Source organism: Cenococcum geophilum (genome assembly GCF_001692895.1).
Source record: "Cenococcum geophilum 1.58 unplaced genomic scaffold K441scaffold_18, whole genome shotgun sequence".
Taxonomy (NCBI): Eukaryota; Fungi; Ascomycota; class Dothideomycetes; order Gloniales; family Gloniaceae; genus Cenococcum; species Cenococcum geophilum.
Genome location: NW_027137576.1, coordinates 1,382,171 through 1,453,809, shown reverse-complemented (window position 1 = coordinate 1,453,809; position 71,639 = coordinate 1,382,171). Strand labels below are relative to the sequence as shown.

The 71,639-nt window shown below is 41.0% G+C and overlaps 7 protein-coding genes across 7 annotated transcripts; 4 read left to right on the top strand and 3 right to left on the bottom strand.

The window, feature by feature from the left end:
* Positions 1–3,298: 3,298 nt before the first annotated feature.
* K441DRAFT_696017 (uncharacterized protein) lies at positions 3,299–3,874 on the bottom strand. Its single transcript, XM_067652852.1, has one exon. It carries the CDS (start codon positions 3,751–3,753, stop codon positions 3,355–3,357), a length of 399 nt encoding a protein of 132 aa, XP_067504601.1. The 5' UTR covers positions 3,754–3,874; the 3' UTR covers positions 3,299–3,354.
* A 3,663-nt stretch (positions 3,875–7,537) lies between these two features.
* K441DRAFT_659119 (uncharacterized protein) lies at positions 7,538–13,307 on the bottom strand. Its single transcript, XM_067648467.1, has 12 exons — positions 12,912–13,307; positions 12,734–12,865; positions 12,259–12,679; positions 11,533–12,209; positions 10,880–11,483; positions 10,715–10,822; positions 10,005–10,655; positions 9,862–9,943; positions 9,470–9,782; positions 9,282–9,418; positions 8,993–9,197; positions 7,538–8,933 (listed from the first exon to the last, which is right to left on the bottom strand). The coding sequence occupies exons 1-12, from the start codon at positions 13,207–13,209 to the stop codon at positions 7,945–7,947; spliced, it is 4,617 nt and encodes a 1,538-aa protein (XP_067504600.1). The 5' UTR covers positions 13,210–13,307; the 3' UTR covers positions 7,538–7,944.
* Positions 13,308–15,988: 2,681 nt separating this feature from the next.
* K441DRAFT_659118 (uncharacterized protein) lies at positions 15,989–17,543 on the top strand. Its single transcript, XM_067648466.1, has 2 exons — positions 15,989–16,378; positions 16,454–17,543. The coding sequence occupies exons 1-2, from the start codon at positions 16,096–16,098 to the stop codon at positions 17,188–17,190; spliced, it is 1,020 nt and encodes a 339-aa protein (XP_067504599.1). The 5' UTR covers positions 15,989–16,095; the 3' UTR covers positions 17,191–17,543.
* An 11,981-nt stretch (positions 17,544–29,524) lies between these two features.
* Positions 29,525–31,567, top strand: K441DRAFT_557311 (uncharacterized protein; the record flags this gene model as incomplete). The annotated part of the gene is made up of 5 exons (XM_067643371.1): positions 29,525–30,203; positions 30,259–30,320; positions 30,375–30,560; positions 30,610–31,003; positions 31,092–31,567. The coding sequence occupies 5 exons, from the start codon at positions 29,525–29,527 to the stop codon at positions 31,565–31,567; spliced, it is 1,797 nt and encodes a 598-aa protein (XP_067504598.1).
* Positions 31,568–40,526: 8,959 nt separating this feature from the next.
* On the bottom strand, positions 40,527–41,327 carry K441DRAFT_557998 (uncharacterized protein; the record flags this gene model as incomplete). The annotated part of the gene is made up of 2 exons (XM_067643396.1): positions 40,527–41,003; positions 41,112–41,327. The coding sequence occupies 2 exons, from the start codon at positions 41,325–41,327 to the stop codon at positions 40,527–40,529; spliced, it is 693 nt and encodes a 230-aa protein (XP_067504597.1).
* An 8,716-nt stretch (positions 41,328–50,043) lies between these two features.
* On the top strand, positions 50,044–51,024 carry K441DRAFT_485953 (HET-domain-containing protein; the record flags this gene model as incomplete). Its single annotated transcript, XM_067641935.1, has 1 exon — positions 50,044–51,024. A coding segment is annotated over one exon (981 nt), but the record flags the coding sequence as incomplete, so codon positions are not given.
* Positions 51,025–51,246: 222 nt separating this feature from the next.
* K441DRAFT_467032 (ankyrin) lies at positions 51,247–51,576 on the top strand (the record flags this gene model as incomplete). The annotated part of the gene is made up of 1 exon (XM_067641824.1): positions 51,247–51,576. A coding segment is annotated over one exon (330 nt), but the record flags the coding sequence as incomplete, so codon positions are not given.
* Between the last annotated feature and the right edge of the window lie 20,063 nt (positions 51,577–71,639).

The window sequence follows — 71,639 nt, the reverse complement described above, 5'->3', positions numbered from 1 at the left end:
TAAATCTGGCTGTAAGTTATTATAAAGTAACCGCTTATTAAACTTTATATCTCTTATTTTAATAACTTTCTTTTAGCTAGGAATATAGATTTGGAATATATTTATTAAATTATACCCTACTAGATATTCTATATAGGCCCTTAACGCGAGCTTATTTAGGCGTAGAATATTATATTTAAGAGGGTAGGCCCTACAGCCGTAGACTTATAGGTGGCCTATATTGGGTTTTAGTAATAATATACCTATAGCTAACTAGATTTTTTAAAAGGTGTCTGCTACCTAAGTCCTCTACTAAGCGTTTAATTAAGTAAATAAGTAGCTGTTTTATAGACTTTAGGATATAGCTTCTCTAGTAGATAGGCCTTAATTTTTATACACCAAGCCTTCTATATAATTACCCCCCTAAATTATTCCGCTAGACCGTTCTATAATTAAGTATTAAGTGCTAGTCTTTTAAGACCAATTTCTTGTTTAGCTACCTATTCCTTAAATTTGCCTATAAGAGACGTTTTTTTATTTATATAGATAATAGCTACCTTAAAGCCATATCGTTATTTAATAATATTATAATATTTAATAACAATTTAAGTAAGGGATGACTTTTTAGCTATTATCTCTACCTTATTTATTTGCGTTGTGTTATTAAGAAAGTGTACTATATACTTATTGCTATTAAATACAACTATTCCGGGTATTAAATTAAGGTGGATTCTATAGAAAGGAACTATTAACTATATTAGTGGTCTTTTTAATATTACCTTATAAGCTTTGCTTACTCTATATAATTTACATTCTATTATTATTAGGCCTTTTAGAATCGCGCCTACTACTAACTAAGGTAGTTACTTAATTGCGTCTTTTCCTATATGGCCTAATTACTAGTGCTATATATAGCCTTCTGCTTAATTTAGCAGAGGCTTTAATAAATGCTTTATTAGCTTTAATTAAGTCGCAAATAAAGCCTCCGGTAAGTCACTGTTTAGCTTATTATATTTAATAGTGTTCTGACTATAGTGGCGGCTATAGTAGGTATACGTCTCGTTGTTACTATAGAAGAGAGTATTCTCTTTATTATTTTAGTAGACTCTCTTATTATTAAGCTTATTAAGATATACTAAGTTAGTATAGAAGCCTGGTATAAAGGCTGCTCCTAAAAGCTATATCTGTCTCTTCCCTTTAGGGTAGTTAATTATAACTATAGCTATTTTATAGCCTACAATTTCTTTTATATATAAGCCTGTGTAGACGCGTTCTAATATAGGCTTAATATCGCTAATGAACCTAGCTTTATCGTTAAAGACGTATAGGCTGGTGTGAGGTGACAAGCTCCGCACCACTTAGCCACGGTATAAACCCCAAAAGGTAAGCGAGTGACTGGCTTGATGCCAGGCACGGCTGTGCGGAACAATATATATAGGCGAGGTGACGAATCACCTGACAGCTGGTTCCTAAGTTAAGAATTATACTATTATAAAGCTTATAATTAGAAGCTATATTATAGGCTCTTATATTATAAACTATAAAGTTTCTATAGGGCTCTTAAGAGCTCTACTAGTTACTATTCTTTAGCTTTTTATTAGCTTAATTATCCTTTTTAATTTGCTTAATATAAGCCTTAATTTTAGGCGTTATATTAGCAATCTTTTATTTATCTTCTTCTAAATTTTATTACTTGGTTTAAACTATAATAGGCAAGGAATTAACTCTATAATATACTAGTACTTATTAAAGTAATAATATTTTCCATATAGGTACTCTAGTAGTGGTTGCCTTTCCTTCTTCTACTTATCTGCTAACGATTAAGGCTTTAATTTAGGCTTTAAATTTAGCAATTTATCCTTAAAGGTAACTCTAAAGGATTCTCCTTATAGGGTTTTGCCCTTTTAGGCAAGCTCCGTTTAACGGTAGTTTTAGTATATTTTAACTAGTTTAAAGAAGATAGAAAGCTTCTTTTCTTTTTACTTAAGCCTTTTAAGCTAATTCTTCTAATATTTTAACTAGCTTAGTATAATAGATTTAACTATATATACAAAGTCTTTTACTAAATAATTACTATTTACCTTAGGTAGATCTAGCTCCTTATACTTAGTATATACTATTTTTTACTCCTATAATTAGACCTTAAAGTTCTAGTTCTAAGGGGCTTTCTTAAGCCTTATATACTAGGTAGCTGCTTAAAGCTTTTAGGCGCTATTAGTTAAAGTAATTCTCTTCTTAAGAGATACTAAGATGTTATAGGTAGTGATGCATTTAAATATATAGATAAGGTAGGTATATAAGATAGAGCTTAGGATATAGCTACGTAATATATTAAGAGCTAATAGCTATTTTCTATATAGCTTTATATTGTCCCTATAGTTAGCTTTAAGCGTATAAAGCTCCTCCTTTTCTTCCTTATATAGGTCTGCGAGCTTTATCTTCCCCTAGCTATTAGTATTCTTAGGTAAGGCTTAAATAGGTTCTTTAAGCTATAGTAGATCGGTCTTAGGTATTAATAGGTTAATATACTTCTAGAGACAATTATTATTTGCTTTTAACTTAATAACTTTAATCTATTTATCCTAATTGTTTAGGCTTATAAGGATAACGGATAATATAATAACGGGAGGGGTTTCTTATTAAGAAGTTATTATAGGTGGTTGTCTATAATTAAGATAATAATTGAAATTAATGGGAATAAAAGCTTTGGAATTAAAGATGATGCAATAAACGGCCTGGGCTTATAACTGTTGAACGGACGATTAGGAATGAGGGCTCTAGAAGCTCTTTATATACATCAGGTAGGTCTAGACAACTGAGTTAAATAGGTAATAGAAAGTAGGTGATGAGACATTCGATGAGACATTTAGTCATAAGTTGAGAGACAACTAAGACATAGTTCGTATAGACGATCTAGGTCGTCAGACAGTATTACGATGGTAGTAAGGAACTCCGATTCAGGTCGACACTTATCCATTTTAAATTGCAATGTTCCAAATCTGGCGCAGAATCTTCTCTTTAGTTTTCTCGCCCTACACAAAATCACACACTTAGTTTATTTTGAAACTGCCTAGAATGCCACATTTACTACTATGAACACGGCCATCTTTAAAGCCAAATCAAGCTTAGTGAGTGATACGAGGCCTAACTAAATATTCGTGAAGAAATTTTATATTATTGCCCATCACTCTTCAGTATTAGGAGAAAATCTAGAACCCTGAAGTTGTCATTGCGCCTTATGCTATTTAAGACGACCATGGACTCCTACATTTAGGGGCCATAAGGTCCTCTTCTACTCACGCGAGTTTAGGAGTCACAGCGAGCAACCATAGATTCCATTTAGGGAACACTAGCTCCTTTACACCGTACACCACCTCACGATCCCCCTTCCAACCCCGGATCCAGCCTAAAAGCCTTCCGATACCACGACACAGCCTGGCCTCCACTCCCCCCATCCTCCAAGCGTCGTGCAATCTCCAGGGCCTTGTTGCCTTTCTCCTTTTTACTCAATCCCCTATACAGCCCCTCAAAATCAAACTCCTCTTCGCGCTCAAACACAATGTCAGTCCTGAGCAGATACTTCCCACCCTCCCTCAACACTTCCCCATCATGAAACAGTGAATCACGAAACACGCTCGCCGCCCCAAGCACCGGCTGCACGGCGCCCAGCACCCCGAACTCCCCTTCCATCTCCCCAGGGACGGACCGATCCAGCGCGCGCGTCGCCCCGCCGGCAGCGCGCGCCACGCTGTTCAGGTAGATATTGACCGTCATGAACGACTGCGCGTTGATGGAGGTAAGGCGGCGGCCGTCAACATGCGGAGCGAAATCGTCGCCGGGTGCGCATTTGCAGAAGCGGAAGCACGGGTTCAGGTGAGCGGGTTTCCACGTGCAGTGCTCCTCATCTGTGATGATGGTGTCGGCGTCAGTGCTGCCAACAGTCAAATATCCGGACTGATTGCCAGGATATTTGATTGACTGACGCACGGGCCGTATTTAATTGAAGCTAGCCTAATTAACGGCCGATTTGATTGAACTTCCAATCAGATATTTGGCTAGGAGGTTGTCCTAGCAACGTGCCGCGATACAGTGGCAGAAAGAATAAAAGGTAAGATATTAAGCTTATTAATTGCAAGAATTCGCTGGAATTCGCTTTAATCTACAAGATCTGCCTTTAGCTAGTGCCTCTAGCACTTACTAGCCTCTATAACCTCTACTCCTAAGCAATTTCGCTTATCCGTAATAAGCCTTTTGGCCGCTAAGAATACGCGTTTTACCTTACTACTTATTACTGGTATTAAGAATATATTAAATGCTATACGTGCAAGGATAGGAAAGTTAGTTTAATGCTCCTTCCACTATATAAGCGGGTCCTAGATTAATAAAAGTCGGCAATTAAAAGACCTTAGATAGGTATTAAGCTCTAAACTATCTATATCCTTCTTCTTCTGCTTATAATACTTCCGTAATAGGTAATTAACTAAGAATTCGTTATATATAAGGTAAAAAGATTTTGCGTTATTTAGCTAATTCTTAAAGTTAAAGGCGGAATTAATATTAGGAACCTTTTTACAATAACTTAAAAAAAGGTCCTTAAATGCCTTCCTTACGGTCTTAACCCAACTTGGATACTCTGCCCACTTATTCTTAAAGTACTTAAATTGCTATATAGGGTAAAGGATAATAGCTACAACGTAAAGAGGTAAGAAATCTATTAGCTTAAAGTACTTCTTAAGCTTTAGCCAGGCTATGTTAATACCAGTATTATAGTGCTTAGTTTATTTAAAATCGGCATTAGACTTATTAATCTCCTTCTGCGCCTTCTTAAGAATATTATATATAAAGTTTATACCATAGAGAACTCTCTATAGTGCGCTATATTGTCCCTCTTAACTAACTCTTTATACTTAACCTTCCTCTTGTTTATAAAGCTCCCGAAAGGGAACTAGTATTTTTTACTACCTAATTAGGTTCTCCCAATTAGCCTCTTATAGAAAGTTTTGTTAAAGGTTATAGGCACCCTACTAGTTTAGAAGTTTCTAGCGGGTTTAGTAAAGGGTAATAGCAGTACATAGTTTAATTACTAGCATTTATTAGTATAATAGCTAATATAAATTATAATAACTTAGACAAATGGCTCTAAACTAAGCTTTAAATAATTACTATCTTTATAATACTAAGTTAAGGAGAAGAAGAAGGGGTTGCTAGGACTGATATAAATAAATATATACAGCTAACCGCTAAGGCTTATTATACAGTATGTCTAAGTTATATAGGTTACTATAGGCGCTACTATAGGAATATACGGTATAAGTTGCCAGCTAGCAACTTATAGTGACTTATTACGGCTATAAAGAGCCTAGAAATAGCGCATAGTATAATACCCTTAGTAATAACTAAGAATGGTAATATATAATATAATAGTAATATGCGGTATAATGGCAATATACAGCATATTGCGGCGATATAGCGGTAATATGGCAGGTAATGTGCTCTAGTACCATTATATAAATAAAAGAAATAAAATATACCACGAGAAATTATAGCCTTAGTTAAATTCTACCGAATTCCTCTATTTATAAAAAGCTAGTAATATTAGAAGTCTTCCTTCTAGCACTCTCTAAATGTTATTATCCTTATTAAATTATGGTTAATATAGATATAGATATTATAGAGCTTATCAATTAGGCCTATACTATTCTAAATTTTAAATGCTTTATCGTATAAAGCACTAGCTAGCTTCCGCTTAAGCTTACTAACGCCCTTACTAAATAGTAAGGCTTTAATAACTAGGTTAATAATATAACCGAGATATTATAGGCGCGAATAGCTAACGTTAATATTAAACCGAGTTACTAGCTCCCTTAGCATAGTATTATTATCCGTAGCATTATTTATTATAAACGCCCCAAGATTCTAGCTAATCTTATAGTTATTAATAACATTAGCTATAATCTCTGTAATTAATTGGCCAGATTTTACTCTATTTACTTTCCAGAAACCTAAAAGACAGTACTTAAGCTTATACTCCTCACTAATAAAGTAAGCGCATATCGCCATATACTCATTATAATTTAGAAAGCGCCAGCCATTAAGTAAGAGGTTAATTTTACTTTTTGCATATAAAATCTTATCCTTAATCTATATCTTTCTTAACTGAAATATATCTATTACCTAGCCCCTAATTATAGTATGTGAGGATAGAAGGATTACTTTAATCTTAGGTCGGCTAGAAATAAGAAGCTATTAAAATCGGGTGTTTTAAATAGTCGAAAAGCTAAGGTCGCAGGCAATTATTGTATCAATAAGGTCCTTCTTATATTTAAGATCGTCGAATGGCGGTAGAAGAAGACTATATTATATAAAGCCTGTATAAGTAGAACCTTATCCTTATAACAAGATAGAGTTAAAATCCCCACCGGCTCCAGTTATTCCATAGGTCTTTTTTAAATAAGATGCAATTAATGAGGTAGAGAGTGCATTAAAGAGCTAGGTACCGTAAGCCTTTTTTTAATAGTAGCGCTTACAAAGCTAGAGCTTCTTATAGCCCTTTACTTATAAATTAGCTCCATACTAATAAACCCAGAAAACCTTTACCTTTATATTTAGGACCCGTTTGTTATATAAGCGATACTACACATCCTAAAGAAGCTAGCTATGGTATTTAAGAATATCAAATTAAATGTTAAAAGCGCAGGCGTGCGAGGTCTGAGTGGGCTAAGATGCTTCTAAGGTAGTCTTAAGTAAATCAGAATTAGATAATTGAGAAATTTCATTAATATCCGAACTCATAGTTCCCTTTAAAGTTAATAGGGTCATTATATAATAAGATAATAGTAGGCAATCTAAAAATTTTAAACTGGATAAACTATTAACCGAGACCATTAATCAGTCATTAAATATCTGACCTCGGTTCAAATATTTAATTGGCTTAACTGATATCTGATCTCGTATTTAATTGATTAGACTGATGCTCGGACTGATTGAACTTCCAATCAAATCCGTTGACTGTTGGCAGCACTGGTCGGCGTAGAAGGGTTCCAGGCGGGCCCAGAGGAGGCGGGCGAGGTCGTCGTCGTCGAAGATGTGGCGGAGACGGGTTGAGTAGGCGGCGCTGGTGGGGATGAGAGAGGAGTCGTGCTGATTGATTGTGGATGTGCATTCTTCTGCAGTTAGGAGGTTGGAGATGGTGTGCACGAAGTGCGAGGCTGATTGGTTTGGGAGATCGAGGACGGATCGTGTTAGTATCATTTTATAATGATTTCAGAGCCTTTTACTGCGTTTCGTGAGATTATGCCTTCTATATCAGTTCGTATGATCGTTAAGTATATTAAGGCTGAGGTGGGCCGTGGTTTACATTGCCAAGGCCAACGTGGTGCAGTCATGCATAAATGAGTCAATCTGCTACACCATCTTTCTATCAGGAGGAGTCATCAGTCTATCGTCAAGTCAGTGAGAATGATCGAGACTTTCGGTGGACAATGTCAGTAATTGCATTAGACTTGATCTTCCGTTCACCAATATTAGCCGGCAACCACAGACAGTGATGGCAATAACTGTATAGTCACCCCAAATTGGGCGATTATGATTGTATAACCCCCGATTATAGCCATTCCCGTGGAGTTTTAGGCGATTATATACCTGGTTATACATATTTGTCTAGGAGTTATACGACTGCTGTAACTAAAAAAATACAGAGCAGAAGATTAGAGCAGAAGATTTCTGCAGTTGTTTTCGTCATTGAAATTTTGAGGTTGCCCATGCATAACTGATTATTGCCATTACTGACCACAGAGATGGATAGCTAAATTCCATCAGAACTTCATACAGCTGCTGCCTGTGGATAGAAACTACTCCGACTTATCATAGCATGGAGGTAGAAATTATTCCAAAGCAGGATTGGGATTGCTCATTCACTATATGACATTGGGATTATAATGCGCTAAATCTCCAAACTCTGGCTTATTACATCTCATGCTTTGACCTTTCCAGCGCTATTCTGAGGTCCTCTGCAGAAGAGCTGCCGTGTAGTTGGATAGCTGGAACGGGACCTTGAGGCCAAGTTGGTCCAGCACCTGCAGGCGAAGACCAGATATCGTAATTATTAGGGACCGAGTGCTGAACATAAGGTAAGTTGTTCGAGCGAGGGATAGGATAAGCGCTAGGGGGGTTGTAATAAGGAGCCTGCGGTGAGGAATAAGAACCCGAGGGTGCATAGGCGTGATGCTGTGGAGCAGAAACCATGTGTGTGTATGCTTGTGGTGAAGGAGAAGCGCCCCACGGCTGATCTCGTGGACTGGTTGAAGGGGAGTAGTATTCTTGTGGAGATTGATATGAGCTGGGTGGAGTAGTTGGTATGGGCGCAACTGGTACGGAATCCTCTTTTTCTTCAAGGCTTAATACAATGGCTAGCTCTAGATCAGCTTGCTCGGCGGGAGAAAGATTTTCGGCTCTGGCGGGCTCCACCGGTGATTCATCTTGGCCCAACCCGTTACCATTAGGGTCGATCGACTCCGCCTGGCTCTGCCTATCTTCTCCTCCGAGTCTTATTGGGACGGCGGGCTGGGACGGCGGTTGTATTGAGGGCTTTTGTTGAGATTTTCCGGACGTGTTCCTTCTCAAGTTTGCAAGCGATAGTTTACTGGATATTACTCGGAGCCCAAGCCCCGTTGCCGCGGGCGGATCTCCTAGTGGTGGTGCGCTCTTTGTACCAGATTCAGTCCTTTGTGAATCCAGTGACGTCCTAGGCTTGTCAGAGTTCCAAGCAGCCTCTTCGCTTGTTAAGAGGCTTCCAAGATCCGTAGAGCTGTGGAGGTTAGGTTGGGACACACTACGGTTATGGGTCAAGAAACCCAGATTAAGTCCACCCGGCTTTTCGGGAACTGGCGGAAGCTGCTTTTGAGCCCCACCGTTAAGCTTTGGCGTCATCCTTGGATATCGCACAGGATTAGCCTCTGTGAGTTGTTGTTAGTCTAGCTTTATTGCCGGAATTACTTCTTAAGGGGTAACATACGCTTCTGGTCCTCCTCTAACATGAGAAGTCGCGGAAAGCCACTGATAGGATACGCTTTGTAACTGTCGCGAGCTTCATAGGTCGTACGAAAATATAAACTGATCGTAACCCTGGCATTCTTTGATGAAACATGAATGTCAAGTGGCCCTAGATCAAATGTGGCGAGCTTAATCATCCCGTTAACAATGGCTTCACTTATTTCGATCTGGAGCGGTGTTAGTATTCGATTGCAGTTACCTGGCCGAAGCAACCACGCATCTATCGTGACGACGTGTATCAAGTAACATACCCTTTTCATTTCAAGACCCCTGTCATGCTCATTGATCTCAAAGTACGGTCGAAAATTACTTCTTTGCTGAAACTGGAAAAATTCGCCCAGTGAACGTAGGTAAGGAGACCCTTCTTCAAACCGGCAAGATATTCGTCCTAAGAGCGAAGGTTAGCCAATAGCGCCTCCTGAAATGACAGATAGCTTACCGGAACAGGAGTAGCGGTTGAAAGGCTGATCACGTGTTGCCGATGTTCGGTCGTAATAAAAAGAGCTTGCAACAAGTCTGTGCGCAATCCTCTGGATCCGGATCTTCTCGTTGGTGAATGACAGGGATGCTATAGTGTCATCCTGGAGTTTGTAGATGTGTTTCTTCTCATCCAGAGGAGGAGGATCATAATCCAAGTTTGGATTGACCCTTACATAACGACGTCTATTATTGCTATGTTCCGAATCCACTACAACCTTCATAAAATCATTCCAGGCAAGTTCGGCGTCAAGGATGCTATCGAAACGATGATGCTACAACAGCAAGTAAGCTTGGGCATATACCGAAAGATGAAGACGCGGGGAACGAAATAGGCAGATGGAACCCGCGTACCACTACTGTGAGAATTTGACGCCACTTCGAAAACACTTTTCGATTCTTGGGTTCCGGTTGCCGACTGTTAAAATTTTGCTCTCTTTGTCCCAATGTCCTTGTTAGTGATTTAACGCAAATAATCTGGGGTTAGTAATACGTACGCGTGACTCTGAGGTGGCATTGACCGCCTGTGTCGTTCGATCTCGGGTGCCATTTGTTTGGCGTTCTGGCCGGTTCCTACGGAGAGGAAGATGTCAGGATGACGTCGAGCAACCTCCGGCCAAAGCAGTTTACGTTCGCGGTGTGCCACTAGTACGGGATTATTGTTGTAGAATGCGCCATCAAAGTATGTCTGTTCGGCGGCTTTGTGGTAGAAAGGTTTAAAGAAGGGAGATGCAGCAGAAGTAGCAGCGGCCGCTTCCCAAACTTCAAGTTCCAAGGACGGATTGTCGGGACGATGGAAATCTGAACTAGGATTTAGTTCTCCGCTACGACTGTAGTTTGCAATCACAATAGCCTTCTTTCCAATTTCGTCAGTTGAGGTCACCGCGACCTTCACCTCGTATCTCTTATCCGGGTCATGGGCTCCACCGAACAACAAATCTGTGCCAAGTGACTTTTCGAGGGCATCGCGGAAAGGGGTAGTTTTATATTTACTCCCATGATTGAACCTTGCAGCATGGTCAAAAACAGGAATATTATGAAGTTCTCGAGGGGTGAAGGCCTGGTCACAGAGCTTAGTGAATTGCTTTATGCATCTTTCGACAGGCCAAGATTTGACACCCAGAGCTAGGGCGATGATGCCTCCAGTACTGCGATTGTAAGTTACTGCCAGGTTCTCAATATCTCGGGCAGATTTAATATAACTTACCTAGTTCCAACAATGAGGTCGAAAAATTCTCTGATAGGTATCTTATTGCCCAATTCCTCTTGAATGGCTCTCAGTACTTCAAGCTCAACAATTCCTCGGATACCTCCACTGCATGTATTTAGCAGGCTTTATGCGAGAGGCTGTTGAAAAGCTAGCTTAACTTACCCATCTAATGACAAAATACGGGAGCCAGCATACTCTGGCTTAAATCGTACTACACAGGGTTTTGCCCACCTCGAATCCTCTGAATGCAGTGGGCAGCTGTTCAATTCAAAGCTAGTTCTGTTCTGAGCGTGACCAAATAATTTGACACATTCAGCGCATAGGATGTGACCGCAGGGAAGGGGATGCTCCGGAACCTCTTTGAGACAGCAGAAGCAGGTGCAGTGACTGACAAACCTCCATGCAGATCCTAGATTTTTGTAGAAACTGGTCATATTCCGAGTGTGGAGGTCAATGTAAGCTTTCTCATCTGGCGTTCCTTTGTCGGATAATGCTAGAATCTCATTCTGTAGATTGTGAATATTTCTGAAGAGGGTAGCTTTCCACTGCGGGCCGTATTCAAAAGCGGAAAACGTAGACTGGTAATTTCCCGTGGCGATTATTTTTCCTCTGTCATTCTGATGACCTTTCGAATTGTGACGGGACTTAGCATTAACACATTGACCTTTCTCATTCGAAAAACCGCACGGCCAGGACATATCGCAGAATTCCTCCAGGGCGTTTTCAAAGTATCTTTGGTGATGCTTGGCTAGATCCTGAGCAAGTCCTGACACTTCTTTAGCATGCAATAGCATAGGTCATAGGAATCCTCTTACCCGGGCGACCTCGGCAGTCTAACAGAACGCAAGACGCTACCATGGAGCTGAGTTGGTTAAACATCCAAGCGCCAGTTTGACCTCTCCACTGGTTTTGTATCGCTACTGCAAGTTGCAAAATGTGGCCGCCAAAGTCGAGTGGAATCGGATTGTGTTTTAGGGACACTTCGATGAAGTCAAATGGTTTTTCCAATTTGCAGGAGAAATGGTCAAAAGCGGACTGGATGTAGATATTGAGTTGCGACGAGTTGGACAGCATTCGGGCTCTTTTCTTATCATAGTAAGCTACGTCGCAACGATCTGTAATGGTTTCATGCAATTTGTGAATTTGTTTTCGTAGATGTCCAAGACGATCCTTGTTTGGAATTCGTACCACCCGGAAGGAAGAATAGTAGCAACGAATGAGGTCTTTCATTGTCTCAATCCTAATGCCTTGGCTGCGCCATAAGTGAGCGCGCTTCAGAAATTCTGGAACTCCGATGTAAGGATCTAGGGCGTTAGATACAGCTTTTAATAGAGTTTCTGTGGCATGGCCCACTTCCCACTCCTTTGGACTAACGTTTTGCTCAGTCGCGTTGACGACAATGATTGCGTGAGGTAGAGCTGGCTGATTGACAGATTTCTCCAAGGAGGCTGAGCCCCAGTCCAGAAGCAGTTGCAGTGACTCCTGAAATGTCCTAACCAACAGTTAGCTACTCCGAATCAAATAAGAGCTTTGAAGCGTACTTTGCATTCTTAGTGACAAACACAACAACATCGGAGAAAGTATATAATAGCCTTGGGTAGAGTTTTATCACAGCAAATGATCTGGTTCTTCTCTGGTCCGTTGTTGCCCATTCTAGCTGTCGCAGGCGGCCGTTGGTGATCCTATTAACTAGATCTTTCGCACCCGATTTTGACTTTCTCCATGCTGCACCCATGGGTTCTGTTTCGCCAGCATTGAGACCTTCGCAGTCGGCATAGAGCATAGGCAATGGACCGCCCGAGGTTGCAGGGTCTGCGTATAGGTGTACATCTGCGGACGTAGGTATGGCGTCGTGTACTGAAGCGCCAACCACAGGGGAAGGATATGTTGGATCTGCTTGGGGATCGGCGCTGGATTCTTGGTATTCGATGAGCATTTTGATCAAAGTACTCTTTCCAGCATCTACAGCCGCGTCAGTGCTTTCAATAAACGAGATGTTAAAGTTTCTGTAATTACTTGTTTGGCCTACAAAAGAAACTAGTTGCGGGAATCTCACAGCAGACTCGGATCGTGTACTGGCCGCCATGATTCGTGCATAAGTTCCATAATCCGCGAAGAACGGACGCCCCATCGGGTCTCGTGTAATTCCTGGACAGTCAGTTGGACATATACAATCTAATGCAGTTCAACTTACCAAACCATGTTGTCTTTTCATCCTCTTCATGAAGCTGTCGAAGTTTCCGCTGATCAACAGTCGGATCAAGAATTGTCTTCAGCCTTTTCGCAACGTGGTAATCGTTTTCGTCGGTTTTTTCATGTAATTTGCCGTCACTCCCCAGTTTTTCCGGCCTATGGTGGAGAACAAGATTCCAGCAAGTTATACAGAGACGGGCCGAGCAATCAACGCAGTAATGAACGTCTTCATGAGGAGTATCGCAGCGAGGGTCTTCACAGCCTTGTTGGGATCTTCTGAACGAAGCAGCGTTATACATTATGAAATCCGGTTACAACACTTGAGGTGCGTAAGTAGTCACAGCCATGGATAAGTAACGAGTGTCAGAAGTGCGTTGTATAAAGAGGGGTGTCGTCTGAATCGCAGCAATGCAACCCTTAAAAGAGGTCGGGTAATTCTCAGCCTCGATATTCCAGGCTCCAAATCCGTGCCGCGATGGCGCTGCCACGCCTGAAAGGCGTCCAAAGAGTGGGGTTTCCGGCCCCTCTCGATTCTTTTAGAGTCACAGCCTTGTCAGTAGCGTCTCACTGAAATAATCCAAAGGTGCATTAACTTAACATCATACCACTTATTTTGAAGGCTAGCCTTCAGCTCACTCATTTTTTCTTTTTGGTGAGCCGTTCTAGGCGCATATTCTCACGGAGATGCAGCGGTTATCCTTTCCATTGCGAGGGCATTTCAAGAGTACCTCGTTATCTTACAAAGCAGGTAGTGCCAAGACAATTCTAAGCAATCAGGTTGGTGCAAGTATGCGTAGGAGAGAATGTGAGCATCTTTCGGCCCCTGGGCTTGGTTTCTGCCTGAACTGCAGCGTCTTTCCACATCTCGTAGTTGATCTGCAAGAGGCTTTTCGTGTAACAATAATCCTCCTTCAGCTTGAGGGCCAAGGGCTAGGCAAAAAAGTCGTGGCCACGCGAAAACAGCCCCCTACAACTTCACACCCTCACAACTCCACAACCACGCACTCAATATATACAAATAATAGCTTATTTTGAAGCCTAAAGTCTATAGAATTTTTCTATTACCATGCACCAGCCTGTTGCCCACGATTCAGGTGTTAATTGTGTTGTGAAGCGATATAAACAAAGAACCCCTGAGCGCCAGCTGCGACAGCTGCGACAGCCTAAAGATGGCCCCAATAAAGCTATCGAATGGGACACACCTACTAAGAACAAGGCCCTAGGATAATTGGACGCTAGAAAATCATACAAAGATGTCCGCAAGCGTTATGGCATCCCAGAAAGGACCCAGCGGCGCTAGAAAAAGGAGGGATTTGACCGTCGCGCGCGCCGCAGCAGTTATACTCCTAATATAGGTGCTCCATACAAGATTGGAGAGGCCAAATTAAAGCGAATAATTAAGCATGTTAAGGAAGGTAATTGCCTTAATAAGATCTCGTTATGGAAGACCTAAAGCTTAAATATTATTTAGAAGTTAAAGATAAAAAGACAGTTAAGAACGCGTTTAACAGGCGTAGGTATTTTAAGTGTAAAGTATACTAGAGGACCTATATTTGGGAGAGGAACACCTATAAAAGGCTAGAGCTCTCTAATAAATAGAAGGACTACCTATCCTTTATCTGGTATACCGTTAGGTTTATAGATAAGATTTATTTTTAACTTAATAATAACCGCACCAAGTAGGTTTTTTAGTAACACTCCAAGCGTAAGCACCCAGACTGCTACTAATTTAAGCATAAGCTAGGCAGCTTAGCCCTTTACGCGTAGAGTATGGTATAGAAAGGTAGCCGGCTGCCCTTAATTTTTTTTATAGAGAGGAAGAGATTATAGATCCTAAGGTAGAAATAGATTAGGAGGCAGCTAAGCAGGAAGCTTACTAAAGAGAACCTTTAAGAATAAGCACGCTAGTATATGCGAGAGGCTAGAGAGAAAGAGAGAGAGTAGTAGCGTTATAAGCATAAGTGTAAGGATAAATAAGCATGTAAATATACTTGCTATAAGGGTTTTAAAAAGGCCAAGCTAGGTAGTAGAAATCTTACCCAGGAGTAGTATATTAGGGAGATTTTTAAGCCTTATATTATTAAGGTATAGCGCGTCGCTTAACCAGAAGGAAGAGACTTCCTTCTACAAGAAGATAATAATTAAGGGTATAGTACTCGCAGTAAAACAAACCTAGTAGCGCGCTTAAAAGAAGAGCTTGGAATTCCTTACTACGCCAACCCACTATAATCTCCCAATTTTTCGGTAATAGAGGATGTCTGGCGTATCCTTAAATAGCGTCTTAAGAACTATAGGAGAAGGGCTAGTAGTCCTAAGGAGCTTAAGGGCTGGCTACAGGCTGAATGGGACGCAATTAATCAGGAGGAGATAGATAAATTGATAGACACTATGCCACAGAGGCTACAGGAGTGCGCAGAGGCCGATGGAGGGCAAACAAAGTGGTAACCGCCACAAAAATGGCGAGATTTCAATTCTATATGCATGCGAGTAGCCTCACAAGCGCGGTTGTGGTGTTGTGGTGCCTCAAAGTGACGGTTTGGTGAGGAATTGTATGGTGGGGCCACGACTTTTTCGCCTAGCCCCTTGGGCGTTCTAGTCCAATTAGCTGTAGCACTTGGGCCATTCTCCAACCCCTTCTGAAGGTTGTGCTCGGGATAGCCTGGGGCCATCTCGGATTATTTCCGTTCCAAAAGCCACTTGCAGGATTAAACCGGTGTGGAAAGTCGAGAACCAAGCCAATGAGGGAATCATTCCAAGCTCCTGGTTAGGGGGAATAGAGCTTCGTTCTCCAGTTTGTGGACCCCACTCTCAGGACTCTCCCATCTAATGCCCAGATTACCCGTAGTATCGAGTAGCCTCGATTTATGACGAGTCGCCGAGGCTTTGCTGATACCTCCTATATCTTTGCGGGTACGCTGAAATCTTTATAGATGAAGTAGTGTAGGTTGCTGAGATGTGCTCAGAACTACCTTGTGCAAGGAATATGTCCCGGTTGCCGGGCAGGATATACATTGGCCGAGGCACCCACCAATGAGAGCTTGATCGCGCCACAACGAATGACGTCCAAAACAACACTCGCCAGCGACAGCACCGCAGCTTCCACCACCTCTGATTAATCCGCGAGAGCTCTCCCACCCCACCACTCTCCTCCGTCACTCCTTCAAAGCCATCTCCCTCGCATCAAGATGGCCCCGCGGAAAGAAATCGCCCGCAGCGAGCCCGCTATCATCACCAACGGTGTAGCACCGCCACCGATTCGGGCATCGAGACTCCCGCGACATCTTCGCTTCCCTCTCCTCGTCATCATCAGCCTGAGTTTGAGCGTGGCCGCCTTATCGATTGTGGCAGATGGGCTGGGATACGAGCTAGGTAGCGTAAGCCGCAGCCGCAATGAGCCGTGGCAGGTGGCAGCGTATCTGGGCTGGAAAATTGCCGAATTGGCTGTAGGATGGTACGGGAAATATGATGGTAAGTGCCAATCCTAATTTTTGATCTGTTTCAAATACCACATACACAATTACTGATATATTTGGTGGTGAATAGATCTAGACATCACCTGGCTCACCCTCCTAACCCACGCACCAGTCCTCTACCTCCTCCAAATCTTCTACTTCATCTCGCCCACCACATCTCTCATAAACCTGGCCGTCGACCTCGCCTCCGTCGCGCTGCCCACCAAGCTCCTACGCCCACGCTCCGCCCTCCACAACCCCAACGCGCCGAAATCAGCCGTCCCAAACCGCAACATCATCCACAGCTTCCAGGTCACACTCTCAACTACCATCCTCGGCACCGCCATCTACAGCGTCGTGCTCTACACTGCGCTGAAAGCCGGGCTGGTCACCTTCATGGTGACGCACTTCGACCTGCCGACCGTCGAGCCCGCGCACTCTGTCTCCCTGCCCCAGCTCGTCATCGCACTCGCGCCCGTCGGCTGGGCGGTCCGCGGCTTCCTGCTCGCGCCCTCGCTCGGCGCGCAGACCCACATCAGCGACGCCAAGGCCCCCGCGTTCAACCCCGCGACTGCGACGTTCACGGAGACGCTGCGCCAGAACGTGTGGGGGTGGAGCAAGCAGACGAAAGTGCTGTTGACGCAGACGGCGGTGCTGGCGACGATGGTAGCGGCGAACACGGCAGTGCAGGTTAGTGCGCTTGAGGGGACGGACGTTGTGGGGGCGGTGGGGTATGCGGGGGTGTGGGTGCTGGCGGGGTTGCTGAGCGCGGTCATGTTTGGGTGGGTCGGGGATGTGGGTGAGGTCGTGGTCGTCAAGGAGGTTTAATGCGGGAATTAGACAAAACCTTATTCGGAAGTTGATTACATCGTGCTTTGGCGGGGGCAATTCTGCGCTCCGTAAGCTGGGACCGCGTTGTCTGGATCGAGCTGGTCAGGGGGAAGTAGATCTCACGGCAAGAGGGATCTCATGGCGAGAAGGATGAAGGCTCCATGGGAGGACTTCATCTAGCGAGTCTAGAACGGGATCTATTTCTTTTACGGCATTTTGGCATATGGAAGGTCTTAGGATTGGGACTCTGGGGGCGCTGAGATGGATTTGACATATCCCCTCGTCGTGTGAGGCATTAGCTAGATATTTTTCTACACCGAATACGATTATTTGAAAATGTTGCCTTGACACGCGTGCGATATTGTGGGGAGTGGCTCTGCTGCATTGGCGTGTACCGGGAGTGATAAGTCGAAGTGATGCGGCTGAAGGGAAAAACAAAGGTTTTTGGAATATGAATTTCGCCATGGAGAAACATAGAACGAGTCTTCTCAGTCGAATATAAGCGCGTCTGCTTGGCTTTTTATACGAAGGAGTGGGTGTCATGGGCGAGTGGCTTTCGAGAAAGCACTGTGGCACAGGACGCCGCAACCTCCATGGAAGATTCCTGAATGAAACGGGCAAGCAGCCAATGAAAGAGACACCTCCTAGGTCGTGAGTATGCCCTACCTCACATTTTAGTACTGCAGAGATTAAGCTAATAGAGGCGCTTGACACCCCGTACCGCCCCTCATATCATCTTTAGCGGGCGGAGTACGGCACGTTCAGGGAAGGTTGTGGGGAAAAGAAGTAGACACGCAGCAACTGTTACATTCCACTGATGTGCGAACCGAAGGCCCATCATCCTAGCAGAGCGTGAAAGCAAGCAGGAGATGTAGGTTTCGAGGAAATAGCTAGGGTAGACACTGAACGTGAGTTTAGACTTTAAATATAAACTAAAGGTCCGGCAGAAAGGACACATTCCTTCCTAATTTATTACGCGTCTGTGGCTTTAACTAAGGGCTCGTTCGGTTGCAAAAGCGTTAGATTAAATCTAAACTAAAAGTCCGGCAGAAAGGACGCGTTCCTCCCTAATTTAATACGCGCCTATAGCTTTATAGGTTATATAGACGTATATAATCCAAAGCCTTTAAATTTAAATAAGGAGATTTAAGCCCTTAATTCAAATTCTATATAGAGTATAATACGCCTAGTTTGGGTGTTTTTTTTAGGCGGTTAAAGGAATATTAAATTTTTATAGCTAAAGTTAAATTACACTAGAATTTAATTAAATAGTCGTCTTAGAATTAGATTAAATGTTAGGTGAAACCTGAGTAGATAGTTATATAGCCGCAAGGTATGGGCGACCCTGGGGCAACCTAGGGGTGACTCGCCCGTGAGGCACGTGCTCTGCACGTGCCTAGGGAAAACCCTTCCTACCTTGCACACAGACTCCTCCTTTTCCCTTAAGGATTTGTCTCTGTCTATATAATATACCCATTATTCTATTATTAGACTCCCTATTTATATCCTTACCTTATATTTAAATCCTTACCAATCCCCTTAGAAGGATAGCCGGTTTAATTTTTTTATAATGCCTCCGAAAAGAAAACCGACGCCTACACCCGACGGTAATACGCTGGCAATGCGACTGTAGAACGCCTTAGGATCTAGTGCAGACGAAACCGCTAGAAGTATACTAGTAGTATCTAAGCCATTCTCCGAATCCTAAAACGATTAGATATCTATAAACGCTAGAGACTAGTTTAACTTATATACCTAGGCTTAATAGGAGCTTAGTAAGGTTACTAGCGTCCTACCTAATACCGCTAATATAAAGGAGCTAGATAAGCTGGCTAAGAAAATAGCTAACTTATAGAGCATTATTAATTTAATAAAGCCCTCTTATTACCTCTTTAGTAAAGAGTATAAGTTACGTAGCGAATATATACGCCGATTAAATCTTAACGCCCTAGTTAAGAAGTTACTACCTAATATTAGTAGTACTACTTAACAGCATTTTAACTAGTGGATTGCCGCAGTTAAGAACTAATTTAAGGTTAATAACGCTGACTATAACTATAAGTGACGTACGCGCTAGGCTATTAAAGGTCTTATAAAAGAGAAGATAATTGCCTAACTAGTTTATTACCGGTTAGGCACTAAGGATAAGGGTCCCTTACTATAGGACGAATTTAAGACTATAGTCTAAGACTAGATTAGGAACCCTATAGTAAGACGCTTTAATAACGCTATAATATACTATATGGCTGTTATAAAGGAGAACTAGAGGTTTAACGTCTTCCTAGCCTATATATATAGCTTAGAGGACCTCTTTTTATATACCCCTTTTATTAATCCTAAATAATAGGTAGACTTTTAGTTCTTATATCTTCTAGCCTACCTATAAGTAGAGCTCTTCTGCCAGAACTTTGCCTAATGGGTAAGAACTACTAAAGACCTTTTTAATAAAATCCGCTATATAGAGTAATTGCTTAATACTATAAAGCTCGCGGAAGATCGCGTAAGTAGTAGTAGTAAATTATTGCGTACGAAGCGTGGTTGCAGCATAGGCTTTATAGACTTAGGCTTAGGGAATAGAACCTAAAAAGGGCGACGCTTTTTTAAGTAAACTCCTAGGGAGACTACCTAAAAGCCGGATGGCTTAGGGGACCCCCTAGACGCTAGTGCTACGCAGGCGAGTTAAAGGACCGCAGGTGGCCACTGTAAGGAACACTAGAAGTAGGCTAAAGAGAAGTTAGCTTGGGCTTTAGAAAACCTAAAGCCCTAGTAGTGTATCTCTCTTAACTATAACTAGGGCCTAATATAGAGGGAGAGAAGAAACGTATTATGGTATATATTATAATAGATACACCCTAGGGCGAAGTCCGCCTATATGCCTTATATAATAATAGGTACCAAATTAACCTTATTAATTAAGACGTTGTTTATAAGTTTAACCTACCTATACACTACGCGCTATATTTACGTAAACCTATTATATATTTCCTTAATAGTAACTAGATAACAATCTAGGATGCTTATAATCTAATAGTTACTACTAGCGACTTCTAGGGTACCCCTTGTATTATTAGCCCGTAGACCTTTTAGGGCGGCTTATTTAATAGTTATAATATAGTTTTTAGATAGGATTGGCTCGCGGAAGTAGATCTATTAATTAGCTTCCGTTTTAGATAGTTTATCTAGGGTACTTTAAACCCTAGACGCCTTTAGATAGTTACCCTTAATACTTTCCTAGTAGATATTAAGGCTAGTAAAATAGTCTATTTGCTATAGCTAGAAGACTCCTTCTCTATGCCGGTTATAAATATAATAGAGGACCTGTTGTTACTAGTAGTAAGTACCTATATAGACCCTTTGGACGTAGAGATACCGGTTATAAATATAGTAGAGGACCTGCCGTTACTGGTAGCGAGTACCTGTAGAGACCCTCTGGTGCCAGCGCAGATTACCTATATATAAGGGGGAGGTGATTAAAACCCTAAAACTATTAAGTATACTGTAGTAGAGCTATATACACTCTTTATGCGAGTATACCTATAAAACGCATGTCGGCCACACCCTTCTCTTTACTAGCTTCCGGAAGCATACTACTACGTAATAGTCGCTTTAACCTTTATGGCCCCTAGCCTACCAGATATATATAAGGAGGAAATTAATGTCTTTTCTAACGAGTTAGTAAGTATGCTACTGTAGAACTCTAAGTATAACTATGCAATTAACTTAAAAGAAGGCAAGACGCTACCATAAATGCCCCTCTACAACCTCTTATAGAAAGAGTTGTAGATCTTATAAGAGTACCTAGATAGTGCTTTTAAAAAGGGCTGGATTAGGCCCAGTAAGTCGCCTACTAAAGCGCCTATCCTCTTCGTGCCGAAAGCAGACGGTATAATACGGCTATACGTTAACTATAGACGCCTAAATAAGATTACGATTAAAAATTAGTACTCCCTACCGCTGGTCAGCGAACTCTTTAATAGGCTTAGCTATGCGAAGATATTTATAAAGCTGGATCTTTGTGATATATACTATAGGATTTGCATTAAAAAGGGAGATAAATAAAAGACTGTATTTAAGACATGCTACGGTTACTTTAAGTACTTAGTAATGCCCTTTAGTCTTGCTAACGCCCCTATAACTTTCTAGAGCTATATTTATAAAGCTTTAGAAACCCTAGTAGATACTATCTACGTAGTCTACCTAGATAATATTCTTATCTACTTAAATAATAAGGATAAGCACGTTGAGCACGTTAAGCAGGTACTGCGATAGCTCCGCGCTTGGGGCCTATACGCTAAACTATTAAAATACATTTTTTATACTAAGAACGTTGAGTTCCTAGGCTTTATTATTACCCCTAGGGGTATCGTAATAGACCCTAACCGCGTAAAAGCTATTAAGGAATGGCCTAAGCCTGAGTTTTATAGGGACATCTAGGTCTTCCTTGGCTTTGCTAACTTCTATAGGCGATTTATCTGGAACTACTTAGATACTATATACCCCCTGCACGTATATTTTGTATAGGTATATTGCAACCTAACGTTAGATAGGGAGAAGAAGAGGAAGTGTAAGTTAAAAGGGCCTACTAAATGGTATTAACCCTAGTCCTGGCCCGATAACGCGTAGTAGGCGTTCCATAAGCTACGCGCTGCGTTTATATAGGCTCCTCTACTTTACTACTTTAACCCTAATCTACCCCTAATAGTAATTACTAACGCTTTTGACTATGCCTATAGCGGTATACTTCTATAGCCTTTAGGGTAGGGAGATTAACTCTACTGGCACCCGATTGCTTATTGCAGTTAGAAGCTTACTAGCCTAGAAGTATAGTATAATACGCATAATAAAGAACTACTCGCTATAGTATAATGCTTTAAGACGTGGCGCTATTACCTTAAACACGCCGCGTATGTAACGCGCGTGCTTTATAATTATAATAATCTCCAGTACTTTATAACTACTAAGAGCTTATTTGCTTACTAGGCCTAGTACGCTAAGGAACTAGCTAAGTTTAATTTTAAGATTAAATATAAGCTAGGTAAGATAAATTCTGCTAATACACTATCCTGGCGCCTGGATTATGCTAAAGGCTTTAAAGATAGTAGTAAGAGGATACTCCTTAATGCTATGCTGCCTATATTGTAGTAAAAGTTACGGGTTATAGGCCTTATAGGCGGCCCTAGTGCTACTATACTATACTAGCGAGTAGTATACGTGTAGTATGCGAGCGACTTTTGCGAACTTGGCGCCGGCGGATTAGAGCGTCCTACTATTCTTTTTAAGACCACTTTAACTGGCCTAATGGCGCTTAACCCTAGGGAAGACCCCTTAGCTTAGGCTATAGTCCCCCGTAATAACCTAGCGAGTTACCTGTGCATTATACGTTACTTTACTAGCATTGACTTTGCGTAGAGTCTTGTGCTATAGTAAGAAGTAGTAGTAGCTGCTTTAGCCGAAATGGCGTTTATAGAATAACCCCCTAAGTCACTGGTTAATTTTATTTATGGAGTATAAAAAAGGGACACCTTTATACGCTCTATATGTGATTAGTTAACCTAGGAATAAGTTTCTGCTAGTAATAAGGACTATACCCTTAATAATTAAGGACTTCTAAGGTAAAATAATAAGGTCTAGGTGTTGAATTGCATACTACTGTAATAGGAGATCCTTAAGTGAAATTATAATAATCCTATAGGCGGCTACTATAGTTTTAACCATACCTTTGAGGTAATTGCGTAGAAGTACGCTTAGAACGGCCTTACCTAGGACCTCCGTAAATACCTAGATAATTATAATACCTATTAACGCTCCAAATCGCGCTGCTATAAACCCTATGGTGAGCTGCAGCCTCTCTAGGCCCCTACCTAAGCTTAGTAGTATTATTTACTTAACTTTATTACGGATCTCTTAGAGTCTAAGACTCCTAATAGCGTAGAGTATAACTCTATCCTTATCCTTATAGACCGTTTTATAAAGCTAGTACACTACTATCTAGTGCGTAAGATAATTAATGCTATATAACTTATAGAACTTTTATTTAGAGTCTTTGTATAAATAGGGCCTCTAGATAATATCGTCTTTAATAGGGGTAGTGTATTTATAAGTAAGTACTAGAGTACTATATGCTACTATCTCCGTGTTTAACGTAAACTTAGTACTATATTTTACCCGTAGATAGATAGGTAGATAGAGCGTTAGAACTAGGAGCTTAAGGTATACCTACGTATATTTACGAACTGGGAATAGTCTAATTAGGCCTCCCTACTTAAAGAAGTAGCCTTTACCTATAACTTTAAGGTTTATACTATAATAAAGCGTTCCCCTATTAAGCTCGCCTATAGCTAGCTACTAAACGTCCTAGATAGAGTCTTAGATAGCGTCTAAGACGCCTAGTAAGGTGGGAAGGGGTCTAAGTTAACGAATATCTAACTTATAAAGACGCATCTATAACGCCTGCGCCTTATATATAAGGCAGCGGCGGCGTTAATAATGTATACCTAAAAGCTTTAGGTAAAATACTATAATCGTTACCACCTGGCCAAGCATTTCGCCGTTGGTAAATAAGTCCTGCTTTCCTCTAAGAATATCCGCACGAAACGTCCTTATAAAAAGCTTAACTATAAGTTTATAGGACTATTTTAGATCCTAGAGCGTATAGGGTAGTAAGCATATAAGCTAGAGCTCCTACCTGCTATAGTATGGCTCTACCTAGTCTTTTATATCTCCCTACTAGAGCCTTATAAGTTACGCCCTAGGTTTTAACCCCTAGTAGTAAAAGAGCTTAAGGAAGGTAGCTAGGAAGTAGAAGTAATTATTGCCTACTAGGATTGTACTAGATAACCATAGTACCTTATTAAATGGCTAGGATGGCTAAATAAGTATAATAAATAGAAATATGAGACAGAACTTGAGAATTGTTAATAACTGCTAGATAAGTACCGTAAGTAGGACACCCTAGCCTTATAGCTGAAGTGTAGGCGAAAAGTAAGCGCCGCTATTAAAATATAACCTATATTAAAGCGGAGTAGAGGATGTCCTAAGGGATTAAAGAATAAGTAACGACTACTATAAGAACTGCGGTGTACGTATAGGGTGAAGTTTTAATTTATTAATATCCTACGCCCGTTTATAATTGGGGTCTATTTAACTGGGGTCTACGACCTACTGGTAACCTACTAGTGGTAACCTATACTAATAACTTATACTATTCTATGTATATGCTATATAGATAATGTATAAGGCTAAAGTATAGGTTAGCGGCGGATTTAATAGGTATATAGCCTTACCGTCTTAAACCTGGCTATATATAAGTAACCTATAAACCTACCCGCGAAGTATATATAGCGCTACGCCGGTATAGCATAAGGCTAAAGTAGGGTTAGTGGTGGGTTTAATAGGTATATAGCCTTACCGTCTATAAATCTAGCTGTATGTAAATAACCTATAACTAACCTATAAGGTACTAGCGACCTACCTATATAAGCGAGCTTTTGGAATATTTCTAGTCTACCGAATTTAGGTGACGGTATTAAGCTCTACTAGCTCTACCTATTAAATGGACTAATTAGGATTTTCTATACCGGGTATATAAAATTGCTACTAGCTTGGTTAAATATGGGGGAGTTTTAGTAAGGCAAATCTAACTAATTAGATAACTTTAACCGCCGGTTAAAGTTCCTTAACATCTTCGCGCCGCGTATATGTACTACTCGTCTCTCTATACGTAAAATTAAGATGCTCTTTCCCCTCTAAATTTTTTCCTTACTAAGGTTTTTTATAGGGTTTTATTAAGGCTTAAGTATATAAAGGATTAGGGACAACCCTTTTTAAAGGGGGGGGTATTGTTAGGTGAAACCTGAGTAGATAGTTATATAGCTGCAAGGTATGGGCGACCCTGGGGCAACCTAGGGGTGACTCGCCTGTGAGGTACGTGCTCTGCATATGCCTAGGGAAAACCCTTCCTACCTCGCACACAGACTCCTCCTTTTCCCTTAAGGATTCGTCTCTATCTATACAATATACCCATTATTCTATCATTGGACTCCCTATCTATATCCTTACCTCATATTAAAGCTTTAGATTAACTCTATTCTAAAGCCCTTATTTTAATTTAAACCTATAATTAAATAACCCCTAAAGCCTCTATATTAAACTAGAATCTATAATAGGGGCTTCGAGCTATATATTATTAGGTGACGAAGTCACCTCGCCTATAAGTATTGTTCCGCACAGCTGTGCCTGGCGTCTTGCCAGTTACTCGCTTATCTTTTGGGGTTTGTACCGTGGCTGGGTGGTGCGGAGCCTGTTACCTCATATATATTAATAATAATAATTCATTGCTTAACGTCCGATTCGGATCCCTATTGGGCCCACGCGGACTACTCCTTATTTACATGTGGGGAGAAAACTCTATTTAAGAAAAATGAGAAAACCCCGTGATCCATCTCCCCGCCTTTTGGGACTCGCCTGCTTAGCACCTGTGAGTCGCCTATGGTGCTCTACTACCTTACTGTTTGACCTCCTTGGGAACCACTGCTGCCGTAACAAGCCTACGGACGCGCTAGTATTATAAACTATTACTCTACTACTGTAGAGTTACTAGGGGGCACCTGCTGCTTGCCCCCTTGCCTTCTATTACCATTTCCCTTGCAACCCGGAACTGATTTAGCACATTTTGACTAATAAGCCACTGGTTGACCGCCTTGAGGCCTTTTTGTGTTGAGAGCAGTGTATTATAGTTCTCTGTGCCAGCTGCTGATGTTTTACTATATATGGAATTTAAACTAAGGTTTTGGCGTTAGTTTAAATTAGAAGTTTAAAGCTTTTTATTTAAATCTAAAGGCTTTAGATTATATACGTCTATATAACCTATAGAGCCATAGATAAGTGTTAAATTGGGAAGGAACGCGTTGTAAGGGATCTTTTATCCCTTACTCGGGTGCACGCCCGGGAGCTCTTAGGGGCTGCAGCCCTTCCCTCCTCATCGGTTCGTCTCCGTACTAGGGTATTGCCATACCTACTCTTTACCATATCGTCCTCTTCCATCGACTCTCCTGTGACTCATGNTCGGCTTGCCTGCTCCCTACCATACACCTGGGCAATATGCCTTACATGTGTTCTTTCTGCCGGACTTTTAGTTGACGCCGAGAGCTCTATTTCGGAAGCTAGATATAGTAAAGTTGCTAACCTTTTAGCCTGTCTTTTAGGCGGTAAAGGAACATTAAAAATTCTATGGCTAAGTTCTGATTCTGAGGAGTTTAACCGAACGATTGCATCATAATCATATTTGGGCTCCGTATCGGTTAAGTATGGAGCCTCCATATTGAATATGAAGTTGCAACTGAACAACCCCTAAGACTAGCGATTATGTACCTATCCTTGCCGTATCTTGCAAGCTCTTAGAGGGCGATAAGCTAGGGGTTGATGCGATAAAGCGTTGATCCAACGAGGTTGTATACGGAAGGAGGTTTGACACAGTACTTGTTTTCCCGGCATCCTGTGATGGAGAAGAGATGCGAAATCGGGCGGTTCTAACTAGAGGATTACACAGCCCTCTGGAAATGGAAGGTTACCATTGATGAAAAGTATGCCACTAAGACATGAGCTTCGTAGGAAGATTTTGTGTGGGAACTGGGTGAAGACCAGGGACATGTCCTGCCTTGAAATGCCGAGGCTTGCGTTGAGCAACTGCTAAAGTGAAGGTTTGTCGAACCCCACATCCCATCAAGGGATGATGTTGACTAGCAAGTGGTTGCGGACTCTACTGAGTGATCATAAAAGACATAAGGAAAGCTGGGCTGGTTCTAATTAGCTCATACGGACCAATTGCGTTGTACTTGCCTCAGCGTTTGTCGATGCTGTTGGGTTCCTAGGCTGGTGGGAAATTTTTTTACGGCCAAATAGCGGAAAATTCTTTGAAGAATATTTCTACAGCCGAACAGCTAATTTTTTCGAGCCTAAAGCCGACAGATCAGATGCGGCCAAATGAGAGGATCAATACATGTACGACGTGGGGAGAAGGTGTAGTGGTAGCTTGACCATATAGAAGGGCGAATATGCGACAGGGTTACCAAAAGTCAAGCACGTTATTGGCTGGCAGTGAAAAAGGCAAAACAGAGGTCAAGAATTTGCGGCTAATTGCGACGTGGGAATGCCAATATGCAAGCATCATGCAGAACTGCTACGTACTGCTTCTCGCGTATGACTGAGGTTGATGCTGTGCATCAACAAGAGACTGGGTATGGATTGTGAGGACAAGATTTTATTGTATGCTAGAAGCTGGTGCACTAAATGTCTAATAAATTTATGCCTTGAGATGATGTCGAGTAAAGTTACACCACGCCTGCCAAATAACTGCCAGTCTACTGCTCCAATGAGATACATTGGCCGGCATATCCACAACCATTATATGTATCCTAAGTGTGGTTTCACAGACATGCAGAGAGTAGCAACATATGCTGTACCAGGAAACGGACCACAATGTTGTCTGCACCTCATCCAGGGTGAAGCAGGACGACATGCCCTCTTGCCATAGGCGTGAATCACATAGACTCGAAAGAAATTGTTCGTACCTTGGTTGAAGTCCAACAAGATCCGCCCGTGCATCGCACTTATCAATGTCAAGATGAAGCCGCAGGACATGGGAATAGATAATAAGAAATTTGTTTACAACGGCCTTGGTTGGCCGGATCTAGACTTCGAAGAAACACCTGTCGCTTTGAGTGGGGAGGTAAAGAGGGATGGTGTTGACGTACACGCAAAGTGGCAGAGACAAGGCTTCTTGGGGAAAGTCTAGAAGGTAAGTGCCGACGATCTGTGAACACCAGGATCTTCCTTACAGGGCTTACCAGGCTTCAAGTGTGTTCAAATGCAAACAAGGAAATATAACGATAGTTGGAGACAAAGTGAATTATGCGAAAACGACAGGTAAGTGGTACCAAACCATAAGGTAGAGGTCCGTGAAGAAATCGGTGCATAACACCGATCCGCGGACTGTGGCCCTTTCGTTTCAAGTCCATGCTTAAAGTGCCGAAAGTATTGAGACACTGACGACTTGGTGTTTTCAAGGCTTGACCTCAACATGACTCGAAGAAGTGGGATAGCGAGCGCTCCTGCTTGCGTATGCGGTGCTATTTCGGATTGACACTACTGCAGCTAAAACAACTTCAGTCCTGAAGAGCGATGCGGCTTCCTGTTCAAACAACGAACGGGTTGGTGGCGGTAAGTGATGGTGCACACGCGGGTGAGAATCGCAGGCTCTCTGCATATTTTTGCTGTTGCGATGAGGGGTTCCTTCAATGAACCGCAGCCGCACACGCAACCGGCGAGATGGCTTTCGCAGTCGCAAAGAAAAGTGGACGTATGGCATGATGTTTCGAGTCCGTGACCAGGCCATCAAACGGACGTACGTAGACGGCTTTCGGTGGAGAATGAGGGGGATAGATAAAGGTTCCTATCGCCACGAGAAACTGACGCGTTCTCAAGGGCAGCAAATGAGAGGGCGAATACCGGGAGATTTGAAACGGGCCCTCCGAGCAACGACCAGGGGGCCCTCTGGGGGAAAATCCTGCGCAGCCAGCCGGTGGGTCGGAGGGAAGTGGCGTGTTTCAGAGCGCTAGGCCGGGCGCCCTTCCGCAAATCAACGGGGGAAGCTCCAGCGTCGTGGCGCTGCTCCAGTGCCGCCCAGCGCATTGCGTTCCTGGAAGCCAAGCAACGCTGTCGTTGATCTGCTCCTTGCAACCCTTCACTAACGACAATCAAAGCCAAACTCCCTTTACATTCATTCCAGAGTCCTTTCTGTTGCTCATTTTGCCAGTGTTCCCTCCTTTGAATTCTGCATTCCTTCCTCCAGCTCTGTCTGCCTGGCCAGCTCTGTCGTGGAGGATCCCTTTTTCTCACAACCATTAGCCAGGACGGCTGCTTGTCACTTCACCTTTCCCCTTGCGTCCACTTCTTGATTAAATCTCTTCGATTGTTCTAGACGTGGCACGTCGTTCGCCTTCCCAATTGCACAAGCACGCACCGAGGAACCTCGAATTACCAAGGTAGGCGACAGTCACGACGCATTGTACCTAATATCGCCGGCCACTAGGCTTGTCATTTTCCCGCACAACCCACTGCCAGACTTGACCAGCGCGCCATCTAGTTTGGCTGCATCACTCATTCAATTTTTGCTTCTGTCCCTTTCTGTCTGTTGCTGGTCAAGGCAGATTGATCCTAGTACTTGCCCTCCGCTGTTGCGATCTACTCCACAGTAAAGCACCTTTGATTCATAAGGTGGATCGTCTCGAGTCACTGCCAGCCGTACCACACTTCAATACTTCGTTTTAGAGCAATGACTACAACCAATATCCTCCGATGGACATCTATCGCAGTCTTGGCAGGCCTCGTTACGGCCGAAGGTAGTCCATCAGGTGGAGCACAACAAGGGCCAACTCCCGCTGACTTGGAGAACACCGACATTTCCTACTGGCTCGGATGGATTTGGGTGGCCATTATAGGATCTTTCATCGTCTATCAAGTTGTCTTCCACTTCATACGCTATGTCAGAACAGTTGCTTGCCTTAGCAATGAGACACAACGCTACTTCGCCGCTCCCAGCGTCATGTTCGGGCGATTCAAGAAATACTTTCTGGATGCACCCCTTTTCAGAACCCGCCATCATCGGGAGTTTAAGCTGTCGACCGCTATCAACGTTGGAACACTGCCCAGCCGTCTTCAAATGGCCTTTTTAATTGGATACTTTGGCACCAATGTCGCATTTTGCGTCATCAGTATCAACTGGAGTGGAACATACAAAGAAGTTGCAAGTGAATTCCGTAATCGCACCGGTGTTCTCGCTGTCGTGAACATGATTCCACTATTCCTTCTCGCCGGACGAAATAACCCCTTTATTACGTTCTGCGGCATCTCGTTTGACACATTCAACCTCATCCATCGCTGGTTTGGACGAATTGTTGTGCTTGAGGCCATTGCTCACTCATTTGCGTTTATCGCTAGCAAGGTACATTCAAGTAAGGAAAACCAATATTTCGCTTTCAAAAACCGTCAGCAGCTAATCAAATACAGCTGGGTGGAAATCCTTGGCAGCAACCATCAAACACAGCGACATGATTATGTGGGGAGTTGTCGTAAGTCACGACCACAACAAGAGTCGAAGGGTAAATGATTAACTGGCATTCCAGGGCACGGCCTCGTTTGTTTTCATCCTGTTGCACTCTCCATCTGCCATCCGCCACGCTTTCTACGAGACTTTCCTTCACTTCCACATTGCAGCCGTATCTCTCGCAGTTGCTGCGGTATGGATTCATCTAAAGGAACTTCCGCAGCTTAGAATTATGTATGGTGTTGTGTCTCTATGGGTTTTCGAAGTGAGTAAGAATGTCCTCTTAACCGAACATCAATTAATTGTAAAAACAGCGAACCTGCCGTCTCATCCTGATCATTATGCGTAATGTCGGCAGCGGTGGCACAAAAGCCGACGTCGAGGTCCTTCCGGGCGATGCTGTACGCGTTACTATCCGCATGGCTCGCCCATGGAAGTTCCGGCCCGGCCAACACGCCTACATCTATATGCCATCCGTTGGGCTCTGGACCAACCATCCATTCTCGCTCGCCTGGAGCGACGAAGAGGAGGACCTCAGTGAAGAGAAAGGGCTGGCCATGAATCGTCAGGATATCCTGGAAATGCGCAAGACGAGTGTCTCTATGATCATCCGCCGTCGCACTGGTTTCACCGAGAGACTATTCAAGAAGGCTGATCTCTCACCAGCTGGTAAATTTACCACCTCCGCATTAATTGAAGGGCCATACGGTAAGCTCACCCTGCTCTATTATGACTTCTAGAAAAGATTTCATACACTGCAAAAGAGTGAAACATGTGACTAACTCCCATCAATTAGGCGGCGAAAACCTTACATCCTATGGCACTGTCATGCTCTGGGCCGCTGGTATTGGTATTACACACCAAGTGCCGCACGTACGGGATATTGTTGCCAGCTTCGCTAACGGCACCACTGCAACCCGTCGACTTACGCTCGTCTGGATTATCCAGTCTCCTGAGCACCTCGAATGGATCCGTTCATGGATGACAACTATTCTCTCCATGCCGCGCCGTCGTGACGTGCTCAAGATTCTCCTTTTCGTTACCCGTCCACGCTCCACTAAGGAGATCCACTCCCCCAGCTCCTCCGTCCAGATGTTCCCTGGTAAACCCAACGTCCAGGCGCTTATCGACCAGGAGATGCAGGAGGGCGTTGGCGCCGCCTGCGTGAGTGTGTGCGGCACTGGCGGGCTTGCCGACGACGTGCGGCGCGCTGTGCGGATGAGAGAAACGGTGTGGAACGTCGATTTCCGCGAGGAGAGCTTCTCATGGTAGACCTACGAGACGGCCAGCAGAAAGGAGGTCACTGGGCAATTTATATCTCGATTTCCTGATACTTTTTAGCGATTGGCTCTGGGATGCGTCCCACTCCTTTAATAACCCCTGCGCATAACGGCGTGCCTGCCTAAATAGTGTGTTGTGATGTTTTTTCTCACTTCCCCATTTTTGTGGCCCCGTACACAACCATCTCGGTCTACGTAAATGTCATGAGCGGAATCTCCTTTTGAGCTGCTGTTTTTCTCTTCCTTTCTCTTTACTGTAACTTGTTTCGCCTTTGTTCAGGGGTGGACGCGCGGCGGGCGCAATTCATATTCACAGCAAAGGCAAGCACAACTAGCCTTTACTTAGACTCGGCATTTTTCGTGCGAACGAAACCTGCAAATTCTTGCATTTGGGACTACTTTTGGGATGAAGCTGGAGTTGTGTTCCGTAGTTGTATATACTAGCTGGGCTACGTAGAAGTTACGATATCGAAGATGTGGTACCTATAAGTTGTGCGCTTTTTCTTACGGGTGCAGTTATCTGATGCTGCGATTGTCTGATTACGAGTCCTGCAACTACGCTGCGGAGCCAGGGAGCAAGCTGGGGCCCCCCCTTTTCACCCGTTCCCCCAGTTGATGGCAGCAGTGCTGGGGGACACTACAGCCGCGTCTGCATCTCGCACACAACATGCACTCCAAGCCCTCGCGATCGCCATTTAGATCTACGTTCCCTCGCACTGCTGCATGCGTAGTGACAGCAGTGAGCCGTGCAATCTACGGAGCAGCGCCTCTGCCAACCGTGCTACTCCGTCCATCCTCCTGCTACCCAAACGACGAAGCGCCGAGTGACGAGATTGCGCATAGCCCTAAAATGCTTGCCATGTTGCAGGTCGCGCTCACGCGGGCCCAGCGATATTGGAATATCGGACAACGACTCTCAAAAACGAGCAGCGGGCGCCGTAGATACTGATTGCTGGGTAGGGCACACCCGAGCGAGGGCGATGAGCAGGAATGCGGCATGCGCGGCTAGGCGGTGGGGGATGAGCGAGCGGTCGTGTGGTTGGTGGTTAGTAGTCTATGGCGTGTGGGCCTTGTGAGTGGTGTCACGGGCAGATGTCAGTGCTACAGCGGCAGTGAAACACCCAGTTGGCTGCTGGCGTGTACAACATGTATGCGCGGCAGATCCCCCCATACTCGAAGCGGGTTGACGCATATTACGTTGTATGCGTGTGCAAGGACGGCAAGGTCATGGGGGTGGGTTATGGCGAGATATTGTGGAGTCGCGGTGGTTTGTCAAATATTTGTGGGGCTTGGATAATGCGAGAGGTGGTCATGTTGTAAATTTGATTTGTTTTTTCTGTTTCTTGCAAATGTTTGGGCCTGGTGAAAGATCGGTGGTGCAAGGGGCCTGACTTTATCCTATTCTGCCGCGGGTCTGGATTTGCCGCGTCTTCTGAGCAGGCCGTCTGGGTGCTGGCATGGGTGTCGAGGCGGATAAACGAGGTCGTGATATTTAAAATCTGTGAGTTTTTCCTGGATAGAAACGGTTTGAGGCGACGCGTGCGCTTTGTGGGGCTAATATGCCTCTGATGAAATTTGTGGGGTCTCACTGAGTACGGCGACTTTAATGCGCTGCAATTATCCCTTAACCCGCTAGCGTCCACGGAGTAAGTGGTCCGTGCAGAACACCAAATCCAAACGCGTACGGAGGACGGCCCAGAAAGAAATTTCCCCTTCCTATTTGGGAAAAGCGCGGTTTTAGTGCCAAGACCACACCAAAATATACTGAATTTTTGACTTCGAGCTTTGTAAAAGCAACTCTATGCCAACTTTTTGATAGAATCTACTCACTTAATCGCTTATAATATCCTCTATATACCTTCTACTGTTTTCCCTACTATTTTTAAGCCTAAAATGCCTTACTACGGCCTTGTAACGAGGGCGCAGGCCGTAGTAATAAAGGCTTTAGGTACACCCCTAAAACTAATTACTTAAATTACTGGGATTAGCGGTAGGCACATCCGTAACCTAGCAAAAAAGGCAGTAGAGAATAGTTAGAACGCAAATTGGGTTCTCCTTAATAACCACCTTAAGGATAAGCCCCGCATAGGGCGTACTAAAAAGATTACCCCTAATATTAAGCAGAGAGTTGTTAACGCCGTTATATACAATTGTTACGGGCGTAAAAAAAGCAGTAAAAAAATCGCTCGCGAAATAGGTATCTCTGCGGCGTCTATTTAAATTATACTTAAAAAGCACAGCTTCTGTAAAATAAAGCTAATAAGAAAGCCTGGATTAACTGCAGCTATAAAGAACAAACGATATAGATTTGCACTGGCTTATCGTTATTAGACGTTGGAAGATTGGAAGGCTATAATTTGGTTGGATAAAACGAGCGTCGTTTTAGGCCACCGTCAAGGGGGCTATTAAGTATGGCGACGATTGAATGAGGCCTACGTACGTAGCTGCGTACGAGAACGGTGGAAGGGGTACTCTAAGTTTATGTTTTAGGGTTACTTTATGTCAGGGCACTGAGCAGGCTGATGGAATGATACATATGATGCTCTATGAGGAAGAATCTTAGGGGCTTGAAGACCCCGAGAAGATATCTACACGGTGGCCCGCGCGCTGTTACGTGACACGTCGCTGAGCTCAAAGAGACTGCCTAAGTACCCCCCCCTACCAACACACCCCCCTAGGCTCTATAAGCTCTAGCGAATAGGAAACTCCTCCGGGATAACTATACCATGCTTTGTAAGGTTGTGGTTAACAGGTAGGGGTAGTACAAGTAGTAAAAATGTAATTGGGAAAATGGAAATTTAGAATATCGACGACGCTTGATCGCCCGTCTCCCATGCTGAAAAGTAGTATTAGTGAGCTTTTGAAAATTGAAACTGAGTCGATTTGCATTAATTCCGGGGTTCCGCCGGTCGTAGTATGATTTCCTAATTAGGCCCAGGTGACTTTAGTGGCACTAATACCTTCTTTGATTGCCTTATAGGCGTCCTTTGGTAAGCTTTCGTTAAGCCGTCTGCTGGCTAATCCATGCTCGGTATATGGTGTAGTTTAATCCTACCCCGTTTAATATCCTTGCGGAGCTTGATATCTGTATAGTGGTCCTTTAGTCTTTTTACGAATTGATACATTATGACCTTCTTGTGTTGAGTCGTCTTAACAGTCAGTGTTTGCCGCCAGTGAGGAGCCTCTAGTAACTGTAGGGCTTCCTTTAACATTCGCGGTATCTTGATCTTGTACGGAGCTCTTAGATGAGGCTCCGGAGGGGTTGGCTGTATTTGTGCGTAAGATGAGCATGCGACTGCCGTATAAGAGACCTTCTTTGGTTGAGCAGCCTCTGTCTCTATAGCCCCCTTAAGCTGTTGATTAATTTGATAGACGCCGCTGTTATTAGAATCGACATCGTCCTGATCGTCGCCTTTTATAATCGTTGGTATTTTGCTCTCCCTGCCTACGAGGAGAGAATTAGCAGCTGATTGCCGTGCTGCCTCCTTCGTGGTAGGTGTAGTTTGAGAGATTTGGCGCTTTGCCGTTAAGGCGTGCGTAATATATTAAGGCTTTGAAGCCTATTGAACGACATATAAGCCGTTCTTACAAGTCGCTTTGCCTACTACTAAGTTGTTAGAGAACCTCCGAATTGTACGGCTACCTGTTTCCTTGTTGGACCTAATGTAGAGCTTCTTGCGCTTTTTAAGGGACGACTCCAATAGGAGCTTGTAGGGTAATTTGGGTGCATAGTAGGCCTTAGTGGTTACCGTACAGGTGTTACCGTCGTCTATTAGTAAGGGTATATGTACCGTCCCTTTGCCAATTGTATAGTGGATAGTCCACCCTAATGTTCCTATTTCGTAAGGTGGTAATAGAGTTGTGTATTTAATAAACTGACTTTGTTCATTACTTATTGTAATATTAGAACAGGAATTAAGGAACCAGTTGTCCTGATTGCTGTCGCCTAAGTTGTTGACTATGGCTATGCTGCTGATGAATAGGCCTTCTGCTGAGCCTCTACCTGTCGTTCCGACTTAATGATTTAATGTAGTCTCCGCCCCTTCTTCCTGGGGTGGATCTATGCATAATATATGCTTTTTGTAAGGCCTCTACGCCGGATATTGAAGCTCCGGGTGAAGGTAGAAACACCTCTCTTTATCGCTAGGGTACTTGCCATTGCAATGTAAGTAGCGCTTAAGTTCCTTTTCTTCTGAATTAGATTTTGGTTGATCATCTTTAGATGGGTTCTTGCTGACTAAGGACATCGCGGTGGAGGTAGCTGGCCGAGTACGACTCTCGTCCATAAGGTCGCTCACCAGCTCCTCTATTGTAATAAGGTCTTCCTCCCTTGTAACTCTCCTAGCTGCTTCTCAACGATTAGCTGTCTAAATAGGGAACTCCTCCTCTACCGCGTGAAGCAATTGGGCGTGCGCCTGCTTCCTTAATATCGGCATTGACGCTATAATCGATTTTCTTATACCCGAGATAAAAGCTTCCGTGTAGGCTTCGAGCGAGGTGTAGTCTTTATAACTAAGATTGAGCCATTAATTCCATATCTGGTAGTTATGAATGAGACCTTACGCGGTGTATAGTGATCGAATCGAATCAAGTAAATCCTTGATGGAGTCGCGCGGCTTGCCTAATGCAGCAAGTCGATCGCGAATTGATTCCGACACTGCGCCCTCAATTACCTCAAGTCCCGTTATCTGTTTATAACGCCAATCTCTATACTCGTCCGTCTGCGGAGGTGGCTCTACAGCCGTACCTTGTATCATTGGTAGGAGGTCATAAAGCTCAAGTCGTTGTACGATTCAACGATACCATTCTTCGTAATTGCTCTCCCCTTTTAATGCAGGAACAGCCCCAAGAGAGCTATAGTATTCCTTTTTCTGTACTATGTCCGCCATGATATATAATCAACCAGTTTAACCGTATCGTGCGTAGCGTGTATTTATATTAGTTTGTTTTAAATTTCTATCGCACTATGCCGGCTCCAAATTCGAGGGTTTATGGCTTCGTGTCAACCAATTAATTAAATAAAATAGCAGCTAATAGAGCTTTAATGGAAGCTGCAAGAGGGCTCATAACCTATTAGGGCACTGAGCAGGCTAATGGAATGATACATATAATGCTCTATAAGGAAGAATCTCAGGGGCTCGAAGACCCCAAGAAGATATCTACACGGTGGCCCGCGCGCTATCACGTGACACGTCGCTAAGCTCAAAGAGACTGCCCAAGTACCCCCCCCTACCAACACTTTATATACGACTTTAAAGGCCCTTACTATATTTGGAAGCCCTAAATAAAGAAGGAATTTAACAAATTAAAATCTATTATTAAGATCTGGAATTAAGCTCTAAAGCTAAAGGTATATAAGGCCTAAAAAAAGAATTAAGTAGCTAAAAGGAGTTTATATAAACTATATTATAAGAGGCAAATAGGCGGCGCTCTTACTAAATAGAAATTTACGGTGTTATACGGAGCTTTAACTCGATTAGATGGAGGTGGAATTAACTAGTGGCAATATTTAATAAATATTTTAATACTAAAACTTCTTCCGTTTACCCAGAGTCTTATATATTTAAATCCTAATACGATTATATAGGAAGACAAGGCTACTGCTTATATTGTAAAGATTTACTAAACCTACTTTAACGCCTGCGAGATTTAACGTCTTTTTTGGCTAGGTAATTCGCCTAATCTAAATATAATTAAGCCCTATTGGGGCTACCTCATCAGCAAAATGTTTGTGCCTCCTGACAGTACTGACAGCTCCTGACAGCTCCTGTCAGGGCTGTCAGGAGCTCCAGGAGACACTCACACTCGGCATCCTGTCAGGAACCTGTCAGGAGGTCGCCCGGACCACCAGGACCACCAGGACCTCCAGGACCTCCAGGACCTCCAGGGCCATCAGGACCATTAGGACCATCAGGACCATCAGGACAACAATAAAAATTCTAGATTTAAAAATAAGGTATATTAACACTCCAGTATTTGCAGCTAGTCAAAAAATACAAAATTAATTTAATTATATATAATCTAAATAATCCAAATTAATCTCTCCTGTCTACCGCCTGTGTCTGTCATGGAGCTCTACGATCGCTCGGGCGTCGGGCGATCGACTGAGGAGCCTCTCGCGGAGGCTCCAAATCGTCGATCGGCGGTGTCTGCCTGTCCTACCTGTCTGTGCCTGCCTGTGCCTGTCGTGCCTACCTGTCTATGCCTACCTGTCTGTATCTGTAATTCGGGGGAGAGGTCGGCCCGATCGAAGGCTCTGCTTGATTCGATTGCGATTGATTGTATTGATTCGAATCGTTCTCCATGGGCGTTCGTTGGCTGTACNTTTGAACGGTGGTCGTCTGGGGTGCCTCCCTAGGAGGCCTTGATTCGATTTGATTCGGTAATAGGCTGATATCGAGGCTCTGGTTCGATTCGATCGATCGATCGAATCGATCGTGGTGTTCGCTGGCTGGTCGTTCGAACGATTATCGTCTGGTTCTGACGACGGTCCTCTCCTACTTGCCTGCCTACCTGCCTGCCTACCTACCTACTTACCTACCTACCTACCTACCTACCTGCCTGCCTGTGTCAGTATCTAATTTAATTCGGGGGAGAGGTCGGCCCGATCNAAGGCTCTAATTGATCCAGGTCGTTCTCTATGGCCGTTCGCTAGCTGTACATTCGAACGGTAGTCGTCTAGGGTGCCTCCCTAGGAGGCCNTGATACGATTCGGTAATGGGCNAATATCAAATTCGATTAATCGATCAATTGAATCGTTCGTGGTCTTCGCTAGCTGGTTGTTCGAAAGGTTGTCGTCTAGTTCTTGTAACGGTCGTCTGGTTCTGGCGACGGTCGTCTGGTTGGCGACGGTCGTCCTGGTTTTGGCGACGGTCCTCTGCTGGCTGCCGTTCTAGTGCCTCCTAAGGGAGGATGTAAGGAAGGGTAAAGAATGGGGTGACTGCAAAGGGGGTAACTTGGCAGAGCACGTGTAGGCTATCGGGAATATAGCGGGGACCCGATAGCACTGTGTGTCGCGCGCACGCGCACATAGGGTCGTGTCGCATTAGGGGGGAGTATCCCATGGGGGGGTACAACAGTGGGGAGGGGTCGCATTGGGGGGGTGTCTTGAGGGGTGTGCATAGGAGGTGTCGCTTTGGGGGGGGTTGGGAGGGTGTCGCTTAGGGGTATCCTGTCAGGAACCTGACAGGACGATCAGGAAAATTAAGATCCTGCCAGGAGCCTGTCAGGAACGATCAGGAAATACTAGTTTCCTGTCAGGACCCTGACAGGACCGTAAGAGGACGATCAGGAAATCAAAGATCCTGCCAGGAGCCTGTCAGGACGACCAGGACGATCAGGAAAATCAAAATCCTGCCAGGAGCCTGCCAGGAGCCTACCAGGACGATCAGGACCTCCAGGAAAGTCAAAATCCTGTCAGGAGGCCTCCAGGATCTTGGCACCCCAACAAAATGCTGATGCTAAAACGGATTACTATAAAAAGAGGCCTACTTACCTCCCGCGCAGCTGCAGAGAAGGCTTAGCTTAGAGCTTAGCAAGATCTTAAGTAGTGGCGAATTTAGCAGTGGATTGAGAGGATCTTTTACCATATTGAGAAGATTATAGAACTTAAAGGAGGCAATAATTATAGAGAGGGAGCAGATAAAAAGCAGCGAAGCCAAAAGCAGCTCCGTAAGGAAGCTAATTATAAGCTCTCTATAATTGTTAAGGTGCTTAAAACGGGCTACGAGATATTACGCAATTACTATGGTCTACCTAACGCCTATCTATAATTCTTCCTACCTACGCAGAGCCGTAAGGAAATTAAGGAGATCACTGAGGAAGACTGGCAAAAATTAGCTAATTTGGTTGTTCCAAATCGACGTTAGAACACTTAAGGCTCTGGCTTAATTGCAGATCGACAGCTCTATAACCAGAGACTTTAAAGAAACGATCGTAATTAGGTAATTAAACGGGTAGAGAGCCAGGCAGTAAGCTAAGAATAATAGAGGCAACTAAGGCCTTAAAACCCTCGAAAGCCTGTAGAATATAAGGTGCGGTGGAACGAGGTCAATCAGGTAAATGCTAGACACTAAAACACCACGTTTTAGAAGCTATATAGACAATATACTGGTATCAAAAGCTTCAATTAAGCTGATTGAGTTGATTTTGGTGGGGTCTTGGCACTAAAACCGCGCTTTTCCCAAATAGGAAGGGGAAATTTCTTTCTGGGCCGTCCTCCGTACAGTCGATTGCGTTAATCTAATTGGCCGATTCTTATCGATAACGCGTGTACGAATTTCAGCGGGTTAAGGGATAGGCAGATAGAAAAGATATGTGCAGCGTTTGCGGTGACTTAAGAAAGCCCAGAGAGTCTTGATACCCTTGCAATATTCTCGAATCCAGAATCCCAGGTACAATATACTTTTGATTTTATCCTCTATTGAACCATCTTAGGGTACTCGAAATGGTATCGGGCGTGGTCCGAGGGGGCGGTGCGTCGAGCTTGGTCTGTAAACGGGCAAGAATGTTAGGACTCAGAAGGAAGTATCTGACAACGCCTGATCGAATACGAGGTAACCTCTCCGGTTACTTACCAAAGTCTATCATGTTTTACCGAAACCGAAAGGCCATACAGGTGACTAACCTAGACTCTCTTTTGCTCATCCTTGATTAAGCAACGAACAGACACCCTACAGCAAACCAGAATATTCATGTTTTCCATTTCGAAGGTTCTCACAGGCCTTCTAGGTATTTCAACGGTGGCAGCGGATGGCGAAACAGTATTTTGTTCTTTCGTTGGCGGGCTGCTCTAGATAAGTCCGGCAAAATTGGGTTATGGCCTTATAAGCCGTGGAAGATAGTTCAAGAGCAACTAGCAGCTCTCTTAGATAAGCTCATTCCAACGCAGAAGAACTGTCCCATAAATATCCTCTACCAATGAAATCTGTTTGGTCCTCTTTTCATCTGAGTTATTCAGATCTCATTGTCCCCTCCTCTTCCGCTGCCCATCTTTCGCAGATTCCTTTCCATCCCCTTCGGACGACATCTGCCATGACTTGGCTCCTCCGCAACTTCTCTAATGCTTCATCGATAGGCAGAAGGTAGCTCTCAAATAGCAGCTCATCATCATCAACACCTGTGTTTTTATGGTGCATAGGCTCATAATTCTTAGGTTCCATCAAAACTCTATCACGTAACTTCAGGTCCGGCGGGTAGGCTGGCGGGGCTTGATATTGATGGCTAGGTCGCGCGTTTATTTCATCCTCGATGTTCGGAGGAAGGGTTTCAGCAATGTACCAGAAGAGGAGATACTGTCTAGTTCTCGACAGAGGCTGCAGTTGAACCCAGATAGGTTCGGCAGTTGGAGGCTGTGCGGAGGTTCGCGGGTGGGCTTGAGGTTGGTGATGTTTAATAGATAAGGGAAGGAGACGGTTTCGGTAGCCAGACTGCAGCAAGACAAGTTAATCAACTCGTAGCTTTATTCCAAATCAGAGCCATCGCACTGAACCAAAACGCAACATACTTGCGGTGCTTTAAGCGTCCTTGCTACTTACCTCTTCATAGCCCTCTCTCTCTGCACCCTTCCCGCTTTCTTCCCCTGCATCTCTCCTTCCCTTAGGCAGAAACCAATACTTATGTACACTGTGCCGGCAAACAACGACTCGTTGGGATGCGATATGAAAGATAGCAACGCCACCTGCGATGGTAATATTCTCAGAAGGAAATTGGACTTGCACAGCTTCGCTGGAACAAGGCTGAAGATTGGCCATAGAAGCAGTCAGTTCAATAGTTACTGCGCACAAGGCATTTTGAACAAGGTATTTTGGGCAAGCGCATAGTTAGAGGTAAACGATCCAGAGCTTGCAGTGTGAGGCATTGGTTTCTACTTCGTACCAGTTAAGTGCGTAGCTGTACGTAGCTGTGGCCCCTCCACATCCACGCTAACCAAGACTAACAACAGCACGGTCTAACTCTAATTTTTGTTTGACACAGTTTTTGCCCCATGCCAGCACACCGCTCGTTCCGGATTATTTCTGCTTCATACCGGAACAGGTCATCTTTAAAGAGGAACAAATCGTGTAATGTAGTTGACTTAGCCACCAGACAAACCTGCAAAAGGTAAGCAAGTTGCTAGGCACGGCTGTGCGAAACAATACGTATATATGTATATATGTATGTATATTCTATTATAGCCATGCACTATTTAGGGTATAGGCCATTATAGAGCGCTAACTAAATACTTCCTGCTATTAACATACTTGCTCTAGTTTAGAAGCCAACTATAAGAACTATATATTTATTACCTAATACTATACTTAACTAAGGAAAAAATAAAGGAAAGTAATGTGTTACTATTAAAGAAAGTTAGAGTTTAGAGGTAAGCCTAAGTAAGTAGTTTTCGATGCCTTGTGTCCGTAGGGCTATTTTAGCGTTATGCGCTTCTTAATTAGCGACGCACTAGTAAAGGCATATATAGAGGAGGCTCGCGGTATATTTAGTTAGATAATTAGAAAAGGAATTCTTAAGAGTCTTCGCTTATTAATGTTAGCTTTTATACTCTCTATATCTTATATACTTAGGTATAAACGTCCGGTCTCCTTTATAAATTTAATTATAGCTTTAACTACGCTAATGTCTGGCTTCTAGTGCTTAATTAGGCCGTTAATATTCCTACCTCCTTCTTGTTTACGTAAGTAGCCTCCTAATATATATAATAGATCCCTAAATCGATCTCCATATTACTCTCTTAGTTTAATCCTTTACTACGCCCACCTCTTATAAAAGAAGAGGAAGTGCTATATTAACTCTATAAGCCTATAGTTATATAACACCGTCTCTAATACATTAATTTTATAGAGATATTCCTTTAAAAATGACTTGCTGGTCTATAGCTATATAAGAATAGCAGCTTCTAAGCTAATTAGCTGCTAGTATAATCCTACAGCCTTTCTAAAGTAGAGTACTACGTTAATCTTCTTTATAAACTTACCTATATTAGATCTTCCCGATAAAAGCAGTTCTATTATTATCTTAGCTTTTTTTAACGCTTGCGTTATAAGGTACTATAGGAGGCCGTCTCTCTATAGTAGCTTCTCACTCTCTAGTCTTATTGCTACTTTAGTAAGCTTATTAGCCTTCTTATTTCCTATAAATCCTAAGTGGCCTAGAATCTAGTATAGCGTAATATTGTTTAGCTAAAGCTTCTTTAAGATCTCTATAACTATTTCCTAGCAGGCTTTAGCCCTCTAGCTCTATACTAATAGTAACGCTAATTATAAGTCGGAGAATATTCTTATACTAGATATAGGTATTAGAAAACCTACTTAGTTAACAGCCGTGTATATAGGGTCCTACGGCTAGTTAGCTGCCTTGTTAATTACTAGAAGCTCTATAAGGTAGGCGTTAGCCTAATTAGAGCTTACTACTATTTTTGAAAGCGTTACTTTAGATGGCGTAGCATATATACTAACTCCTACCCTACTATTGCGCACTAATATATTAATATATATATCAACCTGCCCTAGCTTATAGTCTTTAATAATAGCTTAAGTATAATCTTCGTCCTTATATATTACTATATTAGGCTTAGCCACCTATAGCGGGTATATATATAGTTTAACCTCTAGCACCCTATTTACCTAGATATCCTTATATATCTCTACTATCCTCTAAAGCGGCAATTAGTGCTATCTATAGAGCCTCTATTTTTGAATTATCTAATAAGGATATAATTTACCTAGTTTATAGATTAATACCTAGAACGCAATAGCCTAGTTACGCAGCCTTTACTTAAGAGGGAGTAAGCCAGCTTCTACTTCCGCTATTAGCAGGGTAACAGAGCGGAACCCCCTAATAATAGCTTATATTATAATCCTCTACGCCTACTAGAGGAGCTATATTAACTCTTATATTATAAGCGGGTACTATATTAGTAACGTATAGTCTACTACTAGTAAGACTAAGCTCTTAGCTAGCTACTTAACGCTTTTAAACTATAGTCCCTTTAATCTATACAACGCTAGCACTACCTTAGTAGCTTTACCTACCTTATCTGCTAGGTATACCTTAAACTATAGCTCCTTATTAAGGATCACCCTAAGGATTTTAACTTCCTAAGTCGGGGGGATCCCTTTTCCTTTAAATTGGAGCGGCGTGGTAGTATTCCTACCTACTTCTTTATATTTAGTAAGGTGGATAAATAACGTTTTCTTTACTTTAAATTAGGCTTTACTAGTCCTCTCCTATTTCTTAAGCATTAGTATAATCTCGCCCTAGATAATCTACGTGTTTTCCTTTACTGTAAGGCCTATAACCTATACTAAGTAGTTATCAATAAAGGCCATAGAGCTGCTATTTCTAGGTACGCTTTATATAAAATCCGCGTTAAAGAATAGAAAAAGTATTAGGGCTAGTGCTAATCCCTATGGGAGACCCACCTATGGGAGCGCCTATACCTTTAATATGTATCTATTAACTAGGATATAGGCTTAATAGTTTATATAAAAGTCCTGTACCTATTATATAATCGTCTAAGATATTTAACGCTGCTATAATCTCCTAATTTCCGGCTCTATAGCCACATTATTATACGCACCCTTAATATTAAATAATACTAGAGATAGTGTCTTCTTTTTTCTTTACGCTTTAAATACGTCCTTATAGAGATATAATAGCGTATATATCGTTAACCTTTGCTTCCTAGCTCCAAAGTACGTCTTAAGTAATAGGCTATATTCCTCTACTAGGTATACTATCCTCTCTACTACTAGCAATTTAAGTGCTTTTCCTAGCGTTAGGAGGAGGGAAATCGGCCTATAGTTATTTACTACTATATAGTCCCCCTACTTTAGCTTCTATAGCGGTATAATCTTTACTACCTTCTATTCCTAGGGTACCTTTCCTATCTTAAGTAATTTAGTAAAGAGAGTAGTAATCTTACCACTTAGTATAGGCCATAGCTCTCGCTATACCCTAGCTAGTAGGCCATCCCTTCCTAAAGCCTTATCTAGGCTAGCCCTAAATATAGCTGCCTTAACCTTATATTTAGCGATGGGCTCCTACGGCAATTAGTTATAGCTAGTTATAGCTTTCTCCTCTTATTTACATGGCGGTAAGACCGGAAAGAATGCCTAAAGTAGTTCTCTTATAATATTATAGTTCTCCGTAATAACCTCTCCCTATCCTCTATTCTTCTTAATTAGCGGTATTTTAGCGAACGCGGATATAGCCTATAGATTAAGGTATTTTGACGCTTTCTATATATTGTTACTATTACTAAGGAATTCGTCCTAATAGAGCTTCCTATATTACCAAATAGTCCTATAAAAGAGCTTTTTTGCTTTTACTGCGATATTATATAGCTTAGGGTCATCCCTTTCTTACCTCTGTATCGCGCTATTCCTATTCCTTTAGTATATATATAACTTCCTTAGCGTTATAAGGTCTTCGTTCTACTATCTTTTTATATATAGTAATAGTTTGGCCCGTTGGCAGTATGCTTTAAGGGCTTTGTTAACCCACCTATTAAGGCAGTTAACCATTTTATCTACATTTTCTGTAGGGAATCCTATCTCTTTCTATCGCTCTATATCTTCTTATATCTTGTCCTAGTTTGTATTTTTAATAAATAGCCTCTCCTAGCTTTCCTATGTATCTATATTAACCTAAAAGCTAGTATAAATAGCTCTATAGTCTAATCCGTACTTATACTTCTAGATAGCGTACTTTACTAGTTTACTTACTAGGCCCAGGGTTATAAGTATAAGGTTAATTATTAATATTCGCCCCGCGTCGCTTTTAAACGTAGGTATTTCTACTAGAAGTAGGCTCTAGAGTAACCAGTCCGCTATAAAGTTAATAATTAGCGCGCTTTCTTCCTACGTTAATATGGTACTAATATAACTTCCTCCCTATAGCAAATTATGCCGATTAAAGTCACCTATAATTACTACCTCGGTATATAGGTCGCGTAATAGTTTACCCTAAATTAGCCTATTAATTATCTCTAGTCTATTAAAGAGCTCCTTTAGGTTCTCTTCCTTAGTTCTCTTTAAACATTTATCTGGAATATATACTAATATAATTATAAGTCTCCTTTAGCTAACGTGCGCTACCACTACTGTAATATCTACTAAATCTACCTACAGCTATATAGCTGCTAGCTCTCTAAATACCTAGATATATAACCTAACTAGGGGATACTGCTACTACCTACCTATTAGGACAAACCTTATCTACTAGGGATTTAAGCTAGCTAGCACTACTTCCCTATTTAAGAGAAAGCAGTAAGGCTCCTGGCCTAAAATAAAGTAAAAGTCCGCTAGCGCTTCGTTATTATATAGCACATACTACGCCTCCCTATACTTCTTTATATTTACCTAGAGGATCTAGAGTTCCCTATTTATAGTGCTGTCGTATAAAAATCCTATCTATCTCTTTCCTATATACTAGGCATTTACAGTATAAGGCTTAGTAAGGACCCTAGCAGTTTACGCAGTGTAGATTCACCGTCTTACACCAAAAATAGCCTTCCCGCCCACATATTTCGCATGTATTAGGTTATATATAGTCTCTAGCCCTATATCTAAACCTTTTGCATTTATAGTATGCTATAGGGGTGCGTTACTCCTTAAATGGTGATATAATAATCGCGCCTCCCCTAAATAACACGTTATCCGATATAAGCAGCTTCTCTATATCCTCCTTTATTGCCACTTTAATAATTACCGACGTATGCTAGCCGCGCGGCCTTAGTTGTCCTAGCCATCTCATTATACATACCTTTACCCCATTCTCTACCCTAAAGCGCTCTATAGCTGACTTACTTACTTTTCCGCTGTTAATATCTATTGCTAAAGGTACTCAGGCTTTAACCTAGTCCGCCTTAACTGTATACCACTTAGGTCCGATAAGCCTCGCCCTAGGGATATGCGGTTTAAGCTATTAAGCAGTTATCTACCTAAACGCAGCTTCTTTGTCTTTTTTATTAAGAATCTAATAATGCTTGCGCTGTCGCTTATTCGCTATACGCGGAAGTCCTTAAGTATAGCTCCCGTAAGCCCCTTAACATCCTTTATACCTTACGCAATAGTTTACTTTACTGCTTTAGTAGTAGCTACCCTCTCTATTGCCTCTAAACCCGCTTGGCTAACGTCTATTACTAGCTACTAATTAGGTTCCTTAGGGTTCCTAGCGCTTGTTGTTTATAGTAAAGTTATCTCTAACCCTACTATGCCTTTACTGGCCGCTACTAATACCTATAATTGTGTTAGAGCTAAGGGAGTATTTAGTTGCGCTTATAAGGACTAGATAGTCTTTTAAAGTTTAGTATTTTACTTTTTAAGGCTTTACTGTTCCGATTTAATGTTTATAAGGTTATTTCTAATGCTCTTAATAATGCTATTCTAGTTTATAATAATATTGCTCTACTATACTATAGTTTCTTTAAGGCTTTCGATAAGTTAATAAAATTTGTTATAATTAATACCTCCTCCTTTACGTTTGGGTGAGGTAGAGACTCTTGCTATAGGGAATGGAGGCAGTATATGCTGTGTAGCTTATAGTCTGGTTTATAGTGCGGTTGTCTGCTGTTTAAACTATGCTGATATTTGGGCTCGTGTCCTTAGCGACTGCTGGGCCTCTTGCACCTTCGTGCTCGGTTTCTTTATACGTCTTGGTGGAGCTGCTGGCGGGTCCAGAGGTAGTGTTGCTGATACGCGTTCAGGGGTCGAAGCAGCCATCGGGGCTCCGGGGCTTCGTTCGGTGGGCCGCAGGGGCCGCCTTGCAGCGGGAACTAGCTAAACGAAAGACTAGGATTCGATTAAAAGAATGTCCGAGATGAATACCCTCCTCTTTTAAAAGTTCAATTCGTCCGCCTGCGAAACAATACAAGGGGGTAACATCAATGCCTCAGACGCCCCCCCTGCTAGTATGGAGAGGAAAATAAGCGAGCCCTAAGTAATATAGCAGGGCTAGGTTATTAATAGCAGATTCTTTCATTATCTCAACTCCTCAGCATCCCACTCGCTCCATGAAGTTCTACTGGTGAATTCTCATTAACCGCAACGACATTCACCCTTCTTATATTGTCATCCGGTCCTGCGGCAAGCTCGCCCATGACTTCTCCTTCTGGCCCCAACTCGCCCCTGATTTCCTCCCCTTCCGGTCCCAGCTCGCTGACCGGATTACCTCGCAGTTCTGAGAGACCATCTAAGCTCCTGCCCGTTTCTAATTTCCGCCTAGCGTTTCGCTAGTGCCTCAGGATGAAGGATAGGAGGCCGAGAAGGAGGCCGAGTGCCACGAGGCTTCCAAGGGCAATGCCGATCTTCGCGCCGGTGGGAAAGGGTGGCTTTATAGGGTTGGTGGAATTATCGTGGGGTGGTATAGGAGTAGGAGGAGGTGTTGTGTTAAAATCGCCAGCTGCATACGCAATAGTAGGCGTCTTCGAGGGCTGTTCCAGAAGTGATAGTAGTAGTAACTATCGAGCGGAGGATGGTAATACCGAACGTTGCAAATTCGACAGTGACCACGGTCATAGTCCCGAAAACGGGGCTCGCGCATTGTACAACGATACCGTATACATTCCACTCGGGACTAAACCTACTGATTACTAGTTAGCATTGCAAGTCTGTTTTAGAGATCCACATTATCATGGGTTGTGATATACCTGAAGCAGTATCCCACGAATATTGCTGTACCTACAACGGAAGTCGAAACGGCGAAGTGATTAGACGGACATATACTAGGACTCTAGAGAACGACTGCAAGCCAACCGCCGTACAATCTTGGAGGGTAGTAGGACGTAACGTAGTCTCCAGCTGTGGGTTGCCCATAGGCATAATATCCTCTAGCTTCAGCATCATGGATAAGTACTGTCGATGGCAGCCGGGCTTCTGTCCATGTCTAAAAGCAGTCACTTGGTCGGGTAAATGTTGTTGTAAGAGGTAATGTTGTTTTAAAATAAATCCCACTGAATGGTGGTACTATTCTAACGAAGAAATTGTGGTCGCACCGGTTTGGTCGAAGGGCTCGGCTATTCTCTCGTTCCCGTCCAGGATATTATTCTCTAATTGAGAAATTGACCAGATTCGCTCAAATCAGATTTTGGAAACCAGTCAGGTCATGTCATTACATACAAGGCAATGCCATGAGAGTGAGTAGTTACCCTGGATGAGAGTATTCACCAAGGGAGGTTGAAGTTGTCAACCGAACCTTGAGGGCTGTCCAGATATACCCCAACAGCTGCCGGCACTAAAAGGTGGGTAATAATGGGCGCCTTGCCCAGTGGCGTTACTTGTCTGCCATCTCGAATGTTTCTTACCTAGGTAGTTAGTTTAATGTGATAAGACTTGCTTTCTAGCTTGTCTCAAATTCTCACTTGGCGTTGGCCCCAGATTTCGCAGCAACCCCTTTCCGGAAGGGGCGTTTGCACGAAGACGCCTCTGCATGAGAACTAAATAGACTCACGGTTCATTATATTGAACGTGGCCTTCCTCGAAACTAGCCTTACCACACCATAGTTGTTTCTGAACTTGTTGCATGCGGGGTGACTGAGAGGGGGATGAAGTTCACATTAGTTCTCACTCACGGCTCTCACAATTCTAGTCGTAACGTTGTGCTTCAGTGATAATTCTCAATTTTCGAACCTTTCACCATGTCAGTTTTTTTTAAGGGTATCTCCAAGTTTAGTCCAAAAATCCAAAGTTTCGCGAGCAGCTTCCTCTTCGTGTCGCTCTTGAACAGGGCTCCCGCCCAGACTAACTAAATATGGTTAAGCGCAGGGTTATTTGATTAAGTTACTTGAACCAAAAGCTTCATACATGAGAATGGGTATCTTGATCACATTCGTTCTGTAGTGTCTCGTCTTCTGCATCATGGCGCTTTCAAATCATTGGCGAGATCAGCGAAAGCCACTGAGGATTATATATTACTCGTACCCCTGACCATGCCCGTTGCTTTCGCACAGCCCCGTTTGGCACTATGTTCCGGCACCACCATCTGAAATTTTATTTAAACCCTACTCCATCCAGAGCATTTCAGAGAATTCCAAATTTGCAAGCTCCTACGTTCCGGGACTAGTATCTTCTTAATTCCAGCTCTTCATCTGAGGCCCAAATGCCCGACCGCAGCCTCGTACAACAAGTTTGACGCTGCAATACTGCCCACAAAATCTGCCTAAGAAGCGTCAAACTCAGCCTCGTGAGGCTGAACCGCAGATGACGTTTAACGTCGACGACCTTCCATCCTTTAACCTTTTCTCTTACTATAACAACAAAATTGTGCTTAATATTACGATAAGCCTTGGTTTTAGTACAGGTGACTCCACTGCTAATACTATCTTCATTACCACAATCGTGTTTGCTAGCATGTACGCTAATGCCCCCAATATCTGCGCTACTCTACTGACCCTTTGATTGCTTAGACCAGCCACCGCCTCCTGAGACACCAGAGTAGACTTTACCCTAATTCTCCCTTAGAAGTACATAGATGGCCGTGTACAAATACCTACCAATCGATCTCGGAGGACCTGCTATTCGGCTCCTCCGACTTCTTAGAGGAAACCTTACGGATAATATTCAATGCGACCTTTTTGAGGGATGGATTAACCAATTGGAGGGCGGTATACCCTATGATGCTTTGTCGTATACATGGGAAAGCACGGAAAAGCCAGCCAAGATTACAGTCAATGGCAGTACAATGCACGTCACTTTAAACTTATATATAGCACTCCAGCATCTACGCTTTGAAGACAAGGACCGAATCCTGTGGATTGACGCTATCTGTATCGATCAGGAAAATCACCAAGAGCGAGGACATCAAGTTCAACAAATGAGTTGCATATACAAGGAGGCTGAACAGGTTGTTATTTGGTTGGGCCAGAGTACTGAAGAGGCTGACCTTACCATGGATTTTATAAAGCAACTACATGAAGATAATGTCGCGATTGGAGGTGATTGGAGAAGTTTGGCTAAATTTTGGATGCATACTCGGTATCCCGACCTAGAGGACAGAATGAGGTGGCGTAAAGGGATGGAGTTTATATTAGGGCGACCATGGTTTTCGAGAATTTGGATCTTGCAAGAAATTGCTAACGCTCGAGTTGCTACAATCCTCTGCGGTAAAAAGTCTGTCTCAGCGCGGACTTTCGCTCAAGTTCCGCCTTTAATAGGATTACAACCCCACCCCCATTGCCAGGCTATTCTAGATATAATGCCAGGTTTGTCACGAAAAGTGTCCTGGTGGAGCGACAAGCGGAACCTTCACACTCTGCTAGCGAAGTTTCGTGGAAGCCAAGCGACTGACGAGCGGGATATCATCTACGCCTTACTAGGTATATCATCGGATGCGTGTAGGAGCGATATCTTGCTTCCAGACTACACGAAGTCGTTACAGCAGGTCATCCGGGATACTATTTCATTCTTACTATCTCCCACGAATCAAGATGAATCACTCTATAAGTTTCTAGACTGGACGTTATCGAGGTTCTTGCAGAGTTTGGATTCGTTAAGTAGCGCAGTACTTGGGAGTGCATGCGCGAATGGGGAGGAAGCAATAGTCAGGCTACTGCTCGCAACGGACGGACTTAAGGCAAACTCGAAGGACAAATACGACTGGACACCGCTGCAGCGGGCGACCTGGAATGGGCACGACGCCGTTGTGCGGCTGCTGCTCGCGGAGGGCGCCGAGCTCGAGGTAAGGGATGAGTACGGTCGGACTCCGCTGTCGTGGGCTGCTCAGCACGGGCACGAGGCCGTCGTTAAGCTGCTGCTCGCGCAGGGCGCCGAGCTCGAGTTAAGGGATATGTACGATCGGACTCCGCTGTCGTGGGCTGCTGGGAACGGGCACGAGGCCGTCGTTAAGCTGCTGCTCGCGCAGGGCGCCGAGCTCGAGACGAACGGTCGGACACCGCTGTCGTGGGCTGCTGAGAGCGGGCGCGAGGCCGTCGTTAAGCTGCTGCTTGCGCAGGGCGCCAAGCTCGAGACGAACGATAGGGGTGGTCGGACACCGCTATCATGGGCTGCTGAGAACGGGCACGAGGCTGTTGTTAAGCTGCTGCTCGCGCAGGGCGCCAAGCTCGAGACGAACGATAGGGGTGGTCGGACACCGCTATCGTGGGCTGTTGAGAACGGGCACGAGGCTGTTGTTATGCTGCTGCTCGCGCAGGAGGATATTAGACGGGCTGGCAGGAATGGGCACGAGGTCGTCAAGCAGCTGCTCGCGTAGGGCGCCAAGCTCGAGTCGAGGGACAACTGTCGCTAGTAGGCTTGCTAACAATCGAGCGGGCCTGTACTATCGTTTATCTAGCCTAATACTATCTTATAGGGTACTTCCGATTCTTTTTCTTTAGATTCTTATATATATTATATATGTCGTTTATATACGCAATCTATGCCAATATATAGTATGCTAGATGTTTTAGGTTTGTCACGGGAGTCACCCGCGCACGTTCGTCCCGTGACACCTGCGCACGTCCCACGACCACCCCTATTTCTTTGACCACGTTGACCTGACCTGTTCTGCTTCTGTATCCAAATGTCTTTGTATCAATCACGCATAGTTACGCGTACGTAGCCTTCTTCAATTACTACCCCGTTTAGTAAATTGTATTCCAGCTCGTGCCCACTTCCGTAACAAGGTTAACTCTTAGTTTATCTTTACCCTTAAGTTTAAACCTTTACCTATTTAATCTGAACATTAGCTTCTTATTCGTAGGTACTAAGATTTATCTTTTACGTCTCTAGTCCTCCAATTATTCTTCTAGATTTTTAGACGTTATAATTAATGCTCCTTTAATATAAATCCTACGTCTTTATAATAAAGTCTTATAGGAAATACTATAATAGACTTGTCAATAGGCTAGGTATATAGGTATAGGTTAAGTTAACAACGTAAATATAACTAGTAGAGTAGGTTACCTAACAAATTAACTCTAATTATATTCTAAAATTCACTATAAAAAAGAGAACTATTTAGGTAGGGACTATATTCCTTTAAATATATAATACTGCGCCTAAGAAATATACTAAGTACGTTAGTATATTAGTATATTAGTATATTATGTTTCTATATTTCTACGTTCCTACGTTCTAAACTTATAATATAACTTATTATATAACTTAGCTACCTTTTATCCTATAGCTTAATCGGTTCTAGCGCCTCCTATACTATTTTAACTAACTCATTTATATATCTCCTTAGTAGTGCTACTACTACTAATATAAGGTCCGTAACACTATCTCCCTCCTTATTATCTTTATCCTTAAAGATACTTCCTATCTTTAAGTCGTCTATTAAAGGTATAGTATTCCCGTTTCTAATTTAATAACCTTTATTATTCCTAATACCTTCTATTAGATCCTTATTATTTAATTATTATAATTAGCTAGTAACTATAATTCTTTTACTTAGTAAAGTTATGCCGTCCTATTCTTATTATATAGAGAAGAAGTTAGTATATATTATAATTGCAGCTCTGTTTAGTTACTAACCTTTTTTATATACTAAGTATATATAAGCAAATATATAACTACTCTATAATATTTAATTTGTTTCTAACGCTAAGTATATATATTTTATTATTCTTTATAACTATCTAGTTCCCTATCTAATTTACCTTAAGGTTTTGTATATTAGCAGCGGCTAAAAAACTTAAGGGTAAACTAGCTAAGGCCCTTATTAAAGTCTAGTATTGCTTTAATAAAGCGTCTTAAGCTCTAAAAGCTTAGATAGATACTTATACTTAATTAAGCCATCTAGTAAAAGTTTATAAAAAGGTACGCTTAAAGAAGGTACGTTTAGCTAAGTAAGGTTTTGTAAGGCAGTATTGCCAGGGTATACGGTAGGGAGCAGGCAAGCCGAGCATGAGTTACATAGGGAGTCGATGGAAGAGGACGATATGGTAAAGAGTAGGCAATAGCCTCGTACTAAGAGACGAACCGATGAGGAGGGAAGGGCTGTAAGCCCGAGGTGCTTATAAGGAGGTGCCAAGGGCTAGCCGAAGGAGGTGCCAAGGGCTAGCCGAAGGCTAGCCTTGGCGACCCCTAAGAGCCCCTAGGCGATGCAGCCGAGTAAGGGCCAAAATAACCCTTACAGGTTTAGCTAAACTTAAGGCTAAAGAGGCTAAAAAAGATTATAATTAAGAAAAGGCGGAAATAACTAATACGCTAGTAGTGGATCCCTTAGATACTTTAGCTTGTCTATTACCTTTAACTAATTCTTTTATCTTTAGCTCCTTCTTAATATTACCTAACTTGTTTTCTTTTAATACTTCTATACCTTTTCTATAGCATTCTTTAAATTCTATAGTAGTTCTTAGGTAGTCTTATTATAGCCTATCTACTTAACTTTATACTATATTTTATTATTAATGTCCTTATAACTAATAATCTTTAAAACTTACTAGTTGTCTTTTTTTATCCTCTAGATATATCTACTTTATAAATTAGTAGCTTAATATTCCCAAATACTAGCTCTAGTATTATAATATACTATATAGGATAGATCTTTATTTTAGCTAGTAGGNTTAACTTAAATATAACTAGTAAAATCCTTTATATAATTCTAAAAGGTCCTAGTCTAATATAGTCTAACTTCTTACTTAGTTATTAACTCTTAAAATTTTTATATAGTAGCTATACTTTATCTCCCTCCTTAAGATTTAGTCCCTTAGATCTCTTAGTATTATAGTACTTTTTTATTCTTTCTTATACTATTTTTGCTAATTCTATAAGGTCTATAAAAAGATTTATTAACGTCTTTGTTCTTGCTTTAGCTATACTACTTGTTTTCTTTACTTATTATAATAATAATATTCTTAGCTTATATCTATAATTTGCCCTAAATAGTAATATACCTATTTCTTTTTGCGGTATTATATTATATATAAACTATATAACCGGTAATAATAATACCTAATTATTCTACGTGTAATTAATATAATACCTTAAATACTATTCTAGCGTCTAATTTAATCTTTCTATTTAATTGTCCGTCTGTAAGTAATATACCATTAATATTATTATATAAACCCCTTATTCCGCTAAAAATATCTTTTAAAATACTACTATAAATCTTAAATCTCTGTTTAATATAATCTTGCTTAATACTCTATATCTTATAAACACTTCTTTAATATAGATTTTAGCAATATCCTTTACTAAGATCTCTTCTATATATACTATAAAGTAGCCCTATTTAGTTAACTTATCTACTATTATAAGGATTACGTTATACTTATATCCAATAATAGGATCTCTTAATTTTAGTAACTTAATAATAAAGTCCTATAATATAACCTCCTATAGTCTTTCTGGTATTTTAATAGGTTATAGCCCTCCGTATAGCTTATACCTTATTAGTTTATTCCTTTAGCAATTTAGATACTTTTTTATTACTTTTCTAGCTATACCCTAGATTCCGTTAATAATATACTCTTCTTATAGTCTTAACACTAAGCCTGTTACTCTATTATATCCTTAAATTATTCCCTTATAGAAATCTTCTATAAAATGCTCTGCTATACTTCTTAAGATATACTTCGCTTTTTAATTTTTATATATATCTACCTATAGATTTTCTAGCTATACTTCTAGAATTTTTTACGCCTAAAAGCTTTTCAGTATTTTATAAACTCTTCCTAGTTTATTATTCTCTTAAGTTACTACTAGCTTAGGGTAGTTATATTAGATTAACCCGTCCTTATCTTTATATAATATTACTCCTAATAGTTTCTTATTATCCTATAATTTAGCCTTTCTACTTAGTATATCTACTCTTATATTTTTAGTTCCTTTAGTATACTAAATCTTAAAATAGTATTCTATAAGTATCTCTACCTATCTAACTTATCTATAATTAAGTTCTTCTATTATTAGGAACCCTATTAGGTTCTTATAATCTATCTTAACTATAAATAGTTTCTCTACGCCTTATAAGAATACTCTCTATTTCTTAAGTGCTATAACTATATCTAATAACTCCTTATTATAAATTTTATAGTTTAGTTTTAGTAGTGTTATCTTCTAACTATAGTATACTACTAGGTGCCATATATCCTTATACTTCTATAGCAAATATACTCCTAGTATAAAGTCTAATATTGTAAGGCATATTGCCTAGGTGTATAGTAGGGAGTAGGTAAGCTAGGTATAAGTTATAGAGAGAGTTAATAGAAGAGGACGATATGGTAAAAAGTATAGTAATAGCCTTATATGGAAAGAGACGAACTAATAAGGAAGAAAAGGGCTATAAGCCCGAGGTGTTTATAAGGAGGTGCCAAGCCTAGCCTTTAGTTAGGCCTTAGCTACCCCTAAGAGCTCCTAGGCAATGCAGTTAGTAAGGGGCCAAAAGATCCCTCATAAATATATCCGTTTTTATAACTATATCTAGTCCTAGTTAGTAGATTTTAAGAATTAGCTCTTAGGTAAATAACCTTTTAAGTTCCTAAAATAGCTACTTTTACTTATTTCCCTATACCTATAGTTTCTCCTTCTTTATAAGCCTTATAAATAGTTTAATATTCTTTAACTACTATACTATAAACCTCCTGTAGTAGTTGCAAAACCTTAAAAATAACCTTAACTGCGTTATAGCTTAAATTTTCTTTAGGTCTATACTAATATAACCTAGTTTAATAATAAATTTAATAAAATTAGTCTTCCTTATAAAGAACTCGTATTTCTTAATTACTACTAGTATTTATTCTTCCTATAGTCTCTTTAAGACCTATTTAATGTATTCTCCATGTTCTTCCTTAATTATTAAGTAGATAATAATGTTATTAAAGTATACTATAATAAATTTATTAAAGTGTTCTCCTAATATACTATCAATCCTCTTTTAAAACATTCTTAGTATATTTATAAGTATAAATTGTATAACTAATGGTTTATATAGTCCTTCCTTTAACCTAAAGGCTGCTTTTTATTTATTGCCTTCCTTAATTTTAATCTAATAGTACGCCCATCTTAGATTTATCTTTATAAAGATTTACGTATTACTTATCCTATCTTAGATCTTGCTAATTAAAGGTAAAAGATATCTACCTTTCTAAGTAATGCTATTTATAGTTAATGTATAGCCTAAGTTTTCCATTCTTCTTTAATACGAATAATACTAGATATCCTACTAATAACTATAATAGTCTAATATATCCCTTTTATAAGTTTTCTTAAACAAACTCTTTAAGTGCCTATAACTTCTCTTAAGTAAGCTTATAGGTTAGAAAGAACCTTAGACTTATTTCTAGTTCTAACACTATTTTATAGTCTTATACTATATAATCTACCAGCTTCTTACTATATTTATAGTATCTTTTTAGTATATAGCTTAACCCTTTCTTAGTTTCTTTATAAGTTACTCTAACTTAGTACTATACTATCTTGGTTTATTGTTATATCTTATAGCATTAAGTATCTCTAATATTAACCTAACCTATAACCTAATTAATCTTTAGATTATATTCTTGTAACTAAGGTATACCTAATACTGCCTTATCCTATCCTAATAGTAGGATATTAAAAGACATTTTAATTAGTCTTTTTTAAATAGTTATCTAAATAGGTCTTGTTTTAAGGTTAATAATACCTTCTCTATAAGCTATTAGATCTCCTAAAATCGCAACTAATAGGTAAAGGTGCTCTTTTTATCTATAAGGTAATCCTATTCTTATAACTACTACTAGTAAGATATGGTTCCGTATTACTCCACTATTTATTAATACTTTAAACTGCTAATCTTACTAATTAATTTATAAATTCCTTTAAGGATCTAAGGCTTTACTACTAGCTCCCTTTAATTCTATAGGCCTCTACTTTTCCTAACTATTAGCTGCTAGATTCTATTATACTTAGCTTACTCTTTAGCTAGTACCTAGTTTATTTCTTATCCTTTATATACTATAAATACGTATTCTTTAGGCACTCCTACTACTATTATCTATCTAAGTATTCTTCTGTAAGGAATCTTTTTAGTTAAAGTATTAAGTTATTTAACTCCTAAACTTCTATTAAATACTAGCTATGTATATACTTAGTATTTCTATACTATTGCTTATCTAGCGCCTAATATATCCTTATAGAGTACTTCCAATTTTTCTCTTTTAGGTTTTTATATATGTTATATATATTATCTATATATATAATCTATAATAGCATATAATACGCTAGGTACTTTAGGTTAACTCTTAGCTTATTTTCGCCTTTAAGTTTAAACCTCTATTTTACTATTCTAAACGTTAATTTCTTATTTACTAGTACTAAAATATATTTCTCGTTTCTCTAGTCCTTTAATTATTCTTCTAAATCCTTTAACGTTATAATTAATGCTCTTTTTATGTAACTTATACATTTTTCCATAATCGCTTAGTCTTAAATAACTCTTTTATTTAGCTATAGGTAAAAATCTTCCTAATTATTGTATTAGCATTTTGTTGGGGTGCTAAGACCCTAAAGGCCTCCTAATAGGATTTTGATTATCCTAGAGGTCCTAGAGGTCCTAGAGGTCCTAATAGGCTCCTAGTAGGCTCCTAGTAGGATTTTAATTTTTCTAATTATCCTAGTTGTCCTAATAGTCTCCTGCTAGGATTTTTAATTTTCCTAATTATTTTATAAGGGTCCTGTTAGGGTTTTAATAGGAAACTAGTATTTCCTAATTATCCTAATAGGCTTTTAATAGGAAACTAGTATTTCCTAATTATCCTAATAGGCTTTTAATAGGAAACTAGTATTTTCTAGTCGTCCTATTAGGTTCCTGGCAGGATACCCCCTAAGTAATACCCCTCCTACCCCCCCCCCCCTAAAGCGACACCTATGTATATACCCTTAAGCAACACCCCTAATACGATACCCCTACCTAAGGTGCGCGCGCGATATATAGTGCTATTAGGTCCCTGCTATATTCCTAATAGCCTATATATATCTCTGCTAAGCTACTCCCTTTATAGCCACCTTATTTTTTACCCTTCCTTATATCCTCCCTACCTTAGGAGGCACTAGAATAGCAGCTAGTAGAGGACCGTCGCTAGAACTAGACGGCTGTTGCTAGAACTAGATAACTGTCCTAAAGCTAAACAACTATTACTAGAACTAGACGACGACTACTTAAATAACTAGCCAGCGAATACCACGAACGATTTAATTAATCGATTAATCGAATTAAATTAGAGCTTTAATATCGGCCTATTACTAAATCGAATTAAGGCTTCCTAGGGAGGTACCTTAGATGACTACCATTTAAATATATAGCTAGCGAACGGCTATAGAGAACGATCTGAATTAATTAGAGCCTTTAATTAGGCCGACCCCTCCCCTAAATTGAATTAGATACTAATATAGGCAGGTAAAAGGTAGGTAGAAGAGGACCGTTACTAAAACTAGAGACCGTCGCTAGAACTAGACGACCGTCGTTAAAGCCAGACAACCGTCGCTAGAGCTAGATAACCGTCGCCAGAGCTAGACGATAATCGTTTAAATAACCAGCCAGCGAACACTATAATCGATTTAATTAATCGATCGAATCGAATTAGAGCCTTAATATCAGCCTATTACCAAATTAAATCGAATTAAGGCCTCCTAAGGAGGCACCCTAGACGACTACTGTTTAAATATATAGCTAGCGAACGCCTATAGAGAACGATTTAAATTAATATAATTAATCGAATTAAGTAAAACCTTTAATTGGGCCGACCTCTCCCCTAAATTATAGATATAGACAAGTAGGTATAGATAGGTAGGCACAAATAGGTAGGATAGTAAGATAGGTAGGATAGTAAGATAGGTAGGATAGGTAAGATAGGTAGAATAGGTAGAATAGGTAGAATAGGTAAAATAGGTAGGATAGGCAGATAGGCCGGCAGGTAGGCAGGCACTAGGCCTAGTTAGGAAATTAGTATACAGCTAGTAGATTATTAAGAATACCGCTAATTAACAATTTAAGGCCTCCGCGAAAGGCTTTTTAGTTAATTGCCTAACGTCTAAGTAATTGTAGAGCTCCTATAATAGATGCAAGCGGTAGGCAGGAAAGATTAATTTAGATTATTTAGATTATATAATTAAATTAAATATATATATATTTTTAACTAGCTATAAATACTGGAGTGTTAATATAACGTAGGTGATAGGGTTATAACGGTCGGCCCCACCGCCTTCCTAATTAGGCTTACTGCCTACCTAGTTTAGAACTTCAAAATTCTACCAGATGCCTATTTAAATGGTTTAGAATATCAAAACTGCGTATAGATGAAATTTGTTAACTATGCCGACTAATATAACTTTATTACTTACGTTATGCAATATATCTATCTTATACGCCTCTATAAGCCGTTATAGAGGCCCTAATAGAGTTGTAAGCTTTACGTCTGCCTAGAGCCGTAGAGCTTTACGAGACCTCTACTAAATAAAGCTTAGGGGGAGACGTGCACGGAGCTCTGCAAAATCTCTGTACGAACCTTTATATAAAGCTCTATAAAGGCTCTGCTTGGAGCTCTCTTAAGGCTCCGCTTAAAGTCCTAACGTAGGTAATAGGGTTATAACTATCCGTATAGTTATAACAGTTCCTACCAAATTTCGTTTATACGCAGTTTTAATATTCTAAAAGGGCATCTGGCAGAATTTTGAAGTTCTAAACCGTATATTAATTAGGCAGGCAGTAAGCCTAATTAGAAAGGCGGTGGGGCCCCACTGTTATAACTATGCCGACCGTCATAACCCTATTACCTACGTTACCTTATTTTTAAATCTAGAATTTTTATTGTTATTCTGATGGTTTTAATGGTCTTAATAGTCTTAGAGGTCCTAGAGGTCCTAGTAGTCTAAATAACCTCCTAATAGATTCCTAATAGGATGCTAAGTATAAGTATTTTCTAGAGCTCCTAACAGCCCCAATAGGAGCTATTAGGAGCTATTAGTACTATTAGGAGGCATAAATATTTTGCTGATATGTTATTCCGCTATTTATACCACTTTTAGTATAGTTCTATAAGCGTATATAATCTATCTATAAGGAAGTATCTTGTTATTACTATATTATAATAGCCTTTTATATACCGTTCTTTAAATCTAGTTAAAACCCCTAGGTCCTTTTCTTACTCTAGTTCTTTAAGCCACTTTACTCTTAGCGTACCTACTTTAGGCCTATTAGTAATTCTATATATAGGTACTTTATCCCTTAGTTTACCTAACATTTTTAGCCCTTAGTAACCTCTTTATTTTTACTATACTTTAATTTAATTTTTAAATCCTTTTTAGTCTTCTCCTAATTTATATCTAGCTATTAAATCCTCTAGATCCTTAAATTTTATAATTCTAGTATTAACTATTTAACTTTAAGGCTAAATACTTTGTTTACCTAATATAGGTGCTATTAACCCTAAGCTTACTTCCTTCTTAAGATTTCCTCTAGCTTTAGTATTATCCTTATTTCTTTTTAAGAATTTTAGCCCTAGGGGAATCTTTATCCCATACTTATTTATTTGTCTTTAAATTAAGCTACTGCTCTACTCTATTAGTTATTATTTATTATAGGTCCTTAAGCGTGTCTTATCTTATCTTAAGAATCTTAAGCATCTTTTATCTTATTTTAAGAATCTTAAGCCTTTAGCCTTTTACCTTTATTAAGTATTAAAGTAATTTACTATCCTACTTCTCTTGCGTCTTATAAAGCGATAGACATCGTATCTAATAGAGTTTTAATCCTTATTACTAATCCTTTCTCTATAGTAAATTTAACCTCTACCTTTATTATTGCGTCCTTAAGGTTTATATGCTCCTAGTAAGCTGCCTTTATTACCTTATTGTCGCTACTAATAGTCTAATTATCTTAATTTTTAGATTCTATTACTAAATAGAACTAGTATATAAAAAACTTCTCTGCTAACTACTAGCTTACTATACTATCTTAGTCCTAATCTAGTTTATAAAGTTAATTAAAATTTTTTATCTAACTCTTTTATGCCCTAAAGTCCTTTTAACTTAGACTTTTATAGCTAATAGCTTACGCTATACTTAGAGTCATTATAAACTTGGTATACGCTATTATAATAAAACGCGAAACTCCTAATTAAATACTCGTTTGTTCTTTATAGCATATTATTATCCCTTTATATATATATATATATCGTCTACTAGCCTTATTCTCTTTACTACGTAGTTACTCTAACTACCTCTATAGTCTCTAGTAAAACAACCCTATTTTCTATAGTTTATATAAGCTCCTTCTTTATACTACTTTTCTTACTATAAAGTCCGCCTAAATATCTTCTACTATTAAGATCCCTAGTTCGGCCTCTACTCTTTAGACCTTTAATTACTTAATCCTTATTCTATAGGTTTCTATAGTTATCTATTTTTTTTTAGTTTCTTTAGTACTATTTAGGTCTATTAGCTCTACGCTATACTATAGCTTAAATACCTACTAGTATGTCTTCTTTATATACGCCAGTACCTAGTATATTCTACTTAATTTTTCGCTTTAGTATTGCCAGTTATCCACTTTAATAGCTTACTTAATAAGTTCTCTTATATTACTTAAATTAATTATTAGTATTATAGTCGCTTAAACTTTAGCTTTTAGTCCCCTTCTATACTAAGCTATTAACGCCCCTTAGTTCTATTTGGTCTACGCTACTAGTATTTAAAACTACGTTATATAGTTTATAGCCAATCCCTTTTATATAAGTTAGTATAGCTTTCCTTTAGCTATTACTATTAATTTTAGATCTCTATATATCTATATTAGTCTACTAATAAATCCCTCCTAGCTTAAAAATATATACCGCGCTTCTAAGTTAGTAGTTACTATTCTATTAGCCTATATCTCTATAAAATAAGGTTTAAACCACTCTAATGCCTAACCTATTAAGAATAACCCTATATATATAACCTAGACTCTACTTCTCTTCTTAGCTGTTTAGTATAGTCTATTTTATATATATATTGACTATTATAGGTTAGGAGCTCTTGCTGCACCTAGCCTAAAAAGACTAAAACTAACTAAAAGAACCTTAAAAAACACTTAGAGAATCCCCTTAAGATATATACATTATAGGGGAGGTATATATTAAACGACGGTGGTTTACACTTACGCGCGTCCGCTAGACCCACGCCTAGTAATAGCCCTCTATAATAAAAATAGGTGAATACCACACTATAAAGCGGGAAGACCTCTATTAAGAAGGTATCTAATAAAATATAAAGCCTATTAGACGTATCTAGTATTTACAACTATAGGGAAGTAACTATTAGCTATAACAAACTAATGTAGCTAGCAGAATGGCTCTACTAGTCTAGCGAACCTTAGGCGCCCCTCTAGCAAACCCTTAATTAAATTCTCTAACGGTTAAGTAAAAATAAAAATAAATAAAACCCCTCTTTACCAGTAAGCCGCACCTAGGCCGCTATAGCTGCGCTTCTATAGTATAGGGAACCTACCCCCCTTAAGATAATAACCAAATATAGAAAAAGTAAAGGGGCTTAGGGGATAATTAGAAACAGAAGTCCTTATAAAGATTTATAAAAAGGGTTATAAAACTATTATAATCTAACACCTTAGGAGCGGAGATATTAGAGTTACCCTAAAGGACTAATAGGTAAAGAAATAAGCTATAAGGGTAGGGGATAGGCTAGGAGAACGTATTAGTATAAAAGTGCTTTATAAAGATTACCTAGTTAAAGTCCTAGCGGTCCCTCTAAGCCTTAAGGTAGAAAAGGGATACTAGGTAGATAATACAGCAACTATATATAAGATAGTAAAATAAACAGAACGCCTTATACTAGGATTTAAGATTACCTATATCTAATAGCTTTAATAGGAAAATATAAATTAAGTATATAATAAGAATAATAAGAGGATATAAGAGTTGCTAGAGACTTGCTAAGAAGTCGCTAGTTAAATGCATAGCTCCCTTATTATTAGCATATATATATTAGAAATGTAAAAACTCCTTATCTAAAAAGGTATTATTATAAATAGCCTTACATATAATGCAAGGCTCTATAACTATAGGCTCTGCCTAAAATAATGCTATTGCTATATATAATAGGGATATACCTAATCCACATGCGCAGTATAGGTGTGCTATAGCTACTATATAGGCCCCTATAATATAAGATACTGCTTAAATTAAAACTAAATAAAATATATAAACTGCCACTAAAGTATATATAAGGCGTAGGAAAGAGAAAACTGCATTAAATATAGGAGATAGAAGGTAAGGGCTTAANAGCTANGGGAATAACTGTACGCTAGGTTATATAAATGGAAATAATAGGTAATAAGCTAGGGAGACGTAAGTGCCTTTCTAGCGTTTCCTACCTTTAATACTAGGGGGCTAGGCCAGCTATCCTAAGCCTTAATAGGCCAGAAGTAACGCCGCGTAATATTATTAGACTAAATAGGGATATAAGGGTTATAAGAGATATAAGGGATATAAGGGAGAGGACGCCCTATAGGAAGACCCCTATTCCTTGCATTAATAGAGTTTATAGAGTTGTAGTATATGCGCGCGATTAAGAACATGAACTTTATCGCGTCAAGATAAAATATATAACTTTATTAATTAAATATACTACTAAAATAGTGCGCAATAATATATCCAATAATATAGACCTTATACAGCCTACTTCGCATAAGGTCTATATTGTTGGATATATTATTATATACTATTTTAGTAGTATATTTAATTGATAAAGTTATATATTTCATCTTAACGCGATAAAGTTTGTGTTCTTGATCGCGCGTATATACCACAACTTTACGGACTCTATCAATGCAAGGGATAGATAGTAATAGTAAGCTTAAGACTAGGATAATTAAGAATTAGACTTAACGTGGTAAATATAATATTTATAGCTAACCTATAAAGGGTATATAGCTAACTAATAAGAATAGGGGAAGAACTAGAGATAATAATATATTAAAATATAGAAGTGCTAGTAGGAATATAAGATATAGGAATAGAAGGCTTTATATAAAATAAGTAGTAACTAGGGTATAAACGTAAGAGATAGAAGCTCAAAATATTCTAGAGAAAGTGGAAATAGAAGAAGTAAGGGATAAAGAAGAGATAAAGGACCCTTACTGGGGTCCGCCACCTATCTATTATATAGTATAATTGCGGTAATGCAAATTACCGTCTTATAAGGCCTATACTAGACAGTCTAGATATAGAGAAATATTATATCCTTGCTATATAAGAGCCGTATTATAACACCTATATATAATTAATATACTACTTCTAAGGATTCTAGCTTTAATATAAACTAAAAGTAGCTATATACGTGTGCTTTATAATTAGTAAGGCTATTAGCCTATTTTTATAGTTATAGCAGGTAGTTAACCTAGATATTATAGTAATAATAATCCAAATATATAGGGGACCGGTATAAATTATTAATGTGTATAACCCTAGGGTTAAAGACGTCCTATAAATAGAGAATATTATATTAATAATAAGTTTACTAAAAACCGTAGGTATAGAGTTTATCCTATTAGGAGATATAAACCTCTACTACCTATACTAGAGGGGCATCTATATTACTGCTAAATTGTAATGGAATTCCCTAGAAGGTACATATTAGATAAGATAGAAGGAGGTCTTATCTATATTCCATCTACGTCTTAAAAGACATAGTCAGACAGATAAGGGGCAAAGGGTTTTACTAGCGTCTTAAAAGGATTATATAGGGAGCTGGTTCTCCTCTAGAGAAGAACTAGCAATTAGTCTCTAAATAGAAGTGGTTAGAAGTATTTGTCCTTTAATATAAGAAACTTATTATACCTTTAACTTACCTTTAACTTACCTTCTACTTACCAGTAACACTATTAATTAGATAATTATACGTTCCGGTTAAACTGGCCTCTTACAATTCTAATCACTCTTAATCCTTTACGGAAGGAACGTACGGCTATTAATTGACGATAACGGGCTATACCTCCTTACCCCCCGAAATAACGCCCCTACCGCAAGAGGCTTAAAGAGTCTCCCTAGAGGAGCGCATTCCCTCTTCCTATAAAGAAGCTACGGCTAGTCCGTCTAACCTTATAAGACTCTTAGGAACGATTACCGCTAGGGAGTTATTAAAGCGGTCGCTATACAAGACCCTATAAAAAACAAAGGAGTTAGAGATATAATTAAAATAAGTATATTAAGACTACTAAAAATAATTATAAGGACAATTAGGGGAAGTATAAACACCCTAGACATGAAGCGGACTTAAAGGGGTAATGCTATACTATACTATAACGTTAGAAAAACCTAAATTCCGTATAAAGGAACCTAATGAGTACTATAGTGATAGTCTTCGGAACTGCAATTGTTTTATCCGTTAATGTAAAACTAAGTTTTAGCTAGATCCGAAACGTTACTCTAATAAGTATAATTAGACACTAATTGCTTCTACCTTTCTGCGTAGCACCGTTGAGAGTTTATAGATACGCTATGAGAAGAAACTTATTATACCCTTTAAATTTAGCAAACTTAAGTCCTGGTTAGTTAATTAGGTCTAAGACCCTACTAATTAAGGGATAGATTATAACCAGTGATACTATAACGCTAAATAGCGAGAAGGCTAGAGTGTAGTTTAGTTTGTAAACTACTTAGAAGAACTAGAAGATAATATACCCTACTTAGATTTATAGGATAACGCTATATAACTTTACTAGCTACTCGCTAAGCTATAACCTAAGATTTAATAGGCTATATAAGGGAAGGGCGAAATTCCTACCTCTTAAGAAAAGCTTATCTCTAAAGCTACTTAGATTAAAAATGCTAAAAGAGACTATTTAGGCAAGTAAAAGGAACGAGACGCTAACGATAAAGAGCGTAGGACTAGACCTAGCTTTAATAATAGGGGCAGATTCCGACCTAACCGCTCTACGGAAGGACAACGCGAGTAGGCCTCGCAGCCCTAGAGCAACGCTAGTTAACCCTAAAATAGTAATAGGTAGAGACTTAATCTATAGGAGGGGAACCGGGAGACACGCACCTATTATAACTGCGGCAAGAAGGGCTATATAAGCCGCTTCTGCTAGTAAAAGAAGTAAGAGTCGGCCTAATTAGGAAAAGAGACAGTCTAGTAGATTTTCACTCCCTTATACTAGGCTAGTAAGAGAAGGAGGGAGTAAACTGCCGTATAGTTATTCCTATCTCTATTTAAGTTAATAATAAATAGGTAACGCGAGACTGCCTTATGGACAGTGGCGTAACTATAGGGTTTATTTCTTAATTACTAGTAAAAGAATTAGATTTGGACCTTAGCGGCTTATAGGTACGCACTATTTAAAGTATTAGAGGCTACCAGATTCCATACTATAGGAAATAGGCTTTTTCCGTGGCCAGCTAGGACCGCAATGGTCTATAGGATATGTAGGAGATGTGCTTCTATGCTATAGAAATTAAGGGGTACGACCTTGTTTTGGGATACCTATAGCTTTACTAAGTTAATCCGGACATTAATTAGCCTTTAGCCTTGTATTAATATTAGAAGTCTTAACTACGCATTATACATCAGGAAATTTTTTTTTGGGCGCGTTGTTGCAGCCGAAAATTGGGGTCTGCTTAACTCGCTTAAGTCGCAATTTTAGCGATTTGCGGCGATTTGCAGCGATTTGCAGGCTACTTTGTATAAATTGCTAAAATTGCGACTTAAGCGACTTAAGCAGACCCTAATTTTTGGCTATAACAAAAATGCAATAAAAATGTAACAAAAATACCATAAAACTGCATAAAGCGCTGCGCGAAGCTCCACACGAAGCTCTACACGAAGCTTTGCACGAGGTTCTACACAAGGCTCTATATAAAGCTCTGCGTACAGAGGCTCTGCACGAAGCTCTACACGAAGCTCTACACGAAGCTCTACACGAAGCTCTACACGAAGCTCTACACCGAAGCTCTACACGAAGCTCTACACGAAGCTCTGCACGAAGCTCCTGCACGAAGCTCTGCACGAAGCTCCTAACACGAAGCTTTGCACGAGGCTCTACACTAGGGTCTGCATTGAGGCTCTACACGAGGCTCTGCACGAAGCTCTACATGAGGACTCTGGCACGAAGGCTCCTACACGAGGCTACTACACGAAGCTCTGCACGAAGCCTCTGCACGAAGCTCTGCACGAAGCTCTGCACGAAGCTCTACACGAAGCTTTGCACGAGGCTCTACACTAGGGTCTGCATGAGGCTCTACACGAGGCTCTGCACGAAGCTCTACATGAGACTCTGCACGAAGCTCTACACGAGGCTCTACACGAAGCTCTGCACGAAGCTCTGCACGAAGCTCTGCACGAAGCTCTGCACGAAGATCTACACGAAGCTCCACACGAAGCTCCACACGAAGCTCCACACGAAGCTCTATATGAAGCTCTACACGAAGCTTTGCACGAGGTTCTACACTTAGGTCTGCATGAGGCTCTACACGAGGCTCTGTACGAAGCTCTACATAAGACTCTGTATAAAGCTCTATATAAGGCTCTATACGAAGCTCTACATAAAGCTCTACACGAAGCTCTACACGAAGCTTTATACGAGGCTCTACGCGAGGCTCTACACAAAGCTCTACACGAAGCTCTGTACGAATCTCTACACAAAGCTTTGCACAAGGCTCTACGCGAGGCTCTATATAAAGCTCTGCGTATAGAGGCTCTGCACGAGGCTCTGCACGAAGCTCTACACAAAGCTCTACACGAAGCTCTACACGAAGCTCTACACGAAGCTTTGCACGAGGCTCTACACGAGGCTCTACATAAAGCTCTGCATATAGAGGCTCTGCACGAGGCTCTGCACGAGGCTCTGCACGAAGCTCTACACAAAGCTCTACACGAAGCTCTACACGAAGCTCTACGTATAGAGGCTCTGCACGAGGCTCTGCGCGAAGCTCTGCGCACGGAGGCTCTATACGAAGCTCTATATCGGGTCCCCGCTATATTCCCGATAGCCTCTACATATGCCTCTGCTAAGTATACCCCCTATATACACCTAGGTAGCCACCTCATTTTTTTACCCTTTCTTCCTTACATCCTCCCTACCTAAGGAGACACCAGAACAACAGCCAGCAGACGACCGTCGCTATTGCCAGACGACCGTCGTTAGAGCTAGACGACCGTCGCCAGAGCTAGACGGCCGTCGCCAGAGCCAGATGGCCGTCGCTAGAGCTAGACGACCGTCGTCAGAGCCAGACGACCGTCGTTAGAGCTAGACGACCGTTGCTAGAGCCAGACGGCCGGAGCCAGAGCTAGATGACCATCGCCAGAGCTAGATGACCGTCGTCAGAGCTAGACGACCGTCGTTATCGCCAGACGACCGTCGCCAGAGCTAGACGACTGTCGTTAGAGCCAGACGACCGTCGTCAGAGCTAGACGACCGTCGCCAGAGCTAGACGGCCGGAGCCAGAGCCAGACGACCGTCGCCAGAGCCACACAACCGCTGCTAAAGCCACACGATAACCGTTTAAACGACCAGCTAGCGAACACTATAAACGATTCGATTGATCGATTGAATCAAGGTAACATAGACAGGTAGGCACAGGTAGGTAGGCATAGACAGGTAGGCACAGATAGGTAGGCACAGATAGGTAGGCATAGACGGGTAGGTATAGATAGATAGATAGACAGACAGATAGACAGACAGGTAGGTAGGTAGGTAGGTAGGTAGGCAGGCAGGTAGGCAGGTAGGCAGGTAGGCAGGCAGGCAGGTAGGCAGGCAGGCAGGTAGGCAGGTAGGTAGGTAGGCAGGTAGTTAGATAGCTTTATATTTTATATAGTTATAATATAAATATATTTAAAAGTATATTATAGCAATCTATGGAAATATGTGATAATTTAGTTATTATATAATATAATAAAATTTTATATAGTTATAATTTGTACAGTTTATACAGTTTGTATAATTCGTACAGTTTATACAGTTCGTATAGTTTGTATAGTTCGTATAGTTCGTATAGTTTATACAGTTCGTATAGTTTATATAGCTTATACAGTTTGCGCGCTATTTATTTATAGGGTAGCAAAAAGCTAGCATTAGTTTGGTGGTTAAGCGTTTTGCTGTAATTTACTAGCAGAAGCTGCAAATTTATTATAAAACGCGCGGTTTGCGCGAATCGCTAACGACTATATACGACCACGCAGCGGTCTCAGTAATGAATGGATTGATATTTTGACCAAATATCAATCGTTATCATTAAGGGAGCCAAAATATCGCGATATGAATGGATATTCGTGATATGGCTTATATAAGCTACATAACTAGTCTTGGCATGGTGTTGTAGTTATTTATTAAGGTCGACAGCTTCCTAGAGGCCCTTACCCCCCCCCTTATTCCTCACCAGCTATTCTCTCCTCCAGCCCAATATAATTCCTTCTCTTACCCACGACTTCAAACACTCCAATCGCTTAATATTAACTAGCCTAAGCCTTATGCGCTGCCAAGTAATCGTTCGCCGCGCTCCCAAGAAAATACGCTCTAGCTTAGCCGACATAGGTGGTATAGATAGAATATCTATCGCTATACGATAGAGCGATGGGTACGCTACGCGATTGCTTAGATTAAGCCACCAATTAAGGGCAGTTGTACCGGCAGGAAGATTTGTAGGAGAGGCGTTAATAAAGTGATCGAATTCGTTCTTAATTGAATTGAGACTTGACTGCTTCCTACTCTAAAGATCGTACTTATTAAGCTCGGAATTACAATCGGTGGCTTCCTCTCCCTCCTTAGCTATATACTTATCCTTATACTCCTTTATCCAAAGCCTTCGAGCTGTATTAACTACGGGCTTCCTCTAAGCGAGTCTCTAATTGCGATTAATATAGGCCTTCCTTCGGTAAGGAGCCAATAGTAAGGCTGCGCCGTACGCGGTCACTTCGTCGGTTTTAAGGTAGTATTTATTAAAGGTATGCCAACTAGAGCGTATATAGTCACATAGCTTCCAATTAGTGGCGTACTTTTAGAGAGCTGATTTAAAGTGCTCCACTATAAAATCTATTGTGAAAAGCACCTTATTAAGGGTGGCTTTATTGCCTTCTGTTTCTTTTATAACTCTCTTAAAGGGCTAGAGGAAGTCTCTAATATTTTTAAGAGCCTGCTAATTAGTTGCGTTAAGGACGTCCTCCTTATTAAACTCCTTAAGATACTCCTCCTGGTATTTGCTGATTACGCCCTTTAATTTAAGAGCCACCATAATTATATTATACCACGAGTTCCACCGTGTATTATTATCTATAGGAATAGCCCTTAAAGCAATTGCGATAAAGTAGTTGTAGTAAGCGGTAGAGCTTTAAATATGTATAATAACGTTGTGTATCTTGCCCGGAGGACCGATCTCGCGATAAGTAAACTTGCTGGCCTTCCCTTTTTAAAACCTTTTAGTAAGAATCTCTTTAATCCGATTGTCTTTAAGATCTAACTCTGCTTTAAGCTCTTTGGAAGCTTCTTTAAAGGCAGCGTTAATAGCTTCCTTATCCTTAGAAAAGAAGAAAGCTTGTACGGCTATATTAAGTACGTGCCTGTGGCAGCGAATGCGATATTACTATACGTCGTATTGGGCCTCTATTTTTTCTTCTTTAAGTCTTATAGAAAGCCTCCGCAGAAGCTTATTATTACTACCGTAATTATCGCCTATATAGTAGCCAACCTTTCTAAGTAGTTTGTAATCTTTAAGGACTTGCCAAAGGACTTCCACCTATTCATCGCCGCCGTGTTTACTAGGGAGGTAGGGTAGAGCAAGTAAGGCCTTTCTTAGTACGCCCGTACTGTTAATAAAATAAGCGCAGATCGCGATAAAAGTTTTCCGATTTGGTAATGTCTACGCGTTAATTGAGAGGTGTATTAGTATAAGAGAGGAAAGCAGCTTCTACTTAAGGATCGCTTTATTAAGAAGGAAGGACTCATTAATTATCTTAGGTACGGTATTACTAGAGTTAATTAGCGCTTCCTCGCAGGTATAGTTTACTAAGAGAAGAAGCGATTGAAGCTTTGGCTAAGTTACTGCCTTATATAGTAGATTGCGAACAACAATTAGTTGTGCAAGAGCGTTGCGTATCATCGTAGGATTGAAGCTCTCTCTTAGTATTTATTCCTTCTGCCTCTTAAGCTTCTGGATG

Coding starts and splice junctions, on each gene's coding strand:
- K441DRAFT_696017 (XM_067652852.1), bottom strand. CDS start 3,753: ATGACGGTCAATATCTACCTGAACAGCGTGGCGCGCGCTGCCGGCGGG.
- K441DRAFT_659119 (XM_067648467.1), bottom strand. CDS start 13,209: ATGTATAACGCTGCTTCGTTCAGAAGATCCCAACAAGGCTGTGAAGAC. Junction 12,866..12,911: donor TGAAAAGACAACATGGTTTG/GTAAGTTGAACT, acceptor CTGACTGTCCAG/GAATTACACGAGACCCGATG. Junction 9,419..9,469: donor CAACCGCTACTCCTGTTCCG/GTAAGCTATCTG, acceptor CTTCGCTCTTAG/GACGAATATCTTGCCGGTTT.
- K441DRAFT_659118 (XM_067648466.1), top strand. CDS start 16,096: ATGGCCCCGCGGAAAGAAATCGCCCGCAGCGAGCCCGCTATCATCACC. Junction 16,379..16,453: donor ATGGTACGGGAAATATGATG/GTAAGTGCCAAT, acceptor GGTGGTGAATAG/ATCTAGACATCACCTGGCTC.